General features: G+C 40.6%; 1 protein-coding gene and 2 long non-coding RNA genes across 3 annotated transcripts; 1 reads left to right on the top strand and 2 right to left on the bottom strand.

Moving 5' to 3' along the window:
• Positions 1 to 330: 330 nt before the first annotated feature.
• Positions 331 to 3,858, bottom strand: hoxc13a (homeobox C13a). The gene is made up of 2 exons (XM_048241323.1): positions 3,165 to 3,858; positions 331 to 1,429 (listed from the first exon to the last, which is right to left on the bottom strand). The coding sequence occupies exons 1-2, from the start codon at positions 3,826 to 3,828 to the stop codon at positions 1,170 to 1,172; spliced, it is 924 nt and encodes a 307-aa protein (XP_048097280.1). The 5' UTR covers positions 3,829 to 3,858; the 3' UTR covers positions 331 to 1,169.
• Positions 3,859 to 5,928: 2,070 nt separating this feature from the next.
• LOC125293422 lies at positions 5,929 to 12,662 on the bottom strand. The gene is made up of 3 exons (XR_007193360.1): positions 12,488 to 12,662; positions 12,169 to 12,210; positions 5,929 to 6,008 (listed from the first exon to the last, which is right to left on the bottom strand). It is a non-coding gene; the product is annotated as an uncharacterized LOC125293422 (long non-coding RNA).
• A 28,358-nt stretch (positions 12,663 to 41,020) lies between these two features.
• LOC125294000 lies at positions 41,021 to 52,083 on the top strand. The gene is made up of 3 exons (XR_007193462.1): positions 41,021 to 41,181; positions 51,920 to 51,948; positions 52,053 to 52,083. It is a non-coding gene; the product is annotated as an uncharacterized LOC125294000 (long non-coding RNA).
• The last annotated feature ends 8,865 nt before the right edge of the window (positions 52,084 to 60,948 follow it).

Below are 60,948 nucleotides of genomic sequence, written 5' to 3'. Positions count from 1 at the left end.
TGGTGAATTATACGCAAAACGCATCGGTGAAAACTGTAGCCTAAATTATTTGTTTGATTGAGTGCAATAAGTTATGTTTAAAGTCATTATTTATTTAACAAACATGGTTCTATTCAACACGTTAGCGACCAAACACCACAATGGGCTTACAGTTCACATACTGCACAACATAGTAGCCTAGACTGCTTACAAGTAGTGAACAAAACCAACACAACCGATGCGTTACACGCTCTCTCTCCCTTTCATTCATATATATATATATATATATATATATATATATATATATATATATATATATTATTATATATACGAGAAAGAGATTATGCATTATTATGTAATACTTTGCTTTACAATCATTCCAGTTGCATGGCAGACATATATCCTTCATTTGTAGGAACACAAAAAGACGATTTTGACACATTCCAACATACAGCCCTGTCATACGAGAGTATATGGTTTAAATTATAGAGGCATTGTACTGTACATATTAGCACTAGCAGCCTTGTTTGTACCGTGGGCAAAAAAACACCGCGCGCTACACCTCAATGTTGTGGACATTTTCCGTAATGCACTGAAGAACAGAATGATTTCATGCAGTCCTTCTATAGCAAGTGTTCGTATGGTATGGACCGCAGCATTTTTCCATTTCCAGCAAGTCGGCCCATACGGGTTTATTCAAGTTCTGTTACCCTAAGGGTCCAAGTAATAACGTTATTTCTCTTCTTTTGGAGCCAGTTGGGGTTTTTATTTTCCCTTGTCATTTGTTATGCGTGTTCATTCGTTTTGCTGGTGTGCTCTGAATGTGCGTACATGAGAATGCAATGGCTATATACATCTGTGGAATATCAAATGAATTCTGATGTTCACCTGAAAACACACGATTCAAATGTCTGAGAAAACAGAGACCACTTAAATATTATATATTTATATATGTACATTCATATAAAAAGACTTAACATGACAATTATTTTCACAGCTTAGGCCATACACTTATGAAGAATGTGTGGTGTGCACTGATTTGAAATTAAATAAAGTATTCAAGAAAGGGTGGGTAAGTGGAAATTGTCTCAAGTGTTCTTCATACATGATAAGAAAAAAGGAGGTACATTTCAGACTTTTAGAACAAACAGGCGTGTTACATGGTGCTGACAAAGTGATGGGGCCAATCATCAGGTGGTGTGCATGTGATTATTTGTCTTGGATTTACTGACGAACTTCTTCTCCTTCACCCGGCGGTTCTGGAACCAGATGGTAACCTGGCGCTCTGAGAGGTTAGTTGTGGCGGAGATACGTCGCCTCTTGTCTTTGGTGATGAATTTGCTGGCTGCGTATTCTTTTTCCAGTTCTTTTAGCTGTAACTTGGTGTAGGGGACACGCTTCTTGCGACCACGACGATAACTGCTGACTTCGGGCTGCAAAGGAACAACATCTGAAAGAGAAAAGAGGAGGATATAAGGCATAGGTAGCCTACTAGAGATGTTGCAATGGCTTGCAAATATTTAAAGGTTTTCCAAAACTGACATGAGCGCTATCCTCACAAGCGCGTGCCTTTTATTTGTTTATATCACCACAATACAGTCATGAAATGAGGTTTTCGATTAAGAAAAATATGATGATGCGTTACAAAGGTCCTCATTTGAAAATGAGCATGCCAAGTGAAGAGCTGATATTGCACGTTTCCAAGCAACAAAATCATAATTCCAAATCTGGAGCTTCTGGGCAGTGTATGGGGACTATATTTTTGATACTGCATTTGCAGCAGGATGACGACTTCACTGCTGACAGTCACCTAATTACAATTTGTGATGAGAATCTTTTCATTGTTGTTATATTGGTTGTAAGAATGATCACGTTTCTGATTTTACGAGTTAAATGGAATAAATAGCATATTTGTCTATCTGTCAATAGCCTAATCTATGATAAGTTATAGCACGCGATTCCCACGCATTTGGCACTGCTGTGTGAACTTAAGTTGAACATGTTTTGCATATGACCATTCCGTGAAACGTCACCTTCTAGAGCAAACGTGAAGAAATGTAGTAAATGACCTCTGAGTGTTGACCATAGCATAGCCTATCTATATTTGCATTTACACCAAACCTCAATAAAGCACCCCGTTATTTAAATTGGGGTAAAGGTGTGTGTGGCTGTGTGTGTGTGTGTGTGTGTTAGAGAGAAAGGGAGAGAGATTGTGAGGGAGAAAGAGAGGAAGTGACTGAGTAGAATGAGAGAGGACTACAAATGAGAAAAAAGAAGCGAGTGACGGATAGAAATGATACTTTTAGTGGTTATTCAGGGCATATACAGATTGTTGAGAAACACGTGAACTAGTGAGTTCGTGTGCTGTAGGCCTAGTGAGATCTATAAAGGATGAATGCAAAATGCGCAGGTGCAATGTTTGAACTGAAATTGAATCCAAGGCGTCAGATACTGAATGAATAATGGATACTGACATCTGCACAACTCTTATAACACGTTGCAGAGCACTACTCTGGCTCTTCCCTGACAAAGAGTCACAGATTTATGACCTCAGCACAAATAGTGCCCACAATTTGATAATACAGGAGGAGCAAAGGTGTGTTGTCGTGCCCCACACCAATCACCGTGACTGCATGGCTTATACTTACTGCAGGTTTTTTGACATTTGGTTTCCGAGTTAAGATACACTAACACCCTACTCCTATGGGTTTTTTTTTTTATCTACTAACAGGAATGCTTTATATACACCTATCGGCAATAGACCGTGAATATACTGTTGGTGGGCAATATGTAAGAGGGCTTAAGGGAACACCTGTGTCTAATAGGTATGTGATGCTGACGCTTAGATGTAAAAATGTTCAGCTTTCTAGGGGCAAAACATACTTTTTGGTCACGGACGGTATAGCCTATAAGACAGTGTGGTCAAGAATTTAATCATATCCACAATGTTGGTTGCGGGCGTGGGAAGACATGTGCATGCGTTGCCGACAAGGGGAACGCACACATTAAAGGACAGAAAGACAGAAATTGTCCGTTGTAGCTTTCTATTGTCTATAACGTATTTCTAGTGACTGGGGACCAATTGCAATTCGTCGGGTAACGTAGAAATAATTTGGTGAGGTTCACCACGCAACATATATTCACGTAACATAGAAATGATCAATAAAATGAAATTGTCCTCATACCTGGAAAGGGAGACTTCCAAAGATGAGTGGATTGTGTTTGTTCCTTAGAACAATATACCTGGCCGTCCCAGCCATTTGATAGCGCCCAGTGCTGATAACCTTCCACGGGAATCAATGCGTCATGTCGTGGTTCTGGATGTGTGCTAATCCCAGGAACCACTGACACGTCTAGGTATCCCGGTACAGCTTGGTAAGAACTGGCGAAGCTTGGATAGAACGCAAACTCTTTTGCCCTGCTTGAGAGTTCCTCTGAGGGCAGCGCCGTGTTGGGCTCGACATATTTTTCAGCTGGATGATAAGAGCAAGGCTTCTGTTGTAAATTCACATTGTGCGAATGAGATAGTCTGCACCCGTAGTAAGGGTTTCCAAAAGGGTAGCCGTAGCCCAGAGAGGCACTAGATGAAGACTGAGGACCGGGGCACTGTCGGCCGCTATCTGGGGAAGATATATCCGAGTAAACGGATCCCTGGTGAGTCGCTATGGAACCAGAATGTCGTCCTAGCGCAGGGTGTGAGATGAGGTCCCTGCAGTGGGTTGCAGGACAGTTCCCGCTTAGTCCCTCCATGGTTTGGTTTTTATTCTGAGTGTTTTCATTCGGGCTTTTTTCATAAACGTACATCAAGGTGTCTGCCCAGCGTGGATGCAGGACCAGTGAAGTCGTCATATCATGGGCTGCCGATGCTTTTAAAAAGTCGACTACTCCAAGACAGATACCTCATTTCCAACTACATTTTACACAGGCGCATGCGCTCGCAAGACCTGTGCGTTCAGTTCATTAAGACACGAGCACGTGATATGCTAACGAGCCCAAAGAGATCGGGACTATAGGTGGGTAGGATAATCCCTTTAAAAGAGCTACTGGCTCACGTTTCACTGCAGCCTACCATTAGCTCCAAAGACTGGCTATTGGCTGAATTCACCACAAACAAACGTTCTTAAAGGGGAAGACACCATATATGAAGAAAACCAAAACAATTTCTGTAGACCATATTGTTTGATAAATCGGACCTATGTCCTAAAGTAAATGCGCCTGTACATCCAGCGTTTGTACTCAATATTCCCCAAGTTAGCCTCATTTACTTCTGAGTAGTCAATGTTTGTGAATGCTGTACGATTTTGACTTGGAATGTGGTTGGGGGGATGAAATCTTATGTTATTTAATGTTAGTATTGGCCTTCTGCAATCAAGTCTTGAACGGCAACAGAATTAAACATTAAATAAATGATTTGCACAGCAATTAATGACCGAATAGGCCTATAGGTTGCTCTAACATGGTGGCGCTCCGTGCAAGGTGTTTGAAGAGTTCACCAATTTGCAAACTGATTTTATATTTAGTGTTGCTGTTTTGGTTAGATGTTTTAATAGCACTAAAATAAGTTAAGTTAATTTAGCTTCATCAAATTCATAGTCATGACATTCTCGTGACATTGCATCGACTTGCCATTATATGAGGACACAAAAGGCCACGTCACGAAAACACAACAGAACTGGACATTATTTTGGAAAAATGCAAAATACAGGGCTGTGCACATTTCTTAGGCAGGTGGTTAAGTAAAAAAGCTCCACCTTTCAAAACACTTCTAAACAATTAAGTAACCTACAGTACCACACATCTATTAATGTTTTAATATTGTATTTACGTATACATAGGCTACTTGTAATTAAGTATGTCAAAGTCAAACACACTCTCAAATAACCGATAGTCCATGGATGAACGAGTTGATTAAGCTAAATATTATCTTTCATTTTCAGCACTATCATGAGTAGGCCTATATCTCTAAAAGTAGGCTATACTCCATAGGAAAAGGACGACAGATATGATTTGATATCAATATATAATTATGCAGACTATAAACCATGTAACCCTTATTTATCTTAAAGAGTTATTAGTTGACACACAAAGGAACCACCAGAGTCCACTCGTTTTCATTACGGATGTTTTTCTTTTGTGCCAGATTAGCTTGTTTTTTTGCTGGTGGGCTATTGTCTAAGTTGGGCTACTTGGCCTGTAGCAGCTGCACCAATACATTTTCACAGTGGTTTACTTTCACAATTGTTACAATGAATTCGTAGGGCATAGTGTTGTTACCTGTATTTAACCAATGAAGACAAATAAGGGAGACGTGGATATTGCTCGGCATGGCGAATATTTGCATTCACTGCGGTTGCTGTGGCAAACAAAGTCGTAGAAGGAGGTGTATGGGCTCGCGCAGTCTCAGAATTATACTGTAACTCAAAGGCAGTTGTCGAGCATACAGCACTCTTTCAATAAATTATCGTTCTACAATGACCGATTTTAAATAGTTTACAGTTAAACTAGTTTAAACAACACAGAATCAAATAATAATAAAAATGTCTGCAAAATCAAGTCAGACGGCATAAGGGCAGGTGCTTGTGCAATGCTCAGGGTCTTTGTGCATGTCGGCTACCTGGCATAATAATTCTGTATTTTAAGGTCCAACGAGTATCCTTATTTAAGTATACAATTGCATGGGATGGGTAATACAGAAAAATAGTCCCAATGCTCAGGGTCTTTGTGCACGTCGGCTACCTGGCATAATAATTCTGTATTTTAAGATCCAACGAGTATCCTTATTTAAATATACAATTGCATGGGATGGGTAATACAGAAAAATAGTCCCAATAAAATGTTTTAATATGGTTGTCCTATTGTGAATTACATTTAGAAAACGATATGCATTTCTCAGGATATAGGATACAACATTTACATTTTATTCATTTAGCAGAGAACTTTATTGCATAGGGCTCATCGGGTCCTTGACGTTGTTGGCTTTGTTGTTGTTGATGGCAAAACCGGTCCTGGTAAGTTTGTCGACTTCTAGTCTACATTAATTAATACATAGTAGTATTAGTATTTAGAAAAACAAACAAAACACGCTAATATGCAGCAAAATACTGAAACAATCAACACATGCAAGTCTGTACAATACAGGCACGGAATTATAGGCTAACAATAACACCAAAATGACATGTAGAGTCCATGTATATAATGAATTTAACTTAGCAAAATTACAAGTTAATGGTAGCCTTCTACCTTGCGCCTACCTCGTCAAAAAGGAAGCCTGTATTTTACTCAAATGCAGCATGGTATTTAGACATATGTTACAACCTAATAATATATACAATAAAATATACTATTAATGTGGCTGCAAGCTCTATTTCTCTTTCTACAGTTGAAACAAGCCTTTTCCATGACAGATCTGAAGCACTGCAACTAGAGACAAACAGCTTGGTTGACGCAATGGTGACAAATATGGACCTCTCTTACAAATAGCAGCTGCACGGAAGTCCAAGGTCAAGGTAAAATACGCAGCCAAACAGGGTCGTAATCACAGTCTAGACAGACAAGAATGAACTTCACACTCGCCTGCATGTAACTCTACATAAATGAAAGGCAAAAAGACAGACGAGAAAGTAACTATAAGGAAAAGAGGCGGCAAACAATCCAGTGACAATTCACTGTCTCAGACAGACATCTAGTAACAGCGTTCTGTCCAAGGAGACAAATGTGGAGAGTGGCCTAGGCTATAGCTGTAGGCTACTATCTTCGGTCAAATCCATTCATGCTCTCATCGGAAATATTCTGTTTATCCCTTAAGAAACTGATTGTGTAAGAAAGCTTTTAGTTGTTAGATGAAGGTAATTAAAACGTAAACTATCCTTCTGCATTTACCCTATAGGCTATGGCTATGTCTTTAGTAAAGAGTATTGCTACTGGCTCCGTTCCCTCGATATTTGGGATGATCCTTTCAGAAAAACTCATCCAAACGGCTCAGCTCTGATGACATGAAACACCCTATCCGGTTTTGTATCATGATGTTTTGCTACTCAACAAGTTCGGTCATGCAAATCAGCATATTTAAATCAATGGTTGTCTGGTTGTCCTTAGTTTGTGTAGGCCTATTTTTTACCTGTAGGCTACCAAATTAAAATTTAAAAAGATGATCACATATGAAAGGTATGGATCAACAGTTTCTTTGAGAGAGAAAGAGAGAGAGAGAGAGAAAGAGACATGCTTTCTGTAAATGCATTCAATACATGTATGACGAGAGGGCACCTCACTCAAAACTTCAGTGGTACGCAAATTAGTCACTTCCCGTCAATAGAGGATATAGAAAGTTATTGCAGGCTGGTGAATCACAGCGTCTATTGTTCGTTGTATAGCCTATCGACGTTTACTTACCACTCACATTTACATTTGACCTTCCTATTGGCGAAAACTGAAATCTTATGCTATGCAACAGATTTTGGAGAGGAAATATGCCTAAAGCGCGCTGAAGTTGTGTTGTAGCCTACCTATAGCCTAGGCTCTTGTCATGAATCATAGCCTTATCGGTTACTATTGTATTAGCTTTGGAGATCACCAACTGTCTAACATCCACGGAAATGTGACAATTTTGGTTACATGCCGCGTTTAATGAAACGTCTGTGGAAATTATCTTTGATGAAATGTTCATTTATGCAGGCTCTCTCATCTCTTTAGGCTTAGGATTACATTTAAACATGGTCTAGTTAGAATTTCGTCCATATTTCTTTGAAATATGGGTCTAGGTTTATTTTGAGACATTTGAATCTGCTCTGCGTTCCCTTCAAAAAGAGATGGGCGACAAATATAACTGGTTAGTAGACTGATTTGTTTGGAAGAGTTAAAACAATATGATGTCTAATAACATTCTCATTTGCAGAGTTACCAGATAGCAGTAGCCCACGTTATTTAGCTAAAGATATAGAACTGTATGTGCGTATGGCAATATAATAGAACATCTCCTGCGACTCTCTGATGGGCTAGTAGGCTAGCCTATTTGACTGACATTAAATGTTATTGTGAGAGGTTGTAGGCTTAGCCTAATTCAGATCCATCTGTACAAACATATGCGAGAAGTTGCGTGTATTATTCAAGTTCAAGTGTAAAACACGTGTGTACAATTTGGATAATTAGCCTACGCCTTAGAATTTGCTATTATTATTATTATTATTTCTAGAGGGACATTGGTGTCAGAAATTCAACACAACTTTGAGGAACTGGACCGGTTTGCTGTGCATTTATGCTTATGGAGTTTAGAACATGACGCATAAGGACATCTATAACTGATAAACTGCATAGGAGGTTCACTGTGACTGAACTGTAGTTTGAATTATGTCGAGTTGCGTGCAAAGTTGGTTTATTTGAAATACAGTGTTCACTTAGTCTAGTTTAGTTCCTTCCTGTCGACGCGGTCACCTCCACCACGTTGAACAATGAAAATAAGCTATTAGTCTAATTCACAGATTTGGTCATAATATAGAATAGCTTTTTTAGGTGCAAAGAGCAAGGGCGAGAACAACCTATCCCAAACGGTGTTATTGATGTCGAATCTTTGCTCAGTTAGGCTATCATCAGACCATTTTAATCATATGACCAAAACGATAAAATTAACCAAATGATTTGTAAGTGCTGGTGTTAGTCCTCCGGAGTGTTCTGTTGTCGGTGGGTTGGGGTGGGGGGCACACATTTTCTACAAACTGTTAAGCACTGAATATAGTTTTGCTGCGCAAAAAGCGTTTGCAGCACAGAGACTCAAGACAGCATACGATGCAAATCCCTCAAGACTGAAATTTGTTGCAGATAAACAATGCTTCTTTTTCCTCGCTATGAAGAAAACTAACCCTTCAAGTTGACAGTTTTGGTAGGCCTACTTTTTTATTTAAATTTCTGTTGGCAAATATTTTTAAAAAGATGTCTTATCATGAAATAATGTATGCTGATACGTTTAAGGCTAGTCTACCTGAAGAACATTTAATTTGCAATCACTTTTAGCTAGCCAGTCAGACAATTAAGGATTTTAATATGTATCAGAAAATTGAACGAGGATGTATGCTTATAGCTATCTAAGAAAGTGTATGATAAATTACACCGAGGTAGCACAGTGCAATACTGGTTAGATTGCCTAGAATTTAGTGTTTAACGTCACCAGGCCTTAGTATAAGTTCTAACTACAATTTAACCGTACCTAAAACAGTTACAATGTGTTAGAAATAACCTCAAAAGTGCGCAGCTTGCAAATCTGATGGAGACTTTAGTCTAACGAGGTGAGTCACCTTACAACTGGCATTTCGGACCGGCATTACGCCACGTCCAAAGGCAACGTATAGACGAGGCAGAAATCCATGGCCTTGCTTTCTGATTTGAGTAAGGTTCTTTACAGGCCACAGAAAGATTCACTTCCTTGAAACATAAAAATTAGCTGCAAGGATCGAGGAATGTTTTGTCGAGTGATTCCATATGGCTGTTGGTTTGGAACTGGTTATAATCGCACAATAATACATAAAGACAGTCAGATGCCCATGCGGACTAGGATAACTACAGATGTCTCATCCCCTTATTTGTGCGCAACTTGCTATCTTCTAACGAATAAAAGGAGGCTGGTCGAAGCATGATATTTCATGTTCTGTCTGTTATTGAGTACTCAGTTTACGTGGGCCTTACGAATCAGAAGCAACTTTCTTTCACTGTTGTGGTGAATTTCTGGGGGCGATTTAAAGTGTTACAACGTCATCCATATTGTGCCACTACTACCACGAGCAGGCCTCTATTTTAATTAGGTGATCCGTTTCTTGTAACAAAATAAACAATGTTCAAGGTGTGTAGTGAGGGCTTAGCAAAACATTCGAGGATGTCTCAATACGAAGATGTCTCAATACGAAGAGCCAGGGATGTGGGTGAGGAGGAGAGAGAGAGGTGTCAACTGTGTGTTGATTTATCGACACTGCAACCATGCCCGACAATATTTCTCAACATGTATTACAAAATGACTGAGTTTCACAGCATCACCTAATGTTACATTGTCACGTGTGCGTCAACAGGAAGGATTGCACAGTGCCGTTGTATTGCAGTCAATATGGCACATGCAAGTAGCTGCATTAATTAAATTAGGTTAGGCAGCATATTTTCTACAGTCACAACGTCGTCAAGATGTGTTTAGAACTGACGCGCACAAATCTGCAATAGTCTACGGTGCACAGATCTGCAGTACTGTGCAGCAGGATTTAGCAGAAGAGTGAAGATCAGATATACGACTTTAGTTCGGATTAGAAAATGTGCCTTTCCCTTAAGGCCAATTATGAGTATATTTTATTGTATTTACAGGGGTGATGTTTTGTCACACTTATTCCTAGCAATCACATTGCAAATATAGCAAGGTTATGGGAAAATTATTCATTCAGTCGCCGAAGCCGATTAAAACCGTCCACAAGCACATCATTTGAAAACCTTTTCCACGTGTATGATTTCTGAATGCAGTGAATAACTTAATGGAAAGTATTATATGAAGCTTTTGTGCTAAAATTCAATTGTACTTCTGGCGACGGCCCGCGTAACAAGCACCACATGTGTGTCTTTTTGCGGAGGTTTAAAAGCAGACAAAAATCTCCCCCACTTCCAGGCGCCTCTAGTCGGAAGTCCAAGTTCAAGTTAAAAAAGGCGACCACTCTCTGTCCAGACATGCTAATGAGCAAAGTGCTGATGTGGACTGAAGAGGTTTCTTTGCTTCTTTGTCTTTCTTATGTGACATTCAAGTTTTATTTAATTCACAGATTCAGCCCATATTTTTAAGCAATAACACTCTTTTACATATGACAATCCGAACAGACATTTGATTTGTAATCGTATAAGGTACTGTTTTGTAGGCTACCATGTAGAGATTTCATCAACACGTTGTGCAGCCATTGCTTTCATAAATCGCCCACTCAATTGTCACTGGAAATGTTGATTAATAGAATCGACTGATATAAATATAAGTTAGCCTATCGGATCAAAGCTGTGTTGTGGAACAAAAACATCACTATTTCTCAACAAAGATAGGATAAACATTTTTTTTTTATTTTTACATTCTCGAACAGATGTTTTTTGAATATAGCACTTTCATACAAGCATTTGGAGTGACTGGAGTTTCTGTGTAACCAGAACTCTCTTTCAGTCTATGACAGAGAGAGAGAGAGAGAGAGAAAGAAAGAAAGAAAGAAAGAAAGAAAGAAAGAAAGATAGAGAGACCCAAACACTTGAAGACAATGTTGAGACTCGTTCTTCTTAAAGGGGTCTTGAATTTACATTCAATAGCCTACTCCTTTACTTAGATTTACCATGCTTTATGTATACAAGTTATTCTGTATTGCCCCTTCAGCTGGTAGGCCAACTGGTACTGGCATAATAACAATAGATGCTAAAGAATGAAAAATACTATTTAATACAATAATAAGCAGCACGTTTATCACGGTAGACTAGCTTAGTTAACATTTACTTTCTGTCGGGGCTCCTGTTCCCATTAACAGCTACCATACGACCGATTATTTGTTTCAAATCAAAACCAAACTTCAATACAGGAAAGATCAGGATAACCCCGACACAATCAAAAGATCGACGTTACCAGCATTTAACTTCCAAGGAAAATCGTGTATTAACGAAAAATGATCCATGCAATGCACTGGTGTAAGCCAGACAAGTAGGCAATATATTGTATCCTCCGATACCAGCATTAGTTGCCATATCCACAATGGCAAACATGCCAAGCACCTCTATAAACGGAGGAATCCTACATGACAGCGTGGAGTAATCAGATAGTCTAACGAACACCGTAAACATGCATAGACAGGACATCCTCGTCATTACGCACGTCCATCGCCGATTCGTTTTCAGAGTCTAACTAAAGTAGCCTATATTTAAATACAATTACCGACGTAAAAGCGTATTCCAGAGGTAATTATGTAAATACTACATGAGCCCGTCTGCAAAAACAATAGATTCCGGTCACTTGTTTATTTGACATTCGCACTTTGCACTTCTTGATGAATACAACTGATGGTTCGAAACGTATGACACTCTCTCCCACGTGTTGCAAGTTGCATTGCGCATTATCTGTGACTATCGTCCTGCAGGTGCCACCACGTCAAGTGTTGCCTACTGCAGCTGTAGACTGTTGGACTTGGATGCGTAACAAAAGACACTTACCCCATTCCTCAATAATGCTGAAACGTGTTCCTTTACTGAAGTCTAAGATGGAGAAACAATTCACACATTAGTATATCTACATCGTGTAAAACACAATTCTTTTACAGAAGGATTTAGTGGGCCTATAATTTAGCTAAATATTGTTGTTGAATCAGACATTCAAGTTAGAAAACATCCCTAAGATGTGTCTTAATCAAGAAGTACAACACATATTTCTAAAACTTGCTTCATATTGCAACAATGAGAAGACAGGGTTTATTGCAGTCCTATTGATAATGTTTGTCCACATCATGATTTGTTCTTGAAAGTAAAAGCTTACCACCTCAAGGCTACTCATGGCAAAAGTTACATTCAGGAGAAATCAGGGAAAAAATGCCTTTTGCTCCAAGGCGTTCACATTCCTCCCTCTGTTTGGCTTCCGCCTCAAAAGGATGTGTGGTCAAGGTCAAGGTCCACTTCTATGAAACTGACGGACACACTCAGGTATCTCTCCTCCAAACACGCTGAATAAACAGAGGGTTTATGCAACATTCCCACATCAATTAGAGCAGCTACCCAACAGATGAATATATTCAACATAAGGCCAATTTATAAAATACGATCTACTACTGTCTTTTTTTTAACATAATTACACGAAAAGCCCTCAGAGTTCCATTTATTCAGTCTATAAAATATTTCAGATCTGGCACCAGCGCTAATTGAGAAAAAGTAACTTTAAAATGCATAAAAGTAACTTTAAAATGCATAAATCCACAGAAATAGGCATATGTTTCGTTTAACTATAAAACCAATGAGATCGTTTGGATGCCTGATATCCAGTTTCATCAAGCTGTAAGACTGGTTTCGATATTTTTTTTAGTATAAAGACTATAGCCTTTGGATAATAAAAAAAACGCATGTCGCTAAAATAAATCAAAACTCATCGGTACATACCAACAGCAATTCATTTACAAAAATTCTAAAAGTTCAAGTTGTCCAATCAGTCTTAAAAAGGTCTATGTTTCTGTATAGTATTTAAGAATGCTGATGAGCACCAAGTTATCTTACGACAGTGTATTTCATGCTATATCTTCTCTGGATCACTTTACGCCACACTAGATAGCCTACAAATCGGGGAATCAAAACGGGTAATCAATTGTAAATGGGAAGCACCAAGAGACATGTAGATGCGCAATAGAAAGACACTAGCCTGAAGATAACATTTAAACGAAAGACATACGACCATGAACTTCCCAAACACACACTGACACAAGCTCGCATCAATGTAAGGCTAGGTAGATCAAATGTATTTTTACATTTAAGTTAAGTTCAAGTTCAATGTCTATTCGCGCAGTGGTAACTTCGTGAGAGGATGCTCCATTTGCCTTTTACACTTGACATAACTTTAGCCATGACCAAGTTACCTGGTCGGAGATATTGCCATATAACTTACAAAAAAAAAATATAGCCTGCTCCACGATTGTAAGCTACTAGCAATACATTATAAGCATGAGTTAAATATTTGATAATCAGTTGCTACTCAGTCTAATACACCACACTGGCTGGTCAAAATTAAACACACATATTCATATAACTGATTATATAGCTCACAATAGTATGAAACGACAACAATAGACGGATTAAAGTTTAAAATCTAGGCTACATAGTATATTTTGACTGTAACCTCAGTCAACATGATCTTAAATAAGTGCAAATTGAAGAATTTGACCGTAGCGAGGAGCTATTGTAACTTCTGGATTCATACCTACACACCACACCATCCAGTCAAAAGTTCAAATCAGAAGCGCAACAGATTCGTCCCATTTCCTTCTTGAACCAAGCAACAACTTGGCTACATTTATCTGTGTGTATGCATGCGTGTGTGCGTGCTTGCGCGCGCGTGTGTGTGTAAATTAATATGAGAGGGGGAGAATGTGTCTGTTTACGAGTAGCCTATATTTGTATGGTCATGTCCAAAGACAACAAAAAACAAAACAAAGTGTTTTTGTCCAATGACGACTTTTTAAGCTTAGGCTACCAACCCAATCGTCGAGTTTTTGTCGGTTTGTTTTACGCTAGGTAGCCTTCCTGAAGAAGAGAACATTATTGCACCTGCATACGGAATTGTAGTTGATGCAACTTGGACAAAACCTTATTAAGCAAATACATTTTCAGGATGCGTGTTCTTTTGACGCAAATGTGCACGAGAAAGCACACACTTTCACAATACATATAATTATTTTTTTATATTAGCCAAAAGTGTCTAAATAGCATCTAATAGATTCGGAGGAGCCTACAAGAATGATCAATTACGGAATTTCCACAAGGTGATTAATCCCACCTTTAATAGGCTACTCATGTAGAAGACAAATTCCAGGCATCTCCATGCGTAATATTTGGTTTCTAATGCACCTGTTAGAACACATTACACTTAGCCTACTATATTGTCTGCCATCTTTTTCTTAAAATTCTAGGATGCAACATGCTTCGCCCCATATCTGATTTAATTAATTAACAACAAATAAAGACTGAAATACAATATACGTTTCTCTCTTCACTCATGCGCATGCTCTTAAATATATCCACACACTCTCCATACAACATAATTGCATGATTTTTGTAACTAATGTAAAAAAGAGAGTCATCTTTTTGTGTGTAAATAAAAATGGCGACTCCGTGAGGCACGCATCTTCGCTAATCTTTCTACGAGAAAAATACATCTCTGAGCCTTAAGAGGACAAAATGAGTTTCCATGCAGTAATGAGGAATGCCCTAAATAACCTCACGGTAGAATGAACTTATCCTTTCACTGCCCCGGAAAGTAGCAGTGGTGGTGCGAGACGGCCATGAAGCCATAACACCCGAATTCCAAGTAAACATTTTAACTAGTATGTGTGTGTGTGTCTATAGGGTCCAGGGTATTTTTATTGGTTTAATTGGTGTGTTTTAAAAGCCCATTCTTACTTGGATAAAAGTTGTTTTTCTCCATCAGTGTTTCCATAAAACAAAGTAAATACAAACCAAATGTAATCTGAAATTGCAGTCCTTTTATTAACATATACAGAGTGGTTATGGGGCGATGAAAAACCACATTCTGAAACTTTTCATCCCGGGTAGGATTTTATGGTTAGTTTAACACACGTGATTCTAAAGTCAGCTGCTTGAAAAGACAGCATCTCAATGCTTTGAATCCTTAATTAATTCCGTCTTTAATTGAATAATGAACAGGTTGTGAGGTTGTAAAATAATTTGCATGAGTAAGATATTAAATGCATGAGGGAAATTTACATGACTGTAGATGGCATTTAATTTACAGTCTCACAAAAACATACACAAGTCAAACCTTCTGCACTAGATCTACCAATAATGATAGTCTAGTTGATTAAATTGCATCCATCTTTGGCCAGATGTTTAACGATATATCTATCTATATATATATATATATATATATATATATATATATATATATGATTGTATGTATATTATATATATGATATGATAATGTATGTATAGTGTAGCTTACTGCAGCTTAAGAAAGGAACTTGTCAGGCATGGTTGCTGTATCCAAAAGTCATACTCTTGCCACAGAAATGTACAGTATAGGTCTCTCAAAAGCATCTCAACCTGAGCAGCGCTCTCAATGTCTAGGCTAAAATTAAGCATAGATAGTACCATGCATCTTGGCAAGCTATAGGCAACTGCAACATTCCAGTCAATGGGGAACGAAGCTGCACAACAGCTTACAATGTATTTCAGCATCAATGGAAGATAGACGTGCTTTCAGCTTACTGAGAATAGTCAAATTATGAAACAACAAAAATGGTTCTTTTTGGTTCCTCTGTCATCCTTCTTCCATAAAAGGGCCACTTTGGCAGTTTGAGTAAATTAATCGAAACAAGTTTGTAGCAACCTGAGGAATAGAGGAGTAACTTTTCTCTATTCATGTCTTGAAATGAAATGAAAGTGCATCGTTTGCCTCTCCCAATCACTCTCATCTAGTAATAAAAAACATCTCCCCACTCTTCTCATTTCCCTCTTTTTGTGTTTTGTAGAAATGTACCCTGTCTCTATCACATTTTCTTTCAAATCATTTGCACAAAGGTCCACATACCAGCCTTGGTGCATCTTCCAATGTTGCTAACAGCTCATCGGACTGGTTAGGATGGCACAAAGAGATGTTGGTCAGTTGTAGGACCAGTTGCAGTCTTTCCTGGCAGTATGAGACCTTTTACTGACTTGATTTCCCTCACTTTGGTTAACATGGTTTCTGCACGTCAACACAGCTACTTATTTTGCATTCAACAAATTGACGGCAAAGTTCAGTAAAGAGATACTGTCAGTTTAAAAACAACTCCAACTGATTCATGAAAGTCGATGGCAGGAAATGTAGAAATATTAAGAGTTGGTGTGAAAAAGTGTGAAATTGCCTTCTTGATAAGGTAACTTTGTTTGGAACCTATAGACCCTTTCAAGAGAGTTCCATTATCAGCATCATAGTTGGCCCCACAAGGCTTCCGTTTTAACATTCCACATGTTATCTTAATGCAGAGGAAGTAGATTGGGAACCAAATAGAACGTTCAAGCATTGTTTTTGTTTTATTGTTATTGTTGAAAGGGTCTATATTGTTTTTGGCGGTGCTGTAGTTAGGCTACAGGGATTAAAAGTCAATGTTTCTATTTAGAAGGGATTGTATGGGGGGAAAATAATAGGCCATCTGATGGGACTATTTACAGTATTACAATTTAGTATTACAGTATTTAAATCATTAAAAGGCCACATTAAAATGGCCTTGTTTACCTTTGGAGGAAGGCTCTACCGTAAATTGCCAAGTGGTTTACTACCACCACTGCCTGACATTGTGGTGACATGGTCTGGTAGCACCCACAACTCATTTTCATTGATCTTGATGCAAGTGCATCATGGGGTAAATGGAGACTCCTTAGCATTGCAGCTCTTTTTCCCACTGAAAAATTTAGGAGCGCATAAAGAACTTTAGGAGTGCAATGAAATTTTACACAAGGAGGCATTTACAAGAAAAAAATATTTAATTTATTTGAATACAAAAAGTATACTAGGCTTTTCAATTATTTTGCTTCAAATTATTTATTTATAATTATGCAATTATTTACACTTCAAATGGCTTCATGGCACAGCTTGGTTGAGTTTCCTAGAGTGACTTGTTCTTTAGAGCATCAATTAACCTTTGATATCTGCACAGCCATGAAGTTATTTAACAACATAACAAAGTTACAAATTAGATCCAGTTTTTTAACCATATTATAAAGTTACATATTAGATGTAACACATAGCAGGGCACAATATATTAGTGCCATGTGGGGTTGCCACTCTATGACACAACTAAGTATGCCTCCTATGTGCCTCCCACCCCCTACTTTATGACACAACTAAGTATGCCTCCTACGTGCCTCCCACCCCCTACTCTATGACACAACTAAGTATGCCTCCTATGTGCCTCCCACCCCTTACTCTATGACACAACTAAGTATGCCTCCTACGTGCCTCCCATTCCTGCAATTCCTTGCAAACTAAGCCTTACATACTCTGTGAAGATACAAACCTGTCGGTTTGAAGATGAATGTTTTGTGAAAATTGTCCCGACTACTATTTGAGTGGACGAATTCGCATTATCTTTCGGAGGGCACATCGGAACTATCCAAAGGGGTGTAATATTGGACTTAATGCCAGACATAAAAAAAGGCAAGCTGATCAGTGTGCTGACAAGGGTAATTTATCAGGACTGTCAGTCTATACCACAAGCATGGGTGGTGACACTGGTCAAATTACTTACTTCCTTTGTTCATCAGCACACATTTTTGTCCTTTCTAATACCTGTTGTGCTTTTTAAGTATGCCACAAAAAGACAGATGAAAGCCTGCAAGCTGTCTAGCATCACCAGTGTTTCTACTATGGAAAATATTGTCAACTGATGATGATACCCATATTAGCTATAGCTAACCTTGGATTTTGTCAACTGTAAACTCACATTAGCAGTCAGGTTGGTAGCAGGAGGGTCATGGTGGATATATTAAATCAGATTAAATTATATTCAATTTCAGTCCAGAAATACCATTACACAGTCTTAATTAAAGGACTATTCCGGCGCAAAATAAACCTAGTTTGTCGTTCTCTGGGATATGTTTTCATGCTAATCGAACGTGACCCGTTTTACCACACACACATAAAAGTAAAAAGGAATCGCTATTTCTATACCACCAACAAGGCTCAAAATAGCACCACACTTCCACGGTAGCATAATGAGGGGCCCTCCATGTAAACCGAAGTATTGAGAACTTTGTAAGTCTACAGACAGTTTATTAACCCTTAGAACCCTAAGCTGTTTTTAGGGCATTTTCACTACCTTTATTCATAAGGATTTATTCAGGTCATTGTAAGTGCCACACACACATATTATATATTGTTTTTTTCAGCAGAATCTAGGCTATCATTTCATGCATTAGTACTAGCATTGATTTTATTTAGATTTTTAAAGAATTAAAATATAAAAAGCGTATTATAAAAATTCTTATATTTTGACATTTATCTCACCACAGCAAGCTCATAGCTCTACATGCATTTCATGTGTGTGTAGGGCAGACTGTCCTGAATCTGGCAATATCATTGCCATGGTGGAGGGATTCTCTGGGACTGAGCAATTTACAGACATATGTGGTGTGCGCCTTTCAGAAATAAATGCCATTTTTAAAAAAAAATAATTTAGTATTTCCTTTCAGAAATAAATGCCATTTTTTATTTAGTGATTAAAAATGACCTTTCTGCGCTCCATATCTGACACGAACTGATCTGACCTGACTTGATCCGAGTTTACGTGTTAGCCTGTGTGTGCCTGTGTCTGCACTCTCTACAAGGTTCTCTACAACCTTTTACTGCATTGCCATGAACAAAGTAAAGGCAAAAAAAGTTCTTTGTCGAACAAATTGGGATGCAATGTGAGCCTTGAATTGGATGGAATTTGCTCAAAACCGGATTATGAACATTCTTTGCCATAGAGAAACACAATAGCGTTGAATTATAAACATGCTTTGCCACAAAAACAGACAAAAACGTGAGGTAAGTCAAGCTATATGAAGTTATTATTTTGCTGTCACTTCGTCTGTTTTATAACCCAGAAGAATGTACTTAGTATCAAATGATAGCTCTGTGTCTCCTCTTTCATCTGACATGCGTGGCATATCTATCCGATCACAGGTCCGCGAGTAATTCAAACGAGAGTAATGGGTGTGCAGCGTTGGTTTTTGTACATGACGTTATTATTTTGCAGTCACTTCATCTGTTTTCATAAGCCAGAAGGATCGACATACTTGGTACCAATGGATAGCTCTTGCCATATCTATGCTTTCACGGGTTCGCGAGTAATTCAAACAAGAGTAATGGGTGTGCAGGTGAATGCAGAGAAGTATAGACTGTAAATATGATGCAATTTGATTTAATTTTATGTTTTTTTTATTTTTCATACTTTAACGTACAGACAAGTGCCTGGTCTCGTTGGAAAGCCCCACTTCTGCTCTGTCACGCAATAGATGTTTCATCTCGCTGCGATGAACAGTTACGGAGCAATGTAACAGAGAAGAAAAGGTGTGTTTTTTGACGCACTTTGCGTCAATCGGGTTCTAAGGGTTAAAAAGATTTTAGAAACAGTACCGTTCACATATACAAGCGGGCGCCATCTTGGGAAAAGAGTCACGTGACAGTTCAGCTCGCGTTGCTCCAGTCCAACGTTGTGCAACGTGAGCTGAATTGTCACTGTGATTAAATATGTGCCATTATGGTGGGCACTGTGGTGCAACTGGTAACAGCGCCCGTACCCTATTCAGGTCCACATACCCACGGGAACCTAGCCTGGTCCTTACCGCCTGTGACTACGTTTCTCTTCGTCATACAGTCTGGAACAATGTAATAAGAATCTGTCTCCGTAATGGGCGGATGCTTATTTTGAGGTTTAAAATCATTGGAGTTCCCTTAACCAATCAGCAACGTTTGGTAATGACGTATGCTGTGCGCCGGAGTTCAGGCTCTTACGCGTACCACTTCTGGCTAGTTTGTAGGCTACCTGACCGGCAGGGCAGTCTCTTCGTAGTGGATATAGCTCTATTGCGCCAGCCACAGACCGAGAGTTGTATACCAAAAGCGTCATGTCACTGAGATTATATCAGCTCTTGTCACACGCCAGTTTTCCTCTTATCTCTTCTCGCCGCTTATCAGACAATTGTTGTTCTACGCAGCCCGGTGACTTCGTCGGAGCTACGGAGCTTACTTCGTCCTACACGGGCTGTTCAGACTACACTCTCGGATAAGTTGGATTGTACTGACGACCTACGTGTTGACCTGGAGCTTGCTCGGTTAAACTAACAGTTGTTTGGCATAAAACAACGCAGCCTCATGGCTAACGTTACTGTCCACAAGCACCGTAGCCTCGCCTTGAGCCCAGCTCGGCCTCAGGCTAGCCTCAGTCTGTCAAACACAAACACGGAGCGGTTTACCTTGAGCCCAGCTCGGTAATCGCTAGTCCCAGTCAAGCACAATCACAGCAGCCTTGCCTTGAGCCCCGCTCGGTAACCGGCTAGCTCACGTCAAGATACACCGCCTCGCCTTGAGCCCCGCTCGGTAGGCTAGCTAGTAGCTAACATTCCATTCCTTAAGTAGGCCTAACATTGCCGCATTGATTTTGTAAAGGTAATTTGAGAGTAGGGGGGAGAATAACGAGCAGCAAATGTTTATTTGAAAACATGATAAGTAGTGATGCATGTAGTACACTTAGTAATGCGTTTAGGTTTAGTTATCACCATCATCTGATAAATCAAACTTTTCCCAAAACCAGTTGGAAGGAGAGTTATACGACGTCCTTGCCATTTATAAAATTGACAAGACAAGCCTCTTGTTCCTGCTTTAATTGCGTGATGCCCTCGAGAGTTGAGACAACTTCACGGATAGCTTCTAGCGTCTCTTCCTCCATCGCCATTGTTGCTATGCTGTTGAACTACAAGCTTCGCTGGACTACAAGCAACTGTAGTTTTGAATGTGTCAACCTGCAACATAAAAAGACAATTTGGGGGAAAAGAAGTCACATTGCCTTCTGCCCATGTGGTATTATTTTTGTTTTTTATAGTATATTTTTGGGCTTTTTATGCCTTTAATCAGATAGGATAGTGGAGATTGACAGGAAGTGAGTGGGAGAGAGAGTCAGGGGTGGGATCCGGAAAGGACCACGGGGCGGGAATCAAACCCGGGTCGCCGGGGTACGGTGCAGGTGCCCCAGCCAGTCGCGCCACTACTGGGGCCCCCAAGTGGTATTATTAATTGGAAAATACCACAGGTAGCTTTAGCCACCACCAAGCCAACAAAGCACATACATGATCATGCTGTTACATTCAATTCGCAGCAGACTCCAGTTCACGCTCAAATATCAATGCATGGACTAACACACAGGAAGAGGCAATGCATCGTCTGATGAAAATCATTGGTGCTGTAAGGAAGCATTTCTAGGATATCAGGCAAGTGAAGGCAATTTGTACCAAAGTCACTTGAAGGTGATGATGACTCTCTTCTATATTCTTGGCTCACCCATTGCCATGAGTATGTTAATCCACAGTGCCAAAATAAACACTCGACATTACTCAACAGCTAGGTCCAATCAAACAATTTATTCTGATTGGATGAGAGGCAATCAACGAGTGGCTATATCTCAGGACATCGCCACTCGGATTCCTTATCGCTAGTAATCACTCCATATTTTGGAAGACGCAAAGAAAAGGAAAAGATCTTCAGACCGAGCGAGGGGGAGTTCGTAGAGAAAAAGCACCAGGCTTAAAAAAAAAAAAAAAAAAAAAAAAAATTCAAAGCCAAGCTTGAAAATAATGGTGCCATAGCATGGCGGATCAGGGCTTTCCACAGTATCATGGCAAGAAAACCATGGCAGAACAGGTCAGAGCTTTCCGTTTTCAGGGTCATGCAAGGAAAGAGAGTTCACTACCGAAAACTACACTGCAGAAAAACATGATCACGTTAGAAAGTAGGTGCAGGAAATGCCGAAATATGATTCAGGGGCGTGTAGCCCACTCAAAAACGAAATAAATAAATCAAAATTGAGACAGTCTATGAGAGTTGGGGCCCAACGAGGGGGGTCAGGATTAAGCTCCAGGAAACACCATTTTGAAAAAATTCCAAACTATTTTGGCTAAAGTAACTAGCTACAGAACCCCGGAGTTGTCATTGCAAGATATTTTTTTGTGTATATCCAGAAAATGTGCACTCATTTTACTAAATTGTGTGCTCACTTTACTAAATCTTGCTCTCATTTTACTACATCGTGCTCTCAATTTACTAAATTGTGCTGTCAATTTAGTAAATTTAATTTGACTAAATTGTGTGCATGTTTTACTAAAATGTCCTTTTAATTCTGGTAAAGTGAGCGCACAATTTAGTAAATTGAGAGCACAATGTACAAAAATATCTTGCAGTGACACTTCCCAGGCTCTGTAGCTAGCCTAGCATGGACCATTGAAATTAATTTCTTCTAAATATAAAGAAAACAAAGGAAATAATAATAGAACTGGGAGCCAGCCCGGCCAGAGTATGGTTATAAATGGAGAGGATGTTACGATTGTAGCAGAGTACAAGTACTTGGGCACAATCATAGTTAATAAGTTGCAATGGAACAGTAATACCGACACCAAAGGGCTGCAGAGGCTGCATTTTAGAGCAAACTAAGACAATTTAGAGTGGATAGAGATATGATGTTACTTTTCTATCCCTCATTTGTGGAGAGCATGCTACTTTTTTGTTGTGTTGCCTGGTATTTCTCTTTGTCAGTGGCCAACAAAAACAAACTGAGCAAGATAGTTAACATGGCCAGCAAGGTTGTGGGGCAAAAACTAGACAGTATGGCTATGACCTGTGAAAGAAGGGTGTTGAAGAAAGGTCAAGCAATTAATGAAGATACATCAGGCATATGAGGTGTTGCCATCAGGGAGGAGGTTCAGGCTATTCCAAACTAATCAAGCCAGTCGGTCATTCATTCCAACTAGTATTACATTGATGAACAAGAAGATACCTGCAGGACAGCTCTTTCAATAGCACCATGGACTTTGTTTCCAGCTGGACTGTCATAGTATGGAATAACTGCACTTTATCATCCTATTTATGTGTAGTGGGGTCTGTCTCTTCTGTCCTGATGTTGTGTATGTGTGGGGGTGTGGTAGGGTGTGCGTGTGTGTGTGTGTGTGGGAAGTTCTGTTGTATATTCTGTCTTGTCTAACGGTCTTATTGTCTTTTGTATAAATGTATAAGATGTCCTGTATGGCAATAAAACCATCTTATACCAATTCCTGGTAATAAAACTACAGGAGACCGCCTCATAAAATAAAAAGTTCTTTAATCCCATGCATTAATAAATTATAGCCAATTAGATAACAGTATTTTACCTAGATAGTAATTGTTATCTCAAAATAGAGAAGTAAACCATTTACAAAGGCATATAGAAAACTATTTGGACTTTGATACAAAATTTTGCACAATGCAAAGACTGGGTGACACAGCTTGTCCTGCTGAGAGACAGTATCGGCAACAGCAAAAAGAGCATATTTTGGAGTTTTTCTATAGGCTGTTTCAGACCAAGTAGTTACAGGAACAGTCCACTTCTAAATCAGTTCTATTAACTACTCTCCCCAAAAACGTTTTTTTTTGCAGGCACCCACTGGCCTGGCACCAGGAACTGGTAGCGTTTAAATTCTAAATAGGCACCCCTACACTCACCAAATCATTTGAATTCACCCTCACTTTGTCATTTGAATGTTAGCTGTGTTGCTTCAAGCAAATCCTGATGCTGCACACGTTTTGCTTTTTTTGCTGTGGAAAACAGCTGTGATAGAGCTGGTTAACAGTAGCCTAACTTTAGTAATCAGCAACCTACATCTATCCTCTGCCAAATACAGTTGCATTTTCTGCTCTGAACAAAACCGTTCAAGAATTATTTCAGCAAAAGTGGGATGTGCGTAATGTCTAATTCCTTGGTCGGGACGAATGAAACAGGCATGATGGACGAATGAAGCCAGCAGTTTAAGCCATGGAACATCTTTTCAGCATTCGCGCCTCTCTCCGAGAGTGAAGTATCTAGACTCCTGACATGTAGCCGTCCTACCACATGCTCGCTGGACCCTATACCTACGAGCAGGCTTGGAATTTCACCATTCTGGGGGCAAGGCCACTTGGCCTTCAGTTGGGCATATTTGGTGGGGGCACAAAGGCCACATGTCAGGGCACCAAGGCCAAAGTTAACTATACAGTAGTAGCATATAAAAATGATCAAAGTTGTATTTAGCCTATTCACTGCAGTAGACCTGCATCACTGTATGAAACATTACAAAAACATGAAACATGACATATTACATAGAACTGTAAATCATCTGATCATCTAATAATTACAGATATCTAGGCTATATATAACATTTATTTTATATTTGGCCTGCGATGAAATCATGTATTGAACAATTTAAGCACAGCTCAGCTTTAAGAAACTCAAATAGCCTAGATGCATGCTTAGCATTTTGTAGGCTTTTTAAGGCTACTTTCACAAAGTCTTAGTCAGCTGTCCTCTGATTTACCAATATCTAGGCTAGGCGATATTTGTAACATTTATTTTGTATTTGGCCCGTTATGAAATCATGTGGAACAATTTAAAAACACATTGTAAAACTTAAAGCCCAAATTTGGAGACATCCATGCATGTCGAAATTTACTGCAAATTCAAAACTGGATTACTCTGGAACGGCTAACTGTACAGGGGACTGCTTTACACCTTTGTGTTTGGTAAGGTCTGCTGTTTATTCTGATATATGGTTTGTCATGTGTTAAAAGAAGGGTTTGTGAAGTATAAGAGATGAATGGGTAGGGAGATCATAAACGCAAAACCTTCAGTAGAATGTATGATTAAATTGAATTATATTTACTTTTCTCGCGAACCGTTCAACACAGCAATGATCGGCTAACATCGTTTAAAAGCTGAGCTCTTTCATGTGATACTTGTAATGTCTGTGTGATGATGAGTAGGCTACCAGCAAGTAGTTCAACTGAGAATGGGTGAATTTGGGACGACTTTCTTTCTTGCTGTCACTTTCTCCACTGCGTAAAAGACTAAATTAATTTTATGCTGTGAATGCTAAGATTATTTTGACAGGCCACAGGCTAAATAAAAATCGCTATTAGTAGGACATAAAGCAGAATATTGAAAGAAGGGGGCACCAAGGCCACCGTGGCCTGTAAACCTCTGATTTTCAAAGGGGCATCACGGCCAACGCAAGGGGCTACGACGGCCATGGCTGTCGTGGCCGCCGTGAAATTCCTACCCGGCCTACGAGCCTACTTCAGTCCATCAGCCCAACCATCGCACCAGCTATCACATGTGATCAATGCCTCGAACTGCGTTCAAAATGGCCCGGGTGACACCGTTACTTAAGAAAGCTTCTCTCAACCCTGCTCAAGTCGAGAACTACCGCCCTGTCTCACTCTTGCCTTTCCTATCCAAAGGCATTAAACGAGCAGTCTCCAAACAGGTCTCTGACTTCCTTTCACAGAACAACCTTCTGGATCCAAATCAGTCTGGGTTCAAAAGCGGCCACTCTACCGAAACGGCTCTGCTGTCTGTAACAGAAGTCTTAAAAGAAGCCAGGGCGACCGCTCAGTCATCAGTACTCATTCTGCTCTACTTATCGGCTGCCTTTACCCCGGTTAATCACTGCATCCTTCTCTCTATACTCGCTAACATGGGAATCTCCGGTTCTGCTCTCTCTTGGTTTGAATCCTACCTCACAGGACGCTCGTTTAACGTATTTAACCAAGATAGCTTGGTCAGCTATCTGCACCTCACCATCTCACCACAGGGGTCCCCCAGGGCTCAGTGCTATGCCCCCTTCTCTTTGCTATCTACACCACCTCCTTGGGACAGATTATCCGTTCGCATGGCTTCTCATACCACTGCTATGCAGACGACACACAGCTCTATCTGTCCTTTCCCCTGATGACCCCTTGGTTTCAGCACGGATTGCCTCTCAGACATAGCTACATGGATGAAGGCACACCACCTCCAGCTGAACCTCTCAAAGACTGAACTGCTGGTCCTCCCAGCTAAACCTACCATACACCACGACATCAACATCAAATTTGACTCCCTGTCTGTTTCACCTACCAGGACTGCAAGAAATCTAGGAGTTGTTCTCGACAACCAACTACACTTCTCAGATCATGTTGCCTCAGTCGCCCGGTCATGCCGTTTCGCACTCTACAACATACAGAAAATCAGGACTTACTTGAAGATGCTACCCAACTTATGGTTCAGGCAATAGTCAGTTCACAACTCGACTACTGCAACGCCCTCCTGACAAGTCTCCCAGCCTGCGCAGTGAAACCCCTTCAGATGATCCAGAACGCGGCAGCGCGCCTGGTCTACAACCAACCCAAAAGGGCACGTTACCCCGCTGCTCACCCAGCTACACTGGCTACCTATGGCATCAAATTCAAGGCTCTAACGCTTGCCTACAAAGTAGTCTCCGGTTCTGCTCCCGCCTACTTAAATGCCCTCATACAGAAATACACTACCTCTAGACCGCTGCACTCCTCAGACAAACAACGTCTAGCTCTACCACCGGTACGCTCAGGCCAATCCAAACTTTTCTCATCTATTGTTCCTCGATTGGTGGAACACACTGCCAGTTCCTACAAGGGCAGGGACATCCCTCTCCATTTTCAAAAAACTCCTGAAGACCCAGCTCTTTAGAGAACATCTCCTTTCATAGCACCACTTACCACCACTATGCCACTTTCTTTATTACTTAGGTCAAACAGAACTACCCAAGCCTTTTATTGGCCTGACTTTGCACTAGTATTTTATTGACTGTCTATGCACAATTTCAACCAAATTTTGCTGCTCTTTATTTTTTCATTATTATATGTGCCCTCTTATTTACTTATTTACTTTTTACTTTTTGTTTACTTGAATGTTATGTTTGTCTGTGGACTTAAATTGGAAAAATATGTCTTGTCTTCACCTGGGATAGTGAGAAACGTAATTTCGATCTCTTTGTATGTCTGGAACATGTGAAGAAATTGACAATAAAGCTGACTTTTTGACTTTGACTTTGACAACAAGTCTTACTGATCCTAGCACTTACCAGCCGTCTTGAACTGACACGTTTAATTGTCCTAAAATTGTTGAGAATTGCTTTAAAACTTTAAAACTTACCATGTTGTTAATCGTTTTGGCTAAAAATGCGTCAGCCAAATGTAATGTAATGTAAAAGCCAGAAATTTCCTACAACTTCAATACTTTACAACAAATAATGAATGGTACTTTCAAAATGTTTTATTTTAGATAGATTGCTGTTGGGCTATACGTCTTAGTGAGTCTAATAACAAGTCTTTGCAGTCATTCTGAAGCGTATCTAGCAGTTATGGAAATATCATGCATATGGATGATTCTGCTATTTTTATAACAGTAACAGTAAGTGTTTCCATTTAAATAATGTTTCTACCATGCAAAATGTTAGGTTAGGCCACTGCACATCGAAATAAGTGCCCTTTATGACTCACAGCCAAGCAGTCTCCATAGGTTAACATGGCAAAACTCGATAGCCTACCCAACTATACTGCTTTTCCATGTCCCAGCCCCTTAAATGATAGAGATTAATAAACAGAGATCAAGGACAGGGCAAATGAAACTGAAACGATGGAGAAGTGTAACTAGCTCTTACATTAGCGAGTTGCATTTGTGTATTCAGGCGAATTGCAACAGAAAGTGATGTATCATTTGCGTAGCAGACGTTGTGGTTATACCATTGCACAAGGCTGTTCACCATCCATTTGGGCCTGGTCTGGAGCAGAGTGAGTCCATTCTCGTTAATAAAGTCTCTGACAGTAGTACATTTCCGTACAGTGGGCATCGCTTTCAAATGACCACTTCATTCGCGCATTACGCTGCGTGAAGCTGCGTGAAGCTTTAGTACCACTTTCAGCCACTGTGCGTCGCTCTGCCACTGTACATCGCTCTGCCTGCAGTCCCTTACATAATTGTTGCCGAGTAATCCCAGCCTACTTAAATTCAATAACAAAATAAATCATGCATAATTAAACATTACCCTCGATTTAGGCTACTTGGGTATGGCTTAAGGCTTGACTACACGAAAATCGAAATCGAAATTTGCTGTCTACATTATTGTCAGTGTTGGGGTTAACGAACCACATAAATCAAAACAGTGGTGTGATAATTGAGCCAGTAGAGAAATAACTGTTCAGAATTAATCTGTAGCCTTGGGTAGGCTTCTGCAGAAAACAATGTTGTTGCCGATTTAATACTATCTGGCGGCGTTTTTTAACAGGCTATGCAATAGAGGCTTAGACAACTATGACCCACGTTTTGGTTTCAGAATTAATTTGCCCTACTTCTTGACTGCAATGTAGTCAATTGACTGCTTGACATGTCATTTTTATTTTTCTGTAACGATAAACAATTACATCTGCTTTATGCCGCAGAATTACATTCATATTTGGCTGACTGCAGACGCGCCACTTCCCTCCCCATATTCCAAGATTAAGATAGTATGAAGTGCTTTTTGTATAGGCTACTATCATAAAAAATAGTTAAAACGAATAGCTATTTGGAATTTGACAAAACACTGGTCCTCATTTTGCGAATGCGAGGACGATATGAGCCTGTTGCATTTAGTTAGATGTCCGAAGTCACGATAATGTTTGAAAACCACTGGCTCGTAATCACAATAATTTAACACACTGCGACAGTTGGATAACCTACTTCATCATGTCCCCATGCCTACATTTTTGTGAGTAGCATAGAGATTGTTAAAAACAATAAAGTATGGCTCTCCGTTTGGGACATCGAAAACTTATATTTTTAATAGACTACCGTCGAAGATGCTGACTTGCAAAAGCCTTGGGATAACACGTTATCTCCACTATCATCAGTCATGCCCCTTGATCAAAGTGGGGAATGAAATAAAAGTTTGATAACCACTGGCTTAACAAGTTACCTGCAGTCCAGAACACAGAATATGTTGCAATATTCTGATGATCGGCGATGATATCTGCAAATGTGTTTTCCAAAGTAAGAATTTCACTTCACCATGCACCTTCGACAATACCTGGCCTACCTGGTATCATTACAAACATTATTCTGTGTCCTAAAACTGGCATATTTTATGGCATTGTGTCATGTAAGTTCGTTGCAAAATCTAGAGAAATGTGTGAGGTGGTCAACGGGGGACAATTGAGACACACATTGGATTGTGTTATTACTTGAACATTCCACACTATCCACAGCTGTGGTAGGCCTATCAGGGGCAGGAGGATTACTGTCAGCGCAGGCTTTATATAAAATTCTTCAACAGAAGGCCTCGAATGTTGTCTTGTTTGTGGAGCGCTTTGCTTCGCTTCTGTAATTTCGGCTTCATTGAAAATGAGAGCTTCCCTCAATGACCCTCCGAGAATAAATAAAGTTTGAATGAATGAATGAATGCAGGCTTGCCCAAAATAAAGACATGTGGTTTGGCGCAGCCTACAGTAAATAACAGACCTTTTTACGAAAGCAAGAATAATGCACACTGCATGTTCTTAAATGATGATCATCAGTAATATTCAACCATTAATTTGGGTAAATGGGCAAGGTGACCACCTTGATTGGCTGATTTGATGATTGTAACGCGGGCATGATTCCAAACACCTCCCTTACGATGATGAGTGACACATCTGAATGTGTACACAAGGACTGAAGATGATGAAGGCTATTCACAAAGGCTTGTATCTTACTACTAGGAGTGGGCTACTCCTAAATCGCACTTAAAGATTTTAGATTGAAGTTTTCTCTTAAAAGTTATTGACAAAGCCTTTCAGACAACTCCTAAACTAGGAGTGAGTCTTCGTGGCTATGGATGACATCATTACTCATGCACGAGCTTGACTGAAGTGACCACCTTGATTGGCTGACGATTGTAACGCGGGAATTCCAAACACCTCTCTTCCGATGATGACTGACAGGTGACAGGTCGGAGAATGCGCGGCGCTACACAAGTAGTGCGAAGAAGGACGGAAGATGATGAATAACTGAATAAAAGGCCTAGCCTAAATGAATAAAGAGTAAGGTAAAACAAATAGCTTAGTAGCCTAATGAAACATAGGCCTATGGATTGATGCAGTAACCTTTGCAACATTATTAAATTAATCTGTCACCATATCCCTAGGCTACGTTTGCAAAGAGGAGAACATTTTAATTTGATTCACAATGAAACGTTACATTTCATTTACATGTTAACAATGAGTAGTTTGTGTTGTTGTTGGTGGCATTATTGCATCCCTTTTATGAATGCAAAATTGTTCCCTCGCGATTGGAAGCTCCTGTTGCGCATAGGCTATTTCAAAACATCGCAACGTAAAATGCCACAAAAAAGCTGTTTATGAATAGGTCTTAGTGAGTTAGGAGTCCTCTCGACTTAAGTTTTCCCAGACTTAGGTGCTACTTTTAGGTCTAAAATGCTTTGTGAATTACTTTTTGTGAAAAAATTAGGAGTCCTAAAGTTAGGAGTGACACGCCCATTATTTTTAGGAGTTGCTCCTAAATTCGCCAGTTAGGAGCTACTTTTAGCCTTAAAATTCTTTGTGAATATGGCCCCTGAATAAAAAGGCCTAGCCTAAATGAATCAAGGCAAAACAAATAGCCTAGTAGCCCAATGAAACATACGGATTGATGTAGTATCTTGTAACATTATTAAATTATTCTGTTACTATGCCTACGTTTGCAAAAGAGAACATTTTAATTTGATTCACAATAATGTTACATTTAATTTACATGTTGACAATGATTAGCCTAGTTTTGGTTGTTGTTGGCGGCGTTATTGCATGTTAGTTATGCCTACAATGCAAAATTGCTTCCTCGGGATTGGAAGCTCCTGTAGCTGCATAGGATTTCAAAACCGCAGGTTTGTGAATAGGTCTGTGAGTAAGGAGTCCTCTTGACTTCTTTTAAGCTGTCAGAGGTGGGAAGGTGTGATTTTTTGGGGGAAGGGCCGGATTAACTGGGCACAATTGTCTGATGGCCCCCCTTCCCCCCAGCCAACGTGAATCGGGTGGTTAGTTAATAGGCCTATCGTGAAGATTTTTCCTGCCATCTAAGGCACGAAGATCTGTGAGGCCAAGCCTCACCAAGTAGCTCGTTTGTTTACAACTAACATTCCATTTAATTAAACTGCTTTATAGGCTATGCCGAAATAGTTTTCAACATTTTGAATATTAGTGTCGGGTGAATTGAAATGTTCTCAAAGTAGCCTTATGGCTGAAAGCTGCTTGGGACACCCCCCCCCCCCCTCAGTCAAGCAATATAACCATACAAACGCGCTTCCTGCACTCATTGTTTCAAAAGGAGTAATTTTGGCTTTGTCAGAACTGAAGAGCTGTGGACGGCACGGCATGGTATGCCCAATGAAATTAAATTAACATAACGCAACACAACACAACACAGACCCCGCTTCTCAAGGCGTCAGTCACTGACATGAACGAAACACAGAACCCGCTTCTCTCACGGCAGTCACTGACAGTAACCTAGAATAAATGCATGGGGAAAAAACACTTCCCCATGACAAGGACATCGTAAAACACTGAAAGTTAATATTTTGTCACTAGCAACATTCATCTGTCCTTTGTCAAATGTATTATGTTCCAAGTACCCTATGCGTAATTCTGCTTCATAAGTTGAACAAATACATTTGCTTATTTCACAGAAAAATATAAATAGCCAGTCTACAGTGCAGAGTTGGTAAGTTATGGTAGGCCAACTTGCAGTGAACATACAAAGAGGGGAAATTATTTCTCTTGCAGCTGAGTAGCCTCAGGTGCCATTACAGACATAAGGCCGAAAATGCAAGCCAATGAATCGTGCTCTCACGACAATCGCGCCGTTAAACTTAAATAGGTTAACATCACTCTAAGTTAAGCCTTCAAGCAAGGAAAACGATGATTTGAAGACATCTGTTTCGTTGGAAGGGCAAGGGGTAGCAACAGGGCAACACAGAGACAGGCCCGATGGCAGGGCTGTTTTGAGAGTATTAAAATATGGGATATTCTACGGAAAACATTAAAACGGCAAGACAGCGGGAAAGTTAAAATCGTGATAAACACAGAAAAAGTTGGCATGCATTGTTTGGGTCCCCGTGCACAGGGATTATTTGTCATACTATTAATCACATATGATTATTTGTGAAATTGTGCAAACAGGCTAAACACATTTGAAAAGGAAGGACTGGTAGCATGCAAGCTCACGGGAAAGATTGATTTAAGAATGTTATCACAAAGTGTGTGGCTGTGGCGCGGGCGGAAGACAATTGGCAGGGGAGGGTCATGTCTTTTTTAACAATTCTGTCGGAGGGTCATTGAACAATTTCTAGCAGGCAAGAGAGGGTCATGCAACTTCCAACTGAAGCACTCAAAATTCCTCCGGTGGCCCCTTCAATAAATAACGATCAGTCCCTAGATTGCTGCTGGGCTATATGTCTTGGTTCTGTTAACAACTCATTGTCAAACACTTAGCCCATCTCACGGTTGCATCCATTACAAACAAACATGCAATGTGAACGTCTGGGATTGGGGAGAGCACTAAATGCTCTACTGAATAAGCACGAAGTCAAACCTTTAAATGAAAAACACTCTTTAATAATCCAAAAAAATAAACCGCTAATGAAGTAAACTTGTGACCATCAAAAATCGTTTATATTTCGTAACTCCATTGATACCAGGGACGTAACAGGAAGGCATTTGGCTGAGCAACGGAGGTTAAAATGCTCCATGTTTTGTCCAAATGATGACTGTCTATCATCGTTGCACTTTCGGAGAAAACCGAATGTTTCATTAGCCCCCGTTTCAATCGTCCGGTTGTACCTACTCAAAACACAGATAGAACCTTATTATTCTAAGGTAGCGAAATAGCGTTCAGCATGATTCATGCCCAATTAATTCCCCTGTTAAAGTGTTAGCCTTTGTAGTTTGGTTTTCGCGGATAGCCTATGATAAACGGCTTATGGCCAAATATGTGAAAACATTAAAATACAGTAGGCGATAAACCCGGAAAAAGTTGACAGTGATTTTTTCATAATCAATTTGGAGGGTCATAGAAAAATGTATTGCTGGCGAGGGAGGGTCACGTCTTTTTGGACTAATGCTCCCAAAACTCCTCCGGTAGCCCCTTAAATAAATAACGAACAGTCCCTAATGAAGTAAACTTGTGACCATCAAAAATCGTTTATCGCCTGTAACTCCGTGATAACTCCGTAAAAAGGCATTTGGGTGAGCAACGGAGGTTAATACTCTATATTTTGTCCAAATGATGTCTGTCTATCATCGTTGCACTCGGAGAAAACCAGAATGTTTAATTTGTCCCTGCGTCTCTCACGGCTGCAAACGGGATTCACTCGCAGTTAACCAAATATTTCTTTATTAGGGCAGGGCAGGCATATTTCTGGCTATTACATTATTTCTAAACCAGTCTGCTAAAGTCTGTAGTGAAGTCTGTGTAGGGTTTTCCAGGCTCCAAATTTTTTTTACGAGACACCCTGCTCACTTGAGCCATCTACCGGTTGTTTGGGTTGTTGCAGCGTCTCACTGGAAAAATACAAATTAAAGTCGCGTGATACCGCGTGATCCCACGCGCGGACCGCGAGTGAAGCTGGCCAAGTCGAAGCACTGCCCACTGTACATTTTGCTTACACAGGCAGCGCGGATATTAAAGATGGCACGATTTGACAGTGGGTTTGGCTTGAGTTAGATCAATCACGTAGACCTACAGTAGGTCACTAAGGGTTCCTATGTGGAAAAGGGAAAAGACCCTGCCCTGAAGTAGGAGCTGAAAGAGTTACAGGAACTGCGGTCAGAGAAACTTAATCCCCAAATCCGTCTGGTGCAAAACCGTGAAAAAAGGGGTTATAGGAACGTTATGTTCTAGGACCTGCAAAAATCCTTTGAAGCGAAACCGGCTTCTGAATATACAGTAGCACTTTCCCTGGGGCCGAAATCCTAATGTCCCTAGTGAGGCTACAAGTGCGGCAAGTTACATTGTGCACAGGTCAGGACAGGTACATGCAGAATACAACAGACATCTCACCATACTTGCATTGAGGTCTAGCTACACACTAGATTTGCTACACACAGTTGCCTTTGTATTTTCTCATTACAGCCAACAAACTTAGCTGCCAGCCAACATCACTTAGTTAAGATTGTGTAGATAATGGAATGACAGTAATATAAATGAGTAATTAGATAATCAACACTGTGAGCTATGACAAAATGAGGTCATTGAATCATAAAAAGTCAATATTCAAAAGACAAATATAATACATTACCTTTTAACTGATGAGGGAGTCACAAGAGAGACCATCTCACATCATCTTGGGCCTGTTTGGGATCATCTTGAGAGCAGCTCAGCCCAGCAATCAGGGAAGCGCAAACTCAGGAAATCAGGAATGCAAACTAAAGTGGCATGGCATGGACCAATGCCAAAAGAGGTAGTGGAAAATGCCATGATGGGAGAGTTTGCATGAATAAAAACAGATTTTTTTTCTGTCAAGATGCCAGATTGACCTCGCCTCATGTTTATGTCTTTTGAGTGACTAGTGCAGTGCCCATTCAAACATGCTATTCCTGTAGAAAACCTGTAGCTTAATTACATGCCCGCGGGGTAGGCCTGCTTTAAAAAAAAGGATAGGGAAAAACATCATTCCAGATAATGCAAATGCATTTTGAATATTATATTATAATATAATAGATGTGCAGTGAGCAGCATTTTTTTACAGATCAAAATGACATAAGACTTACAGCTGTTTTGAATGAATAACTTGATGAAAGACAAGACAAACCATGTTGTGGAATGATGCATCATCATATGAAATAAAAAAATCTCTAGGAGCCTATAAGTGACATCACGCTCTCTCTGGTGGCCAATTTCTTATCTAAAGAGCGTCAAACTTGGCACTGCACTTACTCGTGCCCGTAGCAAGACACCTGCCAAGTTTGAAATCAATCGGACAAACGGTTCAAGAGATATGTGAATAACAGAGAAACAAACAGTCAGACATTAGTCATTAATAGATAGATAGATAGATAGCAAATACATTCAACTTTTTGACCATTCGAATCTGAATTGGAAACACCTGAATTTCAAATAGAATCTTCTAATGCTTTTAATTCTAATCTTCCTGATTTGTATAACAAATTTATTCACAAAAATTACCCTTAGAGATGATTTCTAGGCATCCTTACAAAAAGGGCTAGCTTCAATCCCCAAATCAGCCTGGAACTGCCTACAAGTGTGATTGTGAGCAAGTAGTTGCAAAGATAATCTGCCATGCTCTGCTTTCTTTGAATCACCAATATGTTCTGTTCCTTTGTGAAGTTAATCTATAAAGATGGCAAACTGGCAAATGCCACTGTCGTGTACACGAAAGGCCTTAACACATCAAAACATTTCACCAACGTTTTCACCGTCATTGTGTGGACACTTTTGACCAGCGATAAATGGTGCAAATTCCCTGTTGGTACGTTTTTTGAGAGAAGCCTGGAAGTGGTCACGTCACTTACCCCAGTATCTTGACTTTCGCAGCCTGCTCACTGTTACAGTTGTTAGTTGTAGTCCATTACATTTTCTTCTGGTTGAGGTGATAATCTAAAGCACAAACATAAACGCTTATAAACAGTAATACATAAGTTTGTTCACAGGCCCCAGGTCACAGTGAGCCAGTTAACTAGTTGGTAGCTGTCCACATTGGGCATATGGCGATAAGCTACAAGGAAGTGTTTCTCAGTTTCAGACCAAGGACCACTTAACCAATTAAAAAAAAAAAAACTCACGGACCACCTAGCTAAAAAAACAAAACAAAAAAAGACCTACTTCAACAGTTTATTACACAATAGGCCTACTCACTGAACCACCTTGCTTATTGTGTCAGAGGATGATTTAAACTGGCATAGATTACATAGTGTAGGCAGTGTTGCAGAACTGTTTGGATTTACGTACAAGTTGGTTCAATATTGCAAACATCTCATCTATTTTATATTTTACCACATCTGCTCGTGGACCACTTGGGATAGCTTGGTCCACACTCTGAGAAACACTGCTATAAGGTAAAGACTTTAGAGAAACTCTGTCACTACAGGCCTGTCACTAGTCATATTGATAGTATCAGAATCAGGGTAAGCAGTTTGTTACAGGCCAAAATTGTGTTTTTTGGCCAGTATGTATGCCATTTTTGTATGCACAAAAGTGCAACGCAAACGCCCTCCACATGCAGACATCAAGACAAACACCTCGACTGCCAGTTTACAGATCAGCCTGGACCAATTACATGCAATCCACGCAAGCTTAGCAACAAACCTCACCATTTCTGTAAATTGACTTTCGCATATTTGTTTTGTAGGCCCTATTAGCCTATTAGTGTTTTGTGATCCTATTAATTACACTTGGGTCTAGTTAATTAATAGTGGTGTTGGGAAATTTAGCTGTGTTTTAATACAGTTTCTGGCTGGCCAGCTATTGGTATTTATTTAGGCTATGATAAATATATATTATAATATTTGTTATTTTCCAGTAACATTTTTTAAGTTACGTGTAGTCAGAATGCCGATATACGTTTCGTCGGTGGCTGCTCAAACAATTAAATGCCCAATACCAACGCCCAAAATAAACCTCATGCAAAAACATAGCACATGAGTTGTTGCCATATGATTCATACGATAAAGTAGTAATGCATGCATTTCATTACCTTAGGAAGACAGCGGCCGACACGCACACAAAAACGCCAGTTACAGAATAGGGCCTGCACTACATTTCATGTGGACATCTATCTAGCCGTTCAAAAAACGGCATAGGCCTAACCAGATTGCAAGCTAAAAGCGCATTAGCCGACAGTAAGTGGAGGCAGTGGTTCTCAAACTGTGCCATCGCACACACTGGTGTAACAAGTGTGTATGGAGTCATATATTTGTAAAGGTCTATCAGGGATATTCTTCCTTTAACGAATGGTGTACCTTCTCACAAAATCATTCTTCACTGATTGACCGGGACTGTAAGTTGTTGTTACACGTGGGTTCTCGAGCCCCGGAGCACGATATCTGCGCCTTGCAACACCCAAGCAAAGAAACTACAGGTCTGAACACTCAAATTGTCAACCAGGCAAGAAACTTAGGCAACTTAGACCTAATTTTTGAGAAGCTGTATATCCAGTATACATTCCACTTGAATGCTCTTAAGCCTACTGATATTCGTTTAAACCATTTCACAAATAGGCCCAATATGGAAGGGACATCAGGAACACAAAACTACTATACGTGTCAACACATCCTCTTACATATATCCTTGCTAACCTAACTGCAAGACAAGAGGTTACATGTCAACGTTTGCCTGATGTATTTGATAAGGAATGTCTCGTTTGCTTTTAAGTTAATGTAGCTGACTCGGTAGATTTCAGACATAACAGCGAACTGTGAACTAGTAACATTTTCCACGTTCTGAGTTAACATCTTGAACTTACCGAAAAGCTGCCCTTTACTCTCAACACATGGTCTGCTCGAAGGCGGCGATAGAACTAAACTATTGAATGGCCTAAAGTTGTAGCCTTACGATTACCAGAATTGCTGCAGTAGGCCTAGGCCTAACCCTAACCAAAGATCATTGATTAGTTGATTCAAGCCTCTCTGGTCTTACTCATCTAGGGTACTGGGATAAATCAGTGTTCGTGTAAAATATTGCAGCATAAATATTAATGGATGAAGGTCTATTACTGATGCAATGTTGCGTAACTAGCTTGCTCAGCAGATGGCGATTAAACCTATTTCCTCTGACGCGTAGCGGTGCATATCTGACCCGAGAAGAAAGCGAGAGTTGGGTTGAATGTTTAGTAATATTAAGATATGTTCTGTTTCCAGAAAGTTTGTTATCTTGAATTATTAGGCTACATCTCTAACAACAAATGACTAATAAGTGAACATATTTTATTCCGAGTGAAAATGGAAGGAACTAGGTATATTTTGAATGCATCACATCCCATGCAAACTTCACTCATCTTGTGTTCATCTGCTGTCTCACTCCAACTCTTCTCTGTAAACTGCCAGCTCCCTCCACACACACCTTTTAATCTGATAGCAATCTTGTCATCACAAGTGATTGGTTGCATGCATAACAACACAACACTCGAGGATTCAATGATTTTTGATTTGCAACATACATAGGTTGTAAAACATGTAGCCTAGTAAAAAAAGCATTAGTTGTTCAGTTTCTGCCTGTGCAGTGGTGTCCTGAGGGATCACCCACTATTTATAATGATAAAGAAAGATAAAAGATGCTGGTGTAGACTAATGCATGTAAGTGCAGTATGTCAGGTCTATGTAAAAAAGCTTTGTGTGTGATTCAATTCATAAATGTCCATTGCAAAGCAATATTGCGAAAATGCCATGCTATTTAGTCTTGGATTAATTAACAAACAGATAAGATAAAGAAAACAAAAACGGCTCTCAGCCAGGCTCTTCTTGTTCACACAAAAACTGCAGCTCCTCAAATGGCCATCTGAGACTGGCTTCAAAAGTGATTCAATTTCAAGATTCAAGATTCAAGAAGCTTCATTGTCACTCCTACATTTTCATGTAGAAACTAAATTTAGTACTGAGGTTGATTAAACAAAGCACCCCCAACAAATAAAAATAGTAAAACAATTAAAAATTGGTAAACAAATATAAGAAATTAATTATGGGTAAAACAAATGCATCATCCTATCTAAGAAATATCTATCATTGCAGTATGCGCAGTGAATGACATCAGTGTTCAGGGTGCTCAAGTCAATGAGTAAGTTCATGACTAAAGTGCAGTGTGTCGGCAGCAGTCTATGGTTAGATCAGAGCAGAGGTGATGAATCTATGGTCAGATCAGAGCAGAGGTGATGAGGTGATGAATTTATCAGTGTAACAGCAGATGGGAAGAAACTGTTCCTCAGTCTGGTTGTCTTTGCCTCGATGCTGCGTAGCCTCTTGCATGATGGGAGGGGGGCAAACAGTCTGTGTGCAGGATGAGTGTCATCCTTCATGATGAGGGAGGCTCTGTTTTTGCACCTGCTGGTGTATGGTGTATAGAGAGGGAGAGAGAGGGAGAGAGATCAAAATACCAGTGGTAAAGCTGACGATGCACAAAGCAACTTTTTGAGTAATGTTGCAGGGCACTGTTTGGTTCTGGCATGTTCCCATTGATATTGGCTAACAGTTGTTTTCTAAAGGACTTTAATCTTCAGTAGGCCATTCGCTCCCATGGATTTGGCTATCACTGCTATGCAGACGACACTCAACTTTACATATCTTTCCCACCTGAGAAATCTAGTGTTCCCATCGGATGCATGCCTTAATGATATTTCAGTCTGGATGAAAGATCGGAACCTTCAGCTTAATCTCTCAAAAACTGAGCTTTTTGTGTTTCCAGCTAAAACAGCTATTCCCAAACAGATTAAAGCTGCAGTTGGCAAGATTTTTTTGATCATATTCACTGAAACCGACACTATGCTCCGACAGAACAACATAAATCAGCCGGTTTTAGAAAAAAGCCCGCACTTCTACCTCCACCTAGAGCCTGTTATTTGTTTTGCAAAAATCCACAGCTCCCGGTTCTTCTGGTCCAATCAGAGCAGGGCTGTGTGAGATCTGACTGTCAATCACAGTCTGGTGCGCACTGACGAGTACATTTTCATTGAGACGGTGCTCAGTGGTAGTTGGGGAAGGTAAACATTCAACATTTTGGCTAAGTCCCCTCAATCTGTCAGACTTGCCAACTGCAGCTTTAAAATAAATTGTGGTCAAATGTGCAGTACTTTTAGGATACCAATCATTTGCTCAATAATGGAGGGGAGTGTGTGCCTGCCTCTGATTGTAGGACACCTCCTGGTTAGTCTGAGGGTCCATCACTGTTGTCTTTAACCAGGGTGCAAGGACATACCCTTGATGACCTTACAAAACAATCGATTATTGAAATAGAAACCCACTGTTGCTGGAATTCAAAATTACTCAAAGATGCTTACCAATGAGCCATGCATCTCCAGTAGCTCCTTGTTCCAGGTGCATACCCACTGCTCTGTAAAATATGACTCATATGCACTTGACAGCTGGGAGTCGCAAATTAGTTGGACTTTGAATAAGTGGTATTGTTTGTGGTTGTATGGAAATGGATCTGATGAAGGTGCTTTAATGCGCATGTGAGTGCAGTCTATTGCCCTGGCGGTGTTGGGCAGACCAGGAATAGAATGGAACCCTGTCTTGACTGGCAGCTGTTGTTGCACTGTATAATAAAATGCTATGTATTGAGTGGGCTGTTGATTTATGCCATCTTCAACTAATATAATGGGAGAGCGTGCGTTTTGGATGACATGCCTACCCAGTGTCCTAACTCTTGCTGAAATGTTCCAGTGGCTAAAAAGCCCAAGGTGCAGAGTACCTGCTCTTGTGGTGGTAAAGGATTAGATCCGGAGATGTAAAATCCGGCTTCAGAAAGTAAAAGTGCTGTGATAGCAGGCCTTAGATGCAGAGGCATGGCTCCCAATTATTTTAATCAATTATGCTCAAATTATCACTCAAATGTGCATGAGAATGCTCTTGAGTGTGCACAGCACACCTAAGAACAAATTCCAGATTTAATGTTGAATGTTGGAATCTTTGTGAAAATTGCAAAAGGTTTTAAGAGCATATTTCTTCGCAAGAATGGTTGGTGAATGGGACCCAGTGATGATAATAAAGGCAACATAAGACTCTTTGTTGTAGGCCCTGTCCTCGGTCTTGGACTGCTGGGACCCTAGGAGATCCTTCCAGATCGAGATGGCAAGGCTGGAGCCCACCCCTGGACTACCTGACAGGGACCAAACTGGTGGTAGTTGTGGTTGAAGTGGTTGAGGGGGACATCACAATGCTGGCACTTGAAAGCAGCAGAACAGGTATGTAAGCCATGTCATTTTAAAGACAGATGTAGGCCTGTGATTTGTTGGGAGTAGTTAATAAATTAATAACATAGTATTCGTCTTCCTGGCAGAATTTAGTTAAAGCTAAAGCTACCATTTTTACCAGGAACACTAGCTACTTAATTAGAATTGGGAGAAAACATATGTCAAAGATCAATTGCTTCTTCCCTGAGTGCTCTTCCCTTTCATAAAGACTGCTAACAGTTTCAGCACAATGGACAGCAGATCTAACACTGCGTACTAACTGCATGCGATGCGTACAAGTGTTAGCGACAAAATCAATTGAATTACATTGTTTTCAACTGCAATGTCCTTACTGGACACGACGTAACAGTGCTGTGCAGCACATATGGCATGATGTTTTGAGCAGAGCTTTTATCGGATCCCCTGTTTTTATTTTCTTTCTGAACACTTGTGTTCTTCTGCTATTTTGAACAAAATATATGACGCAATAGAAGAGCATGTTTAATGGATTGGACAGAGAACACTCAATGCAACAGTCCAGTCGGATGCTCGTATACAGTTAAGATAAGCTGTAAGGATAGCCTTGCCTGTCATAAATACTGGTTTCAGCACCATGGACAGCAGATGAAAATGTCTTAGCTATGGTTTTAGGGCAGAGGCCGCAACAGTGGACTTCAAAACTACATATAGGACATGCAAGGACTGGTCCTGCCAACTGATGTACCAGCCATTCAGTATTAAAAGCAAGAAACGAAGCAGACTTAGCCAAGAACGCCTTATGGTACTCATAAAATAATAAAGCGTAGCGCTTACTAAAGGCTTTGTTTAAAGTGCCCATATGACTATTTTAAATTAGGTCTAAAATAGGTCTATGAGTTCCAGAAAACATGTTTCTGAAGTTGTTTGCTGGAAATAGCTTGTAGGAAAAGTTTATTACCTACCTCTATTACCCTCTGTTTCAGTCCTTTTAGAGTGTGCTGTTTCTGCTGCTCATTACATATTAATGAGCTGCTGCTCATTTACCCACGCCCCGCTCCATTAACTGTTACCAGGGTCATTCGTGCCAAATCAACAGATGCCTCCCGCCTGACCTTCTTGGATTTGCTTCATACTTTATGTCAATAATGCTAAATATTACCCAACTACTGTGCAAAGCTTGTATCTACATTATTTTCTGAGATATGGAGGCTTAAAAAACAGTTTAACTCATAACATGTAGGTTTGGAGTGGAGAGGTGGGGATGTTGATTAAGCTAACGTCTGTTGATGTTGACGAAGGTCTTGCTTTTTCAAAATGCGTGAAACACGCAAATTCAAAATCCCCTAACATCTACTACACATTTGTTTTACATTACTAGTTACATATAACTACATCTTCTCAGACGAAGCACTGGTCAATGTATCTAAACAAATGAGTTTTCATGGCAAGAATACAACTAGGAGCTTCTAAATGATTAAATGCTTGTTCCATGTAAACACAGACTAAATGCCAATTAGATTATTTAGCGTTCATGGAAGCAGGTCAGTTGGAATCTTTAATCAGATTAATTTCAATCGGATTGAAATAAAAATGTCCATGCAAACGTGGCTATTGATTCCAATGGGAAAGACAGCTAGTCACACGTTACATCTAGTTATTGATTCACAGGACATTCAATCCTTTACTAACACAATGGTGATGAAATATGTATATGTAACTGACTCATGCTGAAACTATACTATCAACCTAATTCCACATTCCAATACCCCAGTGTTGAGAGGACGAATTTAGCTCGTAGCTAACGCTTACCATAATCTCCAATGTTAAATGGTTAGCTTGCTAGCTAGCTATCTAACTGTGGAACTTCAGTACAACATAGCTATCTCACCTAGTTGTAGGAAATACATAAGTGATGGAATTAGAATGAATCCAATGAACACACAGATAACTGTTATACCAACCTTATTTTGTGCCTTTAATTCACGTTTGTTCAAAGATTTAGTAAGTATAAATCCTTTTCCCTGCTCACTTCGATGCAGCTCCATAGGTTTCCATTAAATCCACGTAACTTATTCTTTCCCCTAAAAGGGGGTGGTGGGTGGGAATATTGAAAAGTTTTGGCTTGTGACGTAGCAAGCCGTGCCGATTTTGACTAGCTCACCCTGGAGACTGAAGGCAGGATACATTCAGAAACCCGTAGCTCACACAAGGGAGCATGCCTATGTTCCCACAGCCCTATGTTCCCACAGCCCTATGTTCCCTAACCCTAAGCCACCCACCCACACCTCAGGCCTAACCCTAACCCCAACCCTAACCCTAAGAAAAAAACTTTTTTTTCAAGTTTGTATGTGTGTGGAAGCACCAGCGACACACAATAACACATCAAATTCCACATTCATAATATGGGCACTTTAAATAAGTAGAATTATTATAGTTTGCACTGTGTTGCCATTACCACTTTTTTACTTCCAGTATGATCCCCACGTTTGCAGTTCAGTGCTGAAGCAATAGGAACTGGTACATTGTCTCTGCCACCTTCTCAAGAGTATCATGCTTCATATCTAATGAAACTGGCATGTGAGTCCTGGTAATTCAGATGGATCACAAAGGATCAGAATCTTCATACTGAAGTTTAAAATCAGCAGAGCCAATGTTTTCAGGTGTTAAGTGTTGCTTCAGTGTTGTCAGGTGTTACACCTCTATGGGTAAATGGAAAATGAGTTGGTAGTGAAAATGGTAGTGCACTGACTTCATAAACATTCTTTTTTAAAACCTCTCTGAACATTTAGAAAGTTTGCAATACTTTGATTTGTCTGTAGGGACCCTCTCCACACTCGTTATCATCCATAAATAGATCCAAGGTTGTTTTTAGTCCGGATTGTTCCTTTAAAGCAACACCAAATAAAAGAACTTTTCCTCTGTCCCACGCACGCTATTTGTTTATCCAGCAACGGCTTTGCAAATAACGATGTCCATAGACAAGGTAGAATATGTTGCATGATTTTATGAAAGTATGATGTATTGCAACATCATGCAAGTCAAATTTGTAGTTTCTTATGTCTCATTCCATCGAACTACAAACCCGCTACCCGATCTGGCAAACTTACATAGTGCTATTATAGCCGATAGAGGGCCACGAAGTGAATGCAGAAGTGCCGTTCACCCTGTTACGAGTTGATAAATCACGGAAACAATTTTGGAAACATTTTTTTAGACTACGTTTACACGAAGCAGGGTATTTTCCTAAACGAATATCTGGCCATCTACGTTTGCAAATAAAACTGCATTTACATGAGAACATTTTTAAAAAAAATGTGTTTACACGAACCCGTGTACATACATGCTGTCATGAGCACGCCAAACCACAGTGGCAATCTAACGATAAGCTCAAGCTCACATTAACCAATCAGAATCCTGAAAAGTTGCCCGAGCCACCGGAAACGGAAGTGTACTCTCTTCATCGGATAGCAGCGGTAAAGCAAGTTGTTGTCGATACATAAACGCGATGGCTATTCTGAGCGCATCCATGATCACCTCAGCCCCAAAATGTGAAGTCGTACGTGAGAACATGTAAATGTAAACATTGGTCGCACATTTGGTGTACTTCTGTCGCATACTGTGACGTTGGCTGCCCAAAACTCCGTTTACCACAGTTTACAACCAAACACATAAACAAAGTTTTCCAAAATAATCACTTTGGCCGGAGTTTTTTTGGATAACCGTTTTACGGGGCGAATTCTCCGTTTGAGTCTAAATGAAAGGCTCAAACGTAGGGAAATGTCTTTGTTTATAAAAATACACATGCTCGTGTAAACGGGGTCTTAAGGTACAAAAAACTCTTTGGTGTTGTTTTAACTTTTCTGACGTTGCTTGCACTTGGTGTGCGATATCCCAGTGGCTATCCAATCCAGTCTCCACATGCCTCATTATTATGCTAAAAGTTACACAAGCTGGTTTCCATTCAACTTTGTACTGCACATTTTGACCATTCAAGCAGTTCATTTATAGCCTAGAAATCTAGACGCGCCCCTAGCGGCAGCAAATTACATTTCCTGCCAGGGCTAGTCTAGCAACTCTCCGTTGGCTTGTGAGCTCCAGAAATCGAAACTTAATCAGGCAATTGAAATCGTGTATAGAGTCGTTTGGTGGGCTTAACATAATGATTGATGGCAGAGTTGCAACGGTTTGGCTTGAATTCCCTGCTACTTGAAAACAAATATCCCATTAAGGCCCCATTAGTGCAGAGGGAATTTAAAAGACAACTGATTATCCCCCCTCGGACTGAGCACTGCTAACGGTGAGTGCCCAGACCCTACATTTTAATGTGGGTCTGGCTCGCCAGGCTAGTTCATTTAATGAATGTACTTTCATTAATTTTAACGTTTGTCTTCCAGATTATTGATTACTACTTGGAGTAGACATAGAAAGGCGCTATATAAAATAAACTTATTATTATTTATTATTAGACATAGGCTACTCCAATTACAATCGGTTCGAGTCAAGGTTACAGAGTTTGAAAAACCCTGGAACAGGAATTGTTAGGGTAGTAGAATAATTTGGTTCAGTTGTGAGAATAGTTCAGTGATGGTGCCAGTCTTAGGACTTCAAAAAGAGCTTCAAATTATTGGTTTGTACATTATGTAAAGTTTCAACAGCATAGTAGCATTAGCAGCATTAGCAACATTTTCCAACTTAAGATAGTTTAACACACCTCCTCCTGAATTTGTATACAAATGATGACTTCCTAGTGTTTGCATTGAAAAAAAATCACACTCACTACCTTGGTCGCCATCTTGTTCGACCAAGCGGACAAGCAGACAAGCATGGGTTAAAGGTGCCATGTGTAAGAATTGAGGTAAAAATATCCAAAAAATTAGCTACACGCATAAAAAGAATGAGAAGAAATAAGGGCGATGATGTTATTAAAAAAATGACAAGGTATAGTGCTGCAGAGATATCAACCTGAATTAGCATGCTAAATTATTAGCCACAGCCCGACTGCTGTCATAATACCAGTTTCGGCAAGGGGAGGCAGCATGCGGGCAACATAACCGCTAGGCAAACTGCAATACACAAATAACTCGCACGGCTTGTGGGCGTACTTGAACCAAAGAGTATACACCTGTCGGGCTGTGGTAGTAATTTAGCATGCTAATTCAGGTTGATATCTCTGCAGCACTATACCTTGACATTTATTTAATGACATCATCGCCCTTATTTCTTCTCATTCTTTTGATGCGTGTAGCTCATTTTTTTGGATATTTTTACCTCAATTCTTACACATGGCACCTTTAAGGAGAGAATTAGTCATAAATATTTCCATGGCAATGCTAATCTCTACCAATCAAAGATGCTGCTTTTGCACATTAGGTTTCGGGTAGAGTAGTGCTTTTCTGTGAAACGCTTCTGTGAAACACATTTTTCATAAAACAAGGTTGATATCATGTGAACTTGTGATGTCTACATGAGCATGAACAATCGCTTCATCGTCACATAGCTAGTTTCAAAGGAAATATCCGGCGTTAAAACAACCTGGGATCTATTAAGGATGATAACGGCAATTGTCCAATCACTGGGCGCGTTCAGCCAGATCTGCTCAGTGCTGAAGAAGTCGAATGCACCCACTGATTTGAAGCAAGCTGAACACAAAGTAAGGCAATACACTGCCTTCAGAAACAGCTATGACCTCTTTGTACACTTTCAAAAATGTCTGTAGAGACCCTATCTACACTACCACTGAAGTGTAAGGCTATTTTGAGCCTTGTCAGTGGGTTGAAAATAACGGTTTCTTTTGACATGGCTCCACGCCCGCTGCTACAGGCTATAAACCATTTTGTTGCCAATGCAAACAACGGTCTAGCTCAAAACTCCTCTGTTTAACAAAATGCTGCACCCAAATGAAAGTTTGAACTCGCTATCATCCATAAATAGACCCCAGGTTGTTTTAACTCTGAATCTTTCCTTTAAGTCTACCTTGGACAGTTACGATATTATGGCTCATCAAATTCTCAATTGAACAAATGAATGGGATTTTTACTTCCGGACCCAGAGTGGATGGTCACGGTCAATCTCTAATTGTAAAAGATTCCATTTTACTTGTCCCCACAGATCCACAGAAACTGGCGTTTTGAGAAATATTAGATTTTAAAAATATCTGTGTAAGCAAGTAAACACACTATTTATGTATGTACAAAAGGTCCAAACCCATATTATTATTATTATTATTATATTTATTGACAGACTTGAGGTCCAAATACTAAAACACACACAGTATACAGACAAACATAAAATATACTGCTCAAAAAAATTAAGGGAACACTTCAATCATACACTGGATCGGTACTCTGACACTGTTTGGCTCTGAGCACAAGTAAAACTTTTGAGGCGAGTGTTTTATTTTGCAAGAACTGTCAGACATTCTGTGAATGTAGTTTGAGAATAGAGAAAAGGGTAGAAGGTTTCAAAAAATGTGTTTTAACAATTGTGGAAAGTTGTAAGTGTTCCCTTAATTGTTTTGAGCAGTATAAATTACACATAGCACACATGTGTACTCAATGGTTAAAATACATACAAAGACCTTATAATGCCATTCTTAGACTCAGTAAGCCTGCACATCAATTTAAACATAAAATTCCTAACCAATGCTTGGAAAGTGGGAACAGTTCACAAACATTTTGCTCGTACTTTCCCACCTTGGCTACTTTAACACTGTCTAAGGGCGTCATTATATGCCACCTTTATCTTGTTCTTCTTTCCTTTGAGGCAGCCGTGGCCCACTGGTTAGCACTCTGGACTTGTAACCGGAGGGTTGCCGGTTCGAGCCCCGACCAGTGGGCCGCGGCTGAAGTGCCCTTGAGCAAGGCACCTAACCCCTCACTGCCCCCTCGAAGCCGCCCGTTGAAGCAGGCAGCTCACTGCGCCGGGATTAGTGTGTGCTTCACCTCACTGTGTGTTCACTGTGTGCTGTTTGTGTTTCACTAATTCACCGATTGGGTTAAATGCAGAGACCAAATTTCCCTCACGGGATCAAAAAAGTATATATACTTACTATACTTTACTATGGCTACCCCATAGATGGGCTGTGGTGGAGTGAAGTAAGCTATAAAACGAACATAGAACATTTACACTTAGAACATATCAGTTTTAAAAAAGATCTAGGTATGTGTCTACAGAGCCTATAGCTCTCTCACACACAGTAATATTGCACAATTCAGACTCCTATTATGCTCGGAGATGTACATGATGGATAGATAGCAGTATTAACCACCAAGATTTGTTTGATCTGTTTGAACTTTGAAAGCATACTTAGTACTTTGTTTCTTTTAACATTGATTTTAAAAAATAATGTCTAATTGATAAGCCATCATGCTATGATATCACATTTTCACGGATGATTCCTTAAAAAGAAAAACAAAGGAATTGTCAAAGCAGGTGAAGCCAAGTACTAATATGCGATGTGTGTGCGATGCATTTTGGAATGTTTTTGACCCCAGCTATATATACCAAAATGATCCTGACGTAATTGTACTATTCCAATACCACTAAGCCTCTCCCAACTTTCAGTCCGATTAGGAGAGGGGTTCATGTTTGTGTTCATGTTTACTTTTAAACAGGAGACTGTCTTTGATGGTTTTTCCTGACTTAAGTGGCTTGTACATGTCGTTCCTACCCACACCCATGTCTGGACGCTTTTATATAACCACGAGAAAAGAACCTCAAAAAAAGATACATGTCTTCAACTAACTAGCATAAGCTGAAAAGTGTCTCATAATAGAAAATGAGTCATGACGAAAAACACTTTGTGGTTATTAAGAGAGTAGGGGAGCTTTACTACATTATATTGCAATTTGGGCTGTTGCAATGGCTGTCCAAAACGGGGCAGGCTTTCAAAAACTCAAGCCACAAATGATGACGCAAAGAGAACAGCTCCCTCGAATGGAAGAATGGTCTCCTCCGCCAGTTCTACTAAGAGGTTCCTGGCGCCCTGATGTTCCATTCGGACTTTCCACAGTCCTCAGTCTATATTGTTCCTGTCTTACATTGACACCTGTGAGAAAGAGAGAGACCTAGCTCAGTTTCCATTACTGCATCAGCTCTACAGTTAATTAGCATCCATCTGTTTCCATTTAAGCATGCTGATGTGACTATGCCCCTCCCATCTCCCTCTAACTCCACTCCAGCACAAGATGGAAGCCATTAGGCAGCATCTTATTAAACAACCAGGGTGCATTTGTCACCCTTCGTGTCCCTTGGCTAAGCTTTGACAGGCACATTGTGGCCCAAAATTGTAACGGCTGTTACAAATCTGCAAGCTGTAGTCTCGTATCTAACCCAATGTCCAAACGTATAAAAGAGCTTACATAGACAGACCAAGAAAGGTTGTGCCCACAAGTGCATTAGTCAGAACATCTCCCTTTGCCAACCTCCCGTAGACGGCCAAAGTGCAATCATGCTGTTGTTTGGACGACTGACGTAAACAACCAACAACTTTGGTTCCCAAGGGATTTTGAGAAATACTTTCTCCAAGATGGTTAGTTTTGATGTTTATGTTCCCATTTCTCTTTTCTTGGAACTATCAAATATTTTTGGCATGGTCATGACTTTGGACATGACAAAATTGATTTCAGATGATACTATTACTGTAGTAGAACTTTCAAAGCTATATCTTAGAGTATTCCTCCATGCAATTTACTGTCATTTCATGTCATTTACTGTAGGTAGATATCTGTTAATTTTTCAGTTTTTTTAGGCATCTGTTTATTTTTCAAATGCCATTTGTGTTCTCACAGCTTATCCTCAAATCAGCAACAGTGATTATTTTATTGGAACATTGTTTATATTAACATGTAGTGATCCCACATGTAGGGAATGAAATGACATTTGGCGTCTCTGCCTGCAATGAGTTTGCTTACATAGGCCACCTTTCCACAGATCCTCTGCCTGCTTTAATGGCTTTTCCTCATGTCAGTCTGTGCAAAGGTACTGACATCTGGGCATTTACTGCAGTGCATGGGCCCAGCCTGATTGCAGCATGTCTGCTCTTGGCAGTGAGCCCATGGAGTGGTGGGACTAAGGTTAGGTCAGGATAGACCTTCAAGGGATTGGCCCAGAGCTAGATCTGACTCGGGTTGAGGCTGGCTGCAGGCTGCAGGCTGGAAGGTTCACTGATGACTGAAGTTAGACCAGCTTGGCACTGCAGTTTATTAAAAAATGACGCAGAAAAAAATTCAGTTTCAGATAAAGAAGTCTATAAGTAACACTGAATGCTTCTGAACCATGTGCACTGAACAATAAGGTTGAATTATTTACATGTAGCATAAAAAAAGTTTGACCTAAGTCACAACTTTAGAATTGGAAATAATTTTTAGATGATACTATCAATGTATGATATGAGTATCAATAAGATATCATTACTAGATTTAATCAATTCTGTAGCTGCATCAGTAAGCAATTGATTGATAGCAATTGAAATATAATTTAAACTTCAAACTGTCAAAAGTTATGAGCTGAAATACATCATTTCACATCCTCTTATACTTCTCATAATGATCATCATCATACAGTCAAGTCTTCTTTTATCAACAAACACTTTTATGAGCAGACATAACAGCGCATTGTAAACATGTCTAAAAGAACACACTTCTAGATTTGTATGCCAATTTAGCAGATATGCTTTAGAAACCCACATGCAACCAATTACATGTGCGCTCATTGCTTCAGTTTATGGAGGGAAAGCGACAGACAGACAGACAGACAGACAGATATGAGAGGAGAGAAAACAGACGGCCTTTGCCACTGTGAGAGGAGGTCTCTCGTTTCATCTTGTTGTGTTTTATCCTCCGTGGTGCTGAGGCCCATAAAAGCCCTCTCCTTTTTACAATGGCATGCCTAAAAGCAGCAGCAGCAGCCCCTCTACAGCTCCTTCTGCCCCTCTCCCATCCCTGCACACACACAGATCCCCAATCTGCCCTCTCCCATCCCTGCACACACACAGATCCCCAATCTGCCCCTCTCCCATCCCTGCACACACACAGATCCCCAATCTGCCCCTCTGCACACACACAGATCCCCCATCTGCCCCTCTCCCATCCCTGCACACACACAGATCCCCAATCTGCCCCTCTCCCATCCCTGCACACACACAGATCCCCAATCTGCCACTCTGCACACACACAGATCCCCAATCTGCCCCTCTCCCATCCCTGCACACACACAGATCCCCAATCTGCCCCTCTCCCATCCCTGCACACACACAGATCCCCAATCTGCCCCTCTGCACACACACAGATCCCCAATATGCCCCTCTCCCATCCCTGCACACACACAGATCCACAATCTGCCCCTCTCCCATCCCTGCACACACACAGATCCCCAATCTGGAGCTCAGAAAACAACTGCACCGCACACGGCAGGTTCTGCTTCTCACACGATGATGCTATCAATCTTTTGATCTGCTCACAGTCCTCCATGTGGTGCAAAGTTCATGTCCATGCAGTCTTAGTTGTGGTGTGTAAAGTGCCTCTCTATATTAAGGAACCTATTCCCTAGCAGAAAAAGGAAGTGTGTGGTTTGACAACTCTGCTCTGACAACAGTTTGATTTCCAACCTCTTCAAACCGTTCCAAAAATAAATTGTACCGAAGGTAATGTTTAATGGGCACCATTTGTCATTGGCTTTAACTTCAGCAACGTTACACAGCACTTTTAGCAGAGGCCCAAAGCTGTTTTGGTAGTTTTCCTGTTAACAGTGTGCTCTTTATATTTCATTGCAGCATGCCACTGAGGGAAACCAAGAGAAAGGGTGAATGCTTGGAATATGACAGTCTCACAGTCTCAAGTCATAAACCTCAAATTCTTTGTCTGAAACTGACATTTTGAGCTGTCCCTGGTGCAACAAACAAAAAGGTCCACAGAGGAGGAACCAATAAATCAATCCATTCTTCCCTCAGGCTATTTGACCACTCGAGGTGTAAAAACCTCCTCACAGGCGAGTACTTGAGACGTGCTGGGAGTCTTTGTTGAGCGTCCAACAATTATCCTGTCTGGCTCTCCTACTAATCACTGCGTCTTCCCCCCCCCCCCTGTTTCTCTGTCTACCTCTGCAGCGTCCCTTGAGCTAGTCTTTCAACATGCGTGCCATGCAGGCCGCCCCACCTTCATGGCTACAGGCGCCTGTCGTTGACTCAACTCGACGCAGCACGGCAGCGGAATGGTGTCACAAATTAAGTGCAACGAAGTGATTGAGACTCTGCTATTTGTTTGGAGGGCAAAGGCCATATATCACTCAAAAACTATTTGCCGAGACAAACACACCCCAGCAAACACAAACAGAGAGACGGGGAGGGGGAGGGGGAGGGGAGGAAGAAGGTAGAAGAGTGGGACATTCTTGCATATGGGAGCGAGACGGAGAGAGAGGGGGAGAGAGAGAAAGAGAGGGTGGAGATGATTTGTCTGGATGCCACACAGCTTTTTGGAGCGACAGCCAGCTGTCAGCGGGATTGATGGGTCCAGCTGGAGAGAGATGTGCGAAAGGAGCCACAGACTGCAAGCAGAGGCAGTGGGAGCGAGCACAGCATGAGGATGAGCGAGGCGCGGTCCTGGAGGGGTGTGGGGTGAGATAAGAACAAGGTGACAGGCCGTGAGTCACATACACGGGATGATCACAGCGCCTCTGACGTCTTCCTCAGCCACCCAGCACTCAGAGTGAGTAAGAGAGTGAGAGAGTGAGAGGGAGAAAGTCAGAGTGAGCTCTGAAGGTGTTAAAGCGCTCCACAGATGTCCAAATACTCTGTAAATCACCGCGTTGGACCTGAGGGCACTTGAATGCTTTCTGACTGAATCTGTGGTGCTGTCCCAGAGGCTCCTAATGACTAAGCCATTAATGCTAGTCCTTGAGGTAGCCGCCCCCTGCCCCCTCCCCGCGTCTTCCTTCCAGCTCTCATCCCCTTGGCAGAGCCCCCAGCTCTAACTCAGAGCTGTGTAAACACACACACACACACACATACACACACACACACACACACACGCACACGCATACACACACACGCATACACACACACACACACACACACGCACACACACTGGCCTGCCCAGAAGCCTGTCTGGTTTGTTGCTAGAGCTGGCCTCTCTGTGGTTGGGAATGTGTGGTCGGACAGTTACGCTGGTCATGAGCACACACAGCAACGAGGCGTCTATTTAGGTGAGTGTCCCCTGTTCTCAGGAGTCATAAACCTGCCAGAGGCATCTCAGCCCAAAAAGACAGGTTACAGGTGTTCTTTTGACATATGCCCTGAAAAAAAAATGTCACAACCTTGCTTGTACGCAGCTTTTGAGAAACAGCCGTGAGGCAGGGCTACAAAACAAGTTAGAACCATGCGAATGTCTCAGTTGTGGGCAAACACATAAACCTATGTTATTCAAGAGGGAATAGCATTCCATGCATAATGCAGTGGAAATGCAATGTTTTTTTATTATATGCTATACATCTATGAATAATAAATAATATATGAATGAAATATTATTTAAGGATTTGGAATTTTTCATTTGAAATTAATGCCAAATAAGGTCATTTTTATTAATAAATGCAAAGATGCATTTTTATAAAGAAACAGTGTTATGACGGCTAAAGATACGGCTTTTTTACAGGGATATTGTAACTGTATTATTAAAACAGCCCATTATTGCCTCAAATTATTAAAGCAACACCAAATAACTTTCCCTCTGTCGCACGCATGCTAATGTTTATCCAGCACTGGCTTTGCAAATAACGATGTCAGACAAGGTAGAATATGTTGCATGATTTTATGAAAGTACGATGTATCGCGACATCAGATGCAAGTCAAATTTGTAGTTTCTTATGTCTCATTCCATCGAACTACAGAACAGCTACCCGATCTGGCAAACTTACATAGTGCGGTTATAGCCGATAGAGGGCCGCGAAACGAATGCAGAAGTGCCGTTCATCCTGTTACGAGTTGATTAACCACTGAAACGGTTTTGGAAACATTATTTTAAGGTACAAAAAACTTTTTGGTGTTGCTTTAATGGCATACTTGGCAAGGTATTAAAGAGAGATAAAACTCTATAAAAAATATTACTCACAGTAAAACAGGAGAGGAGAGATCCAGTGAACTACAACACACTTATTTTGAATGGTTAGAAAGGGGTTTTCACCTGGCCACTTTTGAATGGTAATGCAGGGGTGAGTTTGTAAAAGAAAGAAAAACAGTTACACACACAGTCTGCCATTTTCAGAATAAGCCTTTCACAGAGTTCATACACTGCATACTCTCAACATTGTTGATCAAGAAGGATCATGACCAAAACAATACCAAGGAGTGTGCAAACTTTTTTCCTAAAAAACAGGAAGGATCATGACCCTTTTAGTTGTTTTTAACTATCTGAGTACTGTGTAAGAGCTAAATGGTGTTATATTGACGAATAATATGAAGTTTTCATTGTGTTGCTTTAGACGATACATGGGGCAACATGTACATGATACATTTTGAGCAATGCTGCAGTTCCATGTGTTCTGATTTGGTGATTACATTTCTTAAGAAACTTGAGGTTGGTGTGAGACGGAGTGTAGTGTGCATGAGAGCAACCTACATCTACTATACACAACCTACACATACACAATCTACACCTACACAACCTCGCATCTCATAAGATTCATCTTCCTAAATCTCAATATTCTGATCACAACTGACACAAGCCTGGGCAAATTACTAAGTCAGAAGCTACATTCATTGTTTTGCACATTTATGATGTCATCACAACACCAAAAGTATTAGTTTTACCAACAATATTTGGCAGTATTTTTAAACTATGAAAATACACACCTATAAAGCATTTTGATACAAAATATAGGAAGCCATTTTCTTCCACCCAATAAAATACAAATTACAAAATACAATTATTGTATTATAAATTATAAATACTCCCCATCCCTGGCTGCAGACAGCTCACAGAGAATAAATGAAAAATAAATGAGGATATGATCCACAGCACATTTGTATTTATTGCCCAGTGAGCTACTCCTACGGTGAGCTAGGACACAATGCTATCTCCATCTTAGACCAGTGTGTGTGTGTGTGTGTGTGTGTGTGTGTGTGTGTGTGTGTGTGTGTGTGTGTGTGTGTTCCATTGATCTATATTCATTCAGCCATTATCTAAAAGTATTAATGTGTCATTAAACATAAACATTACATTCAGTCAAGCTGGTGTAAGCTATTTTAAAATGCAAAAAAAAAAAAAAAAAAACTGTCTCAGTCCACAGCTGTGATTGGTCTTGCCAGTGCTGTGCAGTCTGCAAACAGTCGGCTTGCGGATGTTCAGATTCCCACCTAGATGAGTTTTGAGTGTGCTCTACTGCCCCCTTGCTGTTGTTGGTGGTCTTGATTTGACCATTTTCTCTCCCTGTGCCCCTCCCCCATCTATACGACCTAGGGCTTGAGCTCCATGGGAGATGAGGACATTTCTATTCTGACATTTTTGTCTTGGGTAGGCTAATAATTATCCCACATCTCTTATTAGTCTGGAATGCAGCTGAGAGAATATGCATTTGATATGGCAGCCACTGGTTGTTATGTACTCTTCTAAAGCTGCTGTAAAGATTCCTGGATAAATACTTCAGGTTTTCTAAGAGGTTTATCACAAAAAGCATGACGTACAGAGAGAAAATGTCTGCATCTCTCTTGGACTCTTCTAAAACTGAAACTCTCATTCTCCAATCAGTAATCTGCATTCCCTGGCCATGTGCACAGCATTCCATGCACACAGCTCACTGACAGGATGTAGCAGATCAGAGGCGGCAAAGCCTTGCAAAATGTAGCAGGGACTCATGATATGATTATTTAGTAATCAAATGGGGACCTAGGAACACCTACTGTAAAAACTTGTTTCACTGGGATATGTTTGTATTTATGCATACCTACAAATATTGGCTCAGCTCATTTTATGCCAGACATTAAACCCATAGCCTATTTTCATGTTACTCACATATTATTGTTGCTTGTGGTCATGTTGTTGTTATTGTATTGTTGTTGTTGTTTAAAAGCAAAACACCGACGAGCATGTTTGTGATATAACCTGTAACTTATCAATCTGAACACAAGCTATGAATTTGCCTTCCACAAGCATTAGTCATCTTTGTAAAGCGCAGGCCAACCTCTTTCAGACTGCTTCTCAGGGGCATTGACCTTAACTGGGGAGCATTTTCTGCAATTAACTAAACTAGCCATAGGTGGCAGCACAGCACCTCTGTCAAATTGGTCTTATAAGTACTCACTATCAGAATGTCAAATTGTCAAGCAACCTTCATATTGTAATTAAGAAAAAAAAACTGCTGCAAATAAGTAAAACATGTGAGAAATGTTTTCCTTGTGATAAATAGGTAGGTAGACTTCGCTGTAACGTGAGACACATGGGGTCAACCACGTCAGTACAGCCCAACATATTAGACTAGATTGTTTACCTTCATTGTGCAGCTACTGCCTTCAAAATGACAGTATAATAATTCTTATCAGCACCATCCTGCCATGCCAGATAGGTGAATATGTATTTACATAAATTGAAAATCATCTTATATAGAGAGAAAGTGGCCATAATTCAGTGGTCCCATCAGTCAAATCAGTGTTCACTTCAGTCTCAGACCAGCATTGGGTCCTAATGTTCAAGGTTGTTTAGACAAGATGGCTTTGTTTCACAGGGCACCTTAATGCTTTGAGGACCAAAATTAGATGAATGTATTTCACATTTATCTCACTCACACATGTCCAAAGCGCCTTTCATGTCATCCAATATCACTCATAAACATGCAAATACAATTCATAAAATAAATATAATAAATAAAATAAATATAACAGGAATGTAATATTTACAACCAATACAATAAAACCATACCACAGTGAATATGCTAGCCTAAAGAGATAGGTTTTCAGATTACTTTCATTCAAAGTCTAAAATGGATTCACAATCCCTGATGAGAAGGGGAAGTGAATTCCAGTGTTTAGGGCCAGTGTGACAGCTGAGGTTCGGCATGGATGTTTGGCATTTTGAGTAAACATGCTGTGGAGGATGGCAATGAGTGGGCAGGGGTGTAATCTCCCAGCAGGTCAGTGAGGGGAGTGGGAGCATGACTATGTAGGGCCTTACATGTGAGCAGCACAATTCTGAATTGGATTCGGTGTGCAACAGGAAACCAATGAAACTGGATGAGTACAGGTGTTTGATCTGGAGCGTGTGATGATCCTTGTTCTGGAGTGTGTGATGATCCTTGATCTGGAGCGTGTGATGATCCTTGTTCTGGAGTGTGTGATGATCCTTGATCTGGAGCGTGTGATGATCCTTGCTGCAGAGTTTTGGATTAACTGGAGCAGGTGGAGAACCTTATTTAGGAGACAGGATGGCGTTGCAATAGGATGTAACATAAGCATTGACCAGGACTTTTGCACTGTGCTGAGAGCTAGATGAGCTAGATGTAGTCTTGCAATGGTCTTTAGGTGGGAAAAGACACTGTGACTGTGAGCAACATTGTTGATTATTGTTGTGCATTGAAAGAGAGTGTCCTGCAATATTACACCAAGGCTCTTGACCTGTGTAAAGCAAGGTGTGGTGCAACCATCTATGGAGAGGGTAAAGGTGTTCAGTTTAGCAAGATGTTGAGCCTAAAACTAGTAGATTGTGCATTTAGTTTTAAGCATTCTTTGTCATCCACACACTGATGTCATGGAGACAGGCAATGATGGCAACCGGAGGAAGAGAGGCTGATTACATGCCCAGTAATAGGGAATTAAGCATCGAATGGAGTCCGAGAGGGGATCGATAAAGCAAGCACACGGAGAAACCACAAAACGAGTGGAGGATAGAGGGAGGGGCAGGGATACGGGCCGAAAAAAAGGGGGAAGAGAATAGAGAGTGCAAATCAGGAGAGATAAAAAGAGAGAGGGAAGAAGAGAAATGGGTTGAAGTAAAGAGATGAAGGAGAGAGAGATGGGAGGAACAGCACAAAAGACAGGCAGAAAGAGAGAGGGGTGTGAAAGATTGGAAGAGGGGGGAAACCGGAGTGTGGAGGTGATTTATGCTGGCTATATAATTTTCTACAACCCCCTCACCACCACCTACCCACCAAAACCTCTCTCTCGCTCTCTCGCTCTCTCGCTCTCTCTCTCTCTTTCTCACTAAGTCCCCATCCCCCTCCGCCTCACTCTCTCTTTCTCTACCTTGGGCACTTGGCCTCCTTCTCTGGAGTGTGGAGAGGTGCAGCCACACATACACACACACACACACACACACACACACACACACACACACACACACACACACACACACACACACACACACACACACTATAGCTCTCGTTCTCCTCAGCCTGCGCCAGAATCTGGCTCATGATTAAGATTCTGCCGGGATGCGACTGCAGCACTTTGCAAATGGAAGACTGGACATAATTTCTCTAAAATGCTGTTTTTTTATCACCTATTTCCCCTTCATCAGCCTCCGTGAGCACGATTGATAGCTGATGGCACCTCTGACAACTTAACGTTTTTACAGCCAGATTTATGAGCTATCTGCTGCTGCCTTTTTTACAGCTAAAACTCTGTAAAAATGCTTATTTCTTTGATAAAGAGAGGGAGTGTGGCTGTGTGACTGTGTGTGCAGAGGGCTTTCACAGGTGGCCAAATATATATCAGCTGGTGTGGTGGTGCTCCTGCTCCGAATCACTGACCTCAAATCAGTTTTCAAATCCATTTTCCGGCCTCACAACCCCTGAGCCCAGATCAGTGGGAACAGGTCTCGGAGCGTTTGCCTCCGCATTGCAGTGCGGCCCTCTCCTCTCCTTTCCTCTCCTCTCCTTTCCTCTCCTCTCCCCCCTGCTCTCCCCCCTGCTCTCCTCTCTCACATTCTTGCACTGAGCAAGCTGAGCGTGAAATAGCTCATAACACCAACCCACAATTTACCCCAAGTCCTACCATCCATCGCAGCAACAGGACTACAGTACTAAAACACTGCTTTACAGTCGGCGTTAATTAGCCTGTAGGTATTATTTCCCTGTACGCAGTCAGTGTTCAGTGTGTAACTGTACACCACCGTCCCATGTGTTTCATCATATTTTTTTTTCATGGACTGTGTCCTCACAGTTGTCAGAGCTCCTCCCGTGGTTAGTGTGTGCTAATTAGCTTTCACTACCAACAGTTTTATATCCTGCAGCCTTGTGTGATCCCCGTCATGTTGGTCTCCATTCACCACCATTACTAGAATTATGCATCCTACTTCTTAACCACTCGTTATGTACTAATGTTTTGACTGTTTTATGGCAGAGTCAAGTCCTGTGTGTGCGTGTGTGTGTGTGTGTGTGTGTGTGTGTGTGTGTGTGTGTGTGTGTGCGCACGTGTGTGTGTGTGTGTGTGTGTGTGTGTGTGTGTGTGTGTGTGTTTGTATCCTCGGAGTCGCCTAATTGTGACAGAGAAACTGATGTATAGCGTGATTTATCTGTAAGCATGGCAGACATTGCTGTTGAGAATGAGTGCTGGAGTTTATGTGCTCTCAGTTTATGTGTTTGGGGCTGGCTGCTCGCTTTATTTGTATCTGGAACAAACATTTCTCTCAGAATCGGAGAACTAGGCTATTGTTTATTTGTTTGCTGCCGCACATATAATGGCTAGTTGAAATATTTCCCTTTTCAGGCTGTAAATCATTTACTTGTGTGCTTTGTGAGTGTGTGTGTGTGTGTGTGTGTGTGTGTGTGCGTGCACATGTGTGCATGTGTGTGCATGCCATTTGGGACTGTCTGTGTTTATATAATGTAAAGTAGGAAGTCTGTGTTTGTTTGCTCAGCTTAATGTATATGCATCCATAAGTCTGCATGAATAAATAATATATGTCTATGCATACATTTTTGTTTATAATTGAACTCCATCCAGGATTTTACTGCCATTCTCCAGGAGCATAAATCATGCTGTGTGCATATCTGTGTGCGTGTGTGCTTGTCTTCATGCATGTATGTGTGGGTGTGTCAAGGCTATTTCAGTTGGCTGTACATTTCTTTGGGTCTGCTATGCTAAGCAGCATGCCATAAAAAGGCAGAAAAGAGGCACTCAGCCTTCACCTTCACTTCTCTCTCTCTCTGCTGTCTGTCATCTGTCCATTTCCTTCATCTCCTCCCATCTGTCTGTCCTTACGCTCAGTTGGATGTAAGAATGTCTCTCACCATTCAGCCCCACTTTCTGCCCATTCTTACCTGCAGTTCTTATCTTCCGTGTTTATCCTTCCTTTTCCTGTCTTCCATCTTCTCTGCTTTCCCATCCTTTAACCTCTAGTGCTATATGTGATATCCTTTAAGCTCTAGTGCTATATGTGATATCCTTTAAGCTCTAGTGCTATATGTGATATCCTTTAAGCTCTAGTGCTATATGTGATATCCTTTAAGCTCTAGTGCTATATGTGATATCCTTTAAGCTCTAGTGCTATATGTGATATCCTTTAAGCTGTAGTGCTATATGTGATATCTTTTAGTGCTATATGTGATATCCTTTAAGCTCTAGTGCCATATGTGATATCCTTTAAGCTCTAGTGCTATACGTGATATAATTTAACTAGTGCTATACGTGATATCCTTTAACCTCTAGTGCTATATGTGATATCCTTTACGCTCTAGTGCTATACGTGATATCCTTTAACCTCTAGTGCTATATGTGATATCCTTTACGCTCTAGTGCTATATGTGATATCCTTTAAGCTCTAGTGCTATATGTGAAATAATTTAAGCTGTAGTGCTATACGTGATATCCTTTAAGCTCTA

This window comes from Alosa alosa, chromosome 4 (genome assembly GCF_017589495.1).
Source record: "Alosa alosa isolate M-15738 ecotype Scorff River chromosome 4, AALO_Geno_1.1, whole genome shotgun sequence".
NCBI lineage: Eukaryota > Metazoa > Chordata > Actinopteri > Clupeiformes > Clupeidae > Alosa > Alosa alosa.
Note: the sequence above shows the minus strand (reverse complement) of the source record. Positions and strands in the feature narration are given on the sequence as shown.

What these genes read in the sequence shown, in the direction of transcription:
- hoxc13a (XM_048241323.1), bottom strand. Translation starts at nt 3,828, where the DNA reads ATGACGACTTCACTGGTCCTGCATCCACGCTGGGCAGACACCTTGATG. An exon ending in TTGGAAGTCTCCCTTTCCAG is followed by an intron (nt 1,430 to 3,164) that starts GTATGAGGACAA and finishes TTTCTCTTTCAG; the next exon opens with ATGTTGTTCCTTTGCAGCCC.